Source organism: Salvelinus sp. IW2-2015, linkage group LG31 (assembly GCF_002910315.2).
Source record: "Salvelinus sp. IW2-2015 linkage group LG31, ASM291031v2, whole genome shotgun sequence".
Classification (NCBI taxonomy): Eukaryota; Metazoa; Chordata; class Actinopteri; order Salmoniformes; family Salmonidae; genus Salvelinus; species Salvelinus sp. IW2-2015.
In genome coordinates this window covers 11575817-11643853 of record NC_036870.1, presented here as the reverse complement: position 1 = coordinate 11643853, position 68037 = coordinate 11575817, and the positions used below count along the sequence as shown (strand labels likewise).

The 68037-nt window shown below is 42.0% G+C and overlaps 4 protein-coding genes and 1 long non-coding RNA gene across 6 annotated transcripts in view; 1 reads left to right on the top strand and 4 right to left on the bottom strand.

Moving 5' to 3' along the window:
- The window catches only part of LOC111956233 (pleckstrin homology domain-containing family O member 1-A-like), a 24063-nt gene extending 18388 nt beyond the window's left edge, over positions 1–5675 (bottom strand). Inside the window, exons 1-2 of the mRNA XM_023976690.2 lie at positions 5408–5675; positions 4641–4787 (exon numbers count right to left, since the gene is read on the bottom strand). Coding sequence (XP_023832458.1) covers positions 4641–4787; positions 5408–5434 — 174 coding nt within the window. The 5' untranslated portion in view covers positions 5435–5675. The remainder of the gene's footprint in view (positions 1–4640; positions 4788–5407) is intronic.
- A 1667-nt stretch (positions 5676–7342) lies between these two features.
- On the bottom strand, positions 7343–31636 carry LOC111955944 (vacuolar protein sorting-associated protein 45). The gene is made up of 15 exons (XM_023976331.2): positions 31387–31636; positions 29677–29811; positions 28945–29005; positions 27700–27779; positions 27384–27452; positions 27071–27208; positions 26884–26994; positions 24669–24803; positions 23974–24087; positions 23540–23707; positions 21031–21189; positions 20657–20764; positions 20419–20540; positions 20024–20155; positions 7343–8045 (listed from the first exon to the last, which is right to left on the bottom strand). Exons 1-15 carry the CDS (start codon positions 31477–31479, stop codon positions 7961–7963), a joined length of 1710 nt encoding a protein of 569 aa, XP_023832099.1. The 5' UTR covers positions 31480–31636; the 3' UTR covers positions 7343–7960.
- Positions 31637–32066: 430 nt separating this feature from the next.
- On the bottom strand, positions 32067–37893 carry LOC111955872 (retinol dehydrogenase 12-like). 2 transcript variants are annotated; one of them, XM_023976223.2, is made up of 7 exons: positions 37364–37893; positions 36255–36389; positions 35766–35957; positions 35426–35587; positions 35215–35334; positions 34331–34535; positions 32067–32481 (listed from the first exon to the last, which is right to left on the bottom strand). In XM_023976223.2, the coding sequence occupies exons 1-7, from the start codon at positions 37428–37430 to the stop codon at positions 32385–32387; spliced, it is 978 nt and encodes a 325-aa protein (XP_023831991.1). In that variant the 5' UTR covers positions 37431–37893; the 3' UTR covers positions 32067–32384. The 2 variants fall into 2 exon arrangements, with proteins under 2 accessions (XP_023831991.1, XP_023831992.1); XM_023976224.2 differs by having other exon boundaries at positions 35426–35518.
- A 19051-nt stretch (positions 37894–56944) lies between these two features.
- Positions 56945–61173, bottom strand: LOC111956024 (proteasome subunit beta type-4). The gene is made up of 7 exons (XM_023976440.2): positions 61013–61173; positions 60291–60497; positions 58460–58606; positions 58072–58153; positions 57580–57696; positions 57366–57454; positions 56945–57109 (listed from the first exon to the last, which is right to left on the bottom strand). The coding sequence occupies exons 1-7, from the start codon at positions 61126–61128 to the stop codon at positions 57097–57099; spliced, it is 771 nt and encodes a 256-aa protein (XP_023832208.1). The 5' UTR covers positions 61129–61173; the 3' UTR covers positions 56945–57096.
- Positions 61174–61731: 558 nt separating this feature from the next.
- Positions 61732–68037, top strand: part of LOC111956025 (uncharacterized) — a 9342-nt gene continuing 3036 nt past the window's right edge. Inside the window, exon 1 of the long non-coding RNA XR_002876185.3 lies at positions 61732–61799. This is a non-coding gene — a long non-coding RNA (uncharacterized lncRNA). The remainder of the gene's footprint in view (positions 61800–68037) is intronic.

Here is a 68037-nt window from a genome sequence, read left to right as displayed (position 1 = left end):
CGTATGCCTGCAGAATATCGTGCGTAAACATGCTGTAAGATTCTAAATAAATCACAGATAGTGTCACCAGCAAAGCACCCCCATACCATAACACCTCCTCCTCCAAGCTTTACGGTGGGAAATACACATGCGGAGATCATCCGTTCACCCACACCGCATCTCACAAAGACACGGCGGTTGGAACCAAAAATGTCCAATTTGGACTCCAGACCAAAGGACAAATTTCCACCGGTCTAATGTCCATTGCTCGTGTTTCTTGGCCCAAGCAAGTCTCTGCTTCTTATTGGTGTCCTTTAGTAGTGGTTTCTTTGCAGCAATTCGACCTTGAAGGCCTGATTCACAGTCTCCTCTGAACAGTTGATGTTGAGATGTGTCTGTTACTTCAACTCTGTGAAGCATTTATTTGGGCTAAAATTTCTGAGGCTGGTAACTCTAATGAACTTATCCTTTGCACAAGAGGTAACTCTAGGTCTTCCATTCCTGTGGCAGTCCTCATGAGAGCCAGTGTCATCATAACGCTTGATGGTTTTTGCGACTGCACTTGAAGAAACTTTCAAAGTTTTTTAAATGTTCCATATTGACTGACCCTCATGTCTTAAAGTAATGATGGACTGTCGTTTCTCTTTGGTTATTTGAGCTGTTCTTGCCATATGGACTTGGTCTTTCACCAAATAGGGCTATCTTCTGTATATCACTCCTACCTTGTCACAACACAACTGATTGGCTAAAATGCATTAAGAAGGAAAGAAATTCCACAAATTAACTTTTAAGAATGCACAAATTCATTCCAGGTGACTACCTCATGAAGCTGGTTGAGAGAATGCCAAGAGTGTGCAAAGCTGTCATCAATGCAACAGGTGGCTATTTGAAGAATCTTAAATATAAAATAAAAATTTTGATTTGTTTAACACTTTTTTGGTTACTACATGATTCCATATGNTTTGATGTCTTCATTATTATTCTACAATGTAAAAAATAGTAAAAAATAAAGAAAAACCCTTGAARGAGTAGGTGTTCTAAAACTTTTAACCGGTAGTGTATATTTGTGTTCTGTGCCGGGGTCGGTCTCGCGGTAGAGTTGCTGACCTCCAGACTATATGTCCTCCTGCGGCAGGAGTTCATCCCAGCTTACGCTTTAGTTCTCTCTGTGAACTTCCCTCTAAATACAGTATCACCCCCACAATCAAACATTGAAAAAATTGACAAGAGAACAGATAGATACATGTTTGTATTAGTGGTCAAATGATGAAGTAAGTTTGAATCTGGGGAAGTACAGAGTAATGTCACCAGCAGGTGACGTCTCAGACTCCCAGTTGCATGGCTGCAAATCCTCTTATGAGAATCTCTGACACATCGAACCGGTGCCCCGTGTGAAGATGCTTCGAGGTAATAGAACAGTATACCTGCTTACTCTGCTTCCCCGAGCTTATGTAGCTAATCTTATGAGGCAGCAGACAATTGGCCAGCTTGCACACACACTCATGCCACAATTCAATCAATTGCAGATAAAGTTCAACTACAATGCTGGTCACGTTTTAACGCAAGTGTTTTTAACACATTTAAGCAAATACAAGCAAGTTGTATATTTTGTGGACGCTTGATTATGTTGATTCAACACCAGACCTGCTTTGAAATACAGTATAACGTGTTGGAGTGAACTCACAGTATGAGTGTCCTTCATCTGTGATTAATAGAAATGATTGAGGCAATTAATTCAGTGATTGTGGTTCAAAAGTGTAATTTGTGCTGTAACTTCGCTAACAAAATGGTGGCACTCAAAGTCGATAAGCCATTAAATCAAACTCAAAGAGGGCACTCTATAGGAAAATGAAAAGATTATTCCGGGCCCAAAGAGGCCGTACAGCTGTAGTTACGCTGAGTGTCAGAGATACAAAAGCCTTAGTGTTCATCTTAGCCTTCTGGRCTACTTCATGAACAGCGTGCTTGTCTTTTCAAAGTTCACATTTGAATAATGCACCACCATTAATGGTGGTTAAGAAGTTGCAGCGGAGCACATGACACGCAGGTCAAACAGCACTGAGGGAGCAGTCACCTTCACCTGACAAATAGCTAGCATGCCACTTACCAATTACCCTAATATAAAAATATCTCCTTATCAAAAATAYAATTGTATTAAGTGTAAAAGGAGTCATCGATGCATTACATAACAGAGCTAAAACYTCCAAGAAATTAGAGAGCATGTGTGAGACACGATAAAGAGAATAAAAAAGAGAGAGAACGTTAACTACACTGAATTGATGCGTCCCGTACCACAGGTGAGGATGGTGATGGCATTACACAGCAACTGAACCTCAGCTTCAGCGTGTGTGTGTGTTTCTGTGTCTGTGTGTATAGGGTAGGGTTGAGGGGTGGGGGCATGGGGCGCTTGGGGATCCTCAGGCACAGCGAGAGGCACAGCGAGAGGCGCAGCTGCGGTCTTATGAGATTCTGACACGTGTTTGTTGCTCATCCAGCAGGCTGTAAGGGAGTAGGTTCACAGAAGAAYAAAAAAAACTTTTAAACCTTTGGTTCTAAAATGATCAGGGAAACTGGCATGGAGCCCTCAGTCCRGCTCTCTCCCTTCAAGGGAAGCCTGTGGGTACCCTGCTGGAGCCTTGTCCACGGTCTTATTCGGGGTTCTGGAATGGACAGCGGAGCACTCAGTCAGGCCTTTGGGGCTTGAAGATAAGAGAGGCATTGCATGTGACTGAATCGTCAAGWGAACCTGCAATGTTGTCATTGGCTTGTTTGTTTCATTAGCAAGCGTGACACCTACATCCACAACTGAACCAGATACACATTTTACGAACAAGGTTAGCCTTAACTGAACCTGAACTGAACTAAGTGCATGTCTAGGAGTTATTATCTTTAAATGTTTGTCTTTCATTAGACCAATAGAGAAATGCAGACCCTTATGTGGAACTTTAATTCGCTGTTCTGAGAATCCCATAGAGGAATAATTTAAAGGGCATTATTCCACTTTCAGAAAGACCTGTGCCCTCTCAGCTGTCAGTAGCGTTTACCTCCATGATTACTTGCTTGGGGGGGGGGGGGGGGGAGTATTGAAACAGTGATATCAAACAGAATCTGACCTCAAAAACAAAGAAGACAGAAAAGAATAGAGAATACAGAGATGGATGGCTGATTGTCCATGCCCTATTGTGTGGTCATTATCAACAACAAAAAGATACCAGCGCTACTCCCCAGAAATGATGGTTCAGTGCCTTTCCACAGAACGAAAGGGTGTGAATTCGCTACATCTCAAGGTTTAACACCGAGGCCATTTGATCTCGAAACTTGTACTGATAATGAGGCTGTTCACTGGAACCTTTCATGTGATTAAAGCACTTAGACATAAGCCATTACTTTCGGTCAAACAGAATAGTTATCTTTCTATGCCATGGCCAAAAACCTGTTGTATTGTAATGGGCAGTGTTCTAAATCTGCCCAACGATTATACTGAGTCACCATCTGCCACCAATGCCCATAGTAGTACACACTGGTTGAATCCACGTTGTTTCCATGTCATTTCAATGAAATTATGTTGAACCAACGTGGAATAGACGTTGAATTGACGCCTGTGCCRYGTGGGCATTTTGTTGACCTCAGAAGGTGGGAACGTTTGCGTCAGTGAAAGTAATCTGAATTCAGCACATCATTRTTTTGCGCTTGCATGGTGATTTGTGCTTAGATTTGACAATTGAGCATATTTATTTTCAACAGCCAAGGAAATTCAATCAGATTTTGTCCCATTTCCATGGCCTTGATTTCCAGACTTCTAACAACATCTGTCTATTCAAAACCAGGGGACTCTTGGTTAAATGTGTTGCTGGAAACAACAGACCAAGAGCTGAGAGCTCAGGTGTAGCTTACATTAAAGGCATTTCACATTTCACAAAACAAGTTCCTCAGAACTCTGAAACTTGAGAAACCCAAGATGTCCTTCCACACGCCAAAAYGTCAAATCCATGTTTGCTGTCAAAGCTGTCATCTAAAAGGTGCATCTTAAACAGGCTYTGTGGTATTTGTGGTTCATTGGTTTTCAACTGTGTGGTGCACAGACAGACACCTACACAGACACACACACAAAGCATCTCTACTGAGCAAGGGGAGCGAGCATGCAACAAAGGAAACCTGAAATGTCTACGGCAGTACAGGCCGCACACACACACACGCACACGCACGCACACACACAGGCAGCCAGGTTGTCCGTTTAACAATTTCAAGTACAGGTGCGCCCACTGTAGACACAATTATAGCCTTCACCAGTGGAGGCTGCTGAGGAGAGGATGAGTCATAATAATGGCTGGAATGGAGTCAATGGAGTGACATCAACCACATGGAAACCACATATGATGTGTTTGATGCCATTCCATCGTCTCTATTCCAGTCATTATTATGAGCCGTCCTCTCCTCAGCAGCCTCCACTGGCCTACACATAATATTGGAGCACGGGAGGTTGGTGGCACCTTAACTGGGAGGACGGGCTCATGGTAATGGCTGGAGCGGAATTAGTGGAATGGTATCAAATACATCAAACACATGGTTTGATGCCATTCCATTTGCTCCATTCCAGCCACTGTTATGAGCCGTCCTCCCCTCAGCAGCCTCCACTGTGGAGGTGAAAGAGAAGTGCATACCTCTTTCTCAGAGATGTACAGATGGTCTCCTCTCAGTATCACGAAACGGTTTTTCCATATTTCCCTGAAAATCCCTTTGCCACAGAACTTGCGGATCCAGCCTACTTTGTCTGGCTGCGATGACAGCTGGTTGACATCTTGAGGARCCTGCATGTTAAAAGTGGGATAAATCCGTTAAAACCTAGTTTAGCTTACGTAACAAGATGTTCGCGAGAGTACAGAGAAAATAAGAGCTCTTTCAAAGGCAAATGACTTTTCAATCTGAGCCTCAGTAAGTCCACTCTGGCAACTATCAGCCTCCTCGCGTCTTTTGCCCCAAAAATGATAACGGTGCGCTCTTCTGTGCGTAAAATTMAAGTGCATGTCTTATAACATCCAGGGTGTGGCAAATAAAATATTTGAAAGCTACCAACCGATACAGCGCAACGGACATCTGACAACACATTGTACTCTTCACTGGATGGTTGAAGCCGTATGTTGAGGAAATCCGTGTAATGGCACACAAGGAAATTGATAGGCTACACATTGAATGTGGAACGCATAAGGAGGTGCCAGACGACCATTATTTAGGAATTGTAGGCTATCAAATGTGTGATATAGACAATGTGTGTGATWTAGCGGCTAATGTGTGCTGTCGTGTCAAAGCGCGCATAATGCCCGATTATATGGGCATATTGCCAGTTATATCCTAGAAAATGTATAGCCTAATGCAAAGATGCATGGCCAAAAACTTTRACCCAATAATTGAAAAAAAAGCTATATCTCACCCGTTTGGCTAAATTGTTCTTCTTCATAATGACAGAATCACTTTTGTGGATGTGAGCCAGGGAGTTCCTACAGTTTTAAGTATTTTCCTTTCTTTCGGAGAAGATATTTTTTTAATTGCATAAAATGTCTTTCCCTTTATTTTCTCCCCAATCTGTTTCAATAACGGTTTATATTCTTAATTTCGATGACGCGGTCTGTTCGTGCACTGTCCGTTATTACGAGACGGTGGCATCMTCCCTCCACCTCSGTAGGTAGGCTACACTGATCTCAAACAAGCGGGCTGAAAGGGCATTCCCGTTATTAAAGCGCTCGACAGCTCCATCTATTGCGCTGTCGGCGTGATGTCACCAAGACCGAGGAAGTGAAAGCGCGCTTACAGTACGTTTGGGAAATAGAAGAGCAAGGGTCAGTTGAGAGTAATAAATCTCAAATCCATAACCTGCCCATATGGGAAAAATAAACTAAAATCCACAATTGATATCATTATGATAATGGCCATTGATTTTCAATAGAACCTGTATACATTCTTGCATTGGCCTACTAGATTTATCCATACAACATTTCAATTTAAATCATAMTACATAGGGGGAGGTGAGTATTTGGAGACCACCATAGAAATATAATTTATTCTTTCCGTTATATTTCTAGGAGACCACGACATTTTGTCTCGTGATGGAGACCTTTAAATGACGGTTGCATGCACCCTAGACAGTAGGCTCGTGGTTTTCTGTCATCTATTGTTTTAACTCTATTTTCAGCTGTGCCGATTCCCTCTCCTCTCCTRAAACAGGATCCACAAGTAAGAAGAGACAAATGCTGTACATATGACTGCACAGAGTTACCGTGGTCATTCGAAACAAACACAAATTGGGCAAATTCTCCTGTRCTAAGACTCATGTCTCTTGGGTTCAGATGGAGGTTGTTGGCAAATTAGAGACATCCTGGGGCAACTTTCCTAGTAGTCATATATTCCCATCTACTTATCCTCTAAATAAACTGAAACGACTGAACTACGCATTTCTGGATGTCCGATAATAAAAAGCAGTGTTGTGTAAGTATTCAGCTTTAAACTGCTCAGAGCACAAACTCTGAGCCTTTTCCTGATCTTTCAGAACACACAGCCACAATCTCCAGGGAATGCACTCTGACTGGAGTTGCTGCTGTGTTATGGTGAACAGCGTCTTGTTCCTAAGGCAGCAAACGGAAAAACATTTACTTAAACGGGGCGAGGCTGCAATAAGAAACGTTCATTTCCATTACCCATCGAAAACACTTTCTGTTGTATTCCTTAAGAACCCATGCAATGTTGTTGTTGTGGCGGAGGATTAGAGGATCTGATTTGGGGGTGGTGGTGGYGGGGTTTGGAGAGGTTTTATAGGGAGGCAGGCTGAATATCTGTGGCCCATGTGGCTGGTAGTGGGGGTAGGCACTTGGCAAAGAATCAATCAACTGCCAAACATGGGCTGCCAAACATGGGCTGCCAAACATTTGGGTTGTTTGTCGTGTGGGGGGGAAAACCCAAAGACTCCACCTTGGGTTTAGATAATCTGCATTCAATTTCTTACCCAAACATGACATCTCTGAGTGGAACCAGAGCCATCACACTAACCCACAAAAAAAGACCAAACAAACTGTACTTTCAAGTCATAGCAGAAACATGGTGCAGGAAATACTGTTCAAATTAAAGTACAACAGAGGGTCATTTCTCAAAGATATTCAAAGAGAGTGTGGCTTGGCATAATGGACTTGGACGGAGGAAGGTGATGATGTTATCATTATTGATCTAAGGTGGACATTTGTGCACAATAACAATACACATGAATGAAATCAAAACATTGAGGGCTAATTCCATTATCTGCGACAAGAAATGGGTTATGGGAAAGAATTACAACATAACAGGAAATGTGTACAAGATTAACAAGGAACACAACACATCACTCTTTACATTTATTGGTATTTTCCACAAAATATTCACAGTCATTTCAAAATCAGTAGGTTTGGACGACATGTATATAACATGGGGAAATGTACATAGGCAAGGAAGGAAAACATACACTGTACATCATGTTATCTTAGAGATAATTMTTTTAATATGCTGGGCCCAAATAGGAACTTTTAAGATAAACAAGACTCAAAAGTATTTGTGTCACTTCTGTTTTCAGAAATTAAATAAAGGTCTAATATAAGAGCAGACTGGAGTTTTCCACTTAACTCCAATTTAAAGGGAAATGTTACACTGCAATATGTTCAAATGTTGGACACTAACATTGAGAGTGTTGTGCTCTGTTCAGTCACAAGTCAGTTTGCTTTGGTACCCAGGGTTAGGTAACCTGGCTTTCTAATTGGGTCGCATGTTCATTTGGCTGGAGTTAATTGGCCTAGTTACAACAAGTTTTTAAGGGGTCGATAAAGAGTCCAGCTGTGTGGTGGTGAAAGCTGACAGCACTGGAATGTTTTTAGTGGGACACATCCATTAATTAAAGCATGGGCTAGTAATAACAATAAGGAACAGACACAATATATAGTGAGAGTGTGTGCGTGTCAACAAACATTCAGCGTCTGTTGGGATGACCACCCGCCCTCTGCACCCTCTCGGCCTGGCCCGCACCCGCCGTCAATGTCACTTCCTCCAGGAAGCTGTGAGAGGGCAGAAAAGGGACATTATGATATCATTCCTCACGAGGCTGAGAGAAGCATGAGCAGTACTGCCGGTACATCAGCATCATCTCTGTGACTCACAAAATACATTTTCATCTAAAAACAGAAGCCCATGTGACAGAGGTATACTTGCAGACACGATTACCTCAGTCCTAGCCCCTTGTTACACAGACACACAATTATTTTGTCAGTGTGTGTGTCATTAGGGTTCCGGTCTGTAAAGCAAGGATAGGGCTGAGACATGGCAAAAACAAAAATAAGAGACCCTCTAGAGAAATGTCAAAATACCTATTTCTGTTAGCTGATCAACCCAAAACATTTGAGATTTGAAACGAGAGACTTAGGCTTCCTGTCAACAAAAGGCAAGGTTCTAAAGAGCAGCCATCTTGTCTCTCTTACAGACCAAAAATGTTGACTTTTGATAGAGCAGTAATTACAGTGATATATCAGAGATAAGTGTGACATTTGCTGATGTTAATGCTAATCTGTTCGCGGTCCGTTTCCATTCATGCAGCCTCCTCTGGGTGACTAGCCTATATCAATGAGTGACTAAACACATGGTCTAGGACCTAGGTCAGATAGCCTACCATCCACCCAACTACGAAAAAAKCTGGATTTTTTTTATCCTGATGTTTAAGTTCAAAAGGCACAAGAAAGCAACATGYTATTGAACCTACAACCTTCAGGTCATAAATATGCTGTTTTTGGAACAATGCTGCCAAGATTGGGTCTCATTCAACCAGCCATATTAGAGTTCAATAACAGTCCTGGTTATCAAAAGGCAGATTCCGACCCCTGCGGTATGATTTTAGCGGTAGGCATATATTGTATGGGTGCCTTCAGAAAGTATTCACACCCCTCAACTTTTTACACATTTTGTTGTGTTACAGCCTGAATTTAAAATTGAAAGAATTTAGAGATTTTGTGTCACTGGCCTACACACAATACCCCATAATGTCAAAGTGGAATTTTACCAAATTAATAAAAAATGAAAAGCTCAGTAAGTTTTTGACCCCTTTGTTAAGGCAAGCCTAAATAAGTTCAGGAGTAAAACTTTGCTTAACAAGTCACATAAGTTGCATGGACTCATTCTGTGTGCAATAATAGTGTTTAACGTGATTTTTTAATTACTACCTCATCTCTGTACCCCAAATACAGATAATTGTAAGGTCCCTCCGCCAAGCAGTGAATTTCAAACACAGATTCAACCACAAAGACCAGGGAGGTATTCCTATGTCTCGCAAAGAAGGGCACCTATTGGTAGATGTGTAAAAATAAAAAAAAGCAGACAATGAATATCCCTTTGAACATGGTGAAGTTATTAACTACACTTTGGATGGTGTATCAATACACCCAGTCACTACAAAGATACAGGCGTTCTTCCTAACTCAGTTGCCGGAGAGGAAAGAAACCGCTCAGAGATTTCACCATGAGGCCAATGGTGACTTTAAAACCCCCTAAGGTCGATGTCCACACCCCAGCGGAAATCAAATTAGCATAATAAAAACATCCCCATCAAAATCTGTCCATTTAAGGTAGAGATACTGTATCTGTTTTTTTGCATTGGATACATCTCAATCCATCGCATACGCCTACGTAACAAAGGTGACAGAGCTAGAGCGGTGTTTGTCAGACCATGAGACAAAAATGAATGGAAGTACAGTATATATGGAGACTGTTTAGTGCCAAAAATACAGTGTTAAATGCAAAAAATCTGAACAAACTTACTTCAAAATATTTTGTGAGGCACTACTTGGTTTATTCTGTTGGGAATCTGTTTTATACTGCTTTATTAACCCATACAAACGCATTGTAAGGCCCCCCCCCCCCCAAAAAAAAAGGTATTTAAAAAAAAATATATATACCTCAAGGGGTCTTATAATTCTAAATCAAATAGCAAAATGATCATAGGTATGACCTTAAAACAATTCCATATAGCTTAGTAGTACCCTGGTTCGATCCCCGGCTGTATCACAACCGGACGTGATTGGGAGTCCCATAGGGCAGCGCACAATTGGCCCAGCGTCATCCGGGTTAGGGAAGGGTTTGGCCGGGGTAGGCCGTCATTGTAAAATAAGAATTTGTTCTTAACTGACTTGCCTAGTTAAAGGTTTTATATATATGTATATATATATATATATATATATATATATATATATATTGAAGTCGGAAGTTTACATACACCTTAGCCAAATTCATTTAAACTCAGTTTATCACAATTCCTGACATTTAATATTAGTAAAAATTACCTGTCTTCGGTCAGTTAGGATCACCACTTTATTTTAAGAATGTGAAATGTAAGAATAACAGTAGAGAGAATTATTTATTTCAGCTTTTATTTCTTTCATCACATTCCCAGTGGGTCAGAAGTTTACATACACTCAATTAGTATTTGGTAGCGTTGCCTTTAAATTGTTTAACTTGAGTCAAACGTTTTGGGTAMCCTTCCACAATCTTCCCACAATAAGTTGGGTGAATTTTGGCCCATTCCTCCTGACAGAGCTGGTGTAACTGAGTCAGGTTGCAGGCCTCCTTGCTCGCACACGCTTTTTCAGTTCTGCCCACAKATTTTCTATAGGATTCAAGTCAGGGCTTAGTGATGGCCACTCCAATACCTTGACTTTGTTGGTCTTAAGCCATTTTCCCACAACTTTGGAAGTATGCTTGGGGTCATTGTCCATTTGGAAGACCCATTTGCGACCAAGCTTTAACTTCCTGAAAGATGTCTTGACATGTTGCTRCAATATATCAACATAATTTTCCTGTCTCATGAGGCCATCTATTTTGTGAAGTGCACCAGTCCCTCCTGCAGCAAAGCACCCCCACAASATGATGCTGCCAACCCCGTGTTTCACTGTTTAGATGGTGTTCTTCGTCTTACAAGCCTCACCCTTTTTCCTCCAAACATAACGYTGGTCATTATGGCCAAACAGCTCTATTTTTGTTTCATCAAACCAGAGGACATTTCTCCAAAAAGTACAATCTTTGTCCCCATGTGCAGTTGCAAACCGTAGTCTGGCTTTTTTTATGGRGGTTTTGGAGCAGTGGCTTCTTCCTTGCTCAGCGGCCTTTCAGGTTATATCGATATAGGACTTGGTTTACTGTGGATATAGATACTTTTGTACCTGTTTCCTCCAGCATCTTCACAAGGTATTTTGCTGTAGTTCTGGGATTGATTTGCACTTTTCGCACCAAAGTACGTTCATCTCTAGGAGACAGAACTCGTCTACTTCCTGAGCGGTATATGATGGCTGCGTGGTCCCATGGTGTTTATACTTGCGTACTATTGTTTGTACAGATGAACGTGGTACCTTCAAGCCTTTGGAAATTGCTCCCAAGGATGAACCAGACTTGTGGAGGTCTACAATATTTTCTGAGGTCTTGGCTGATTTCTTTTGATTTTCCCATGATGTCAAAGCAAAAAGGCACTGAGTTTGATGGTATGCCTTGAAATACATCCACAGGTACACCTCCAATTGGCTCAAATGATGTCAATTAGCCTATCAGAAGCTTCTAAAGRCATGACATAATTTTCTAAGCTGTTTAAAGGCACAGTCAACTTAGTGTATGTAAACTTCTGACCTACTGGAATTGTGATACAGTGAATTATAAGTGAAATTATCTGTCTGTAAACAATTGTTGGAATAATTGCCCTGATAAGAGAAAACTGAGGATATATCAAGAACATTGTAGTTACTCCACAATACTAACTAACCTAAATGACAGAGTTTAAAGGAAGCCGGTATATTAAAAAAAATTCACCGCCAAAACCTAGAACCAATCTCGGTTTGTATAACACACTAAAGTAAAACTGCAAAAAATGTGGCAAAGAAATTAACTTTATGTCCTGAATACAAAGCATTATTATTGGGATAAATCCAACACATCACTGAGTACCACTCTTTAAACAACCATGCATGGTTGTGGCTGCATCATGTTAATCGGCAAGGAATTGCACGTTTTTTGGGGGGATAAAAAGAAACGCAACAGAGTTAAGCACAGGAAAAATTCTACAGGAAAACCAGGTTCAGTCTGCTTTCCAACAGACACTGGGAGACAAATTCACCTTTCAACAGGACAATAACCTAAAACATATACACTGGAGTTGCTTACCAAGAAGCCAGTGAATGTTCCTGAGTGGCAGAGTTACAGTTTTGACTTAAATCAGCTTGAAAATCTATGGCAAGACTTGAAAATGTCTGTCCAGCAATGATCAACAACCAACTTGACAGAGCCTGAAGAACWTTAAAAAGAATAATGTTCAAATATTGTAAATAAATTTGCTAAAAATTATAAAAACATGTTTTCACTTTGCCATTATGAAGTATAGTGTGTAGATGGGTGAGATTAAAAAAAWWATATTTAATAAATGTTGAATTGCACTGTAACACAACAAAATGTGGAATAAGTCATGGGGTATGAATACTTTCTGAAGGCACTGTATTTCCAGCTTTTGGCCCACTGAGGCGGTACACAGCAGTAGAGGGTGGCCTAGAACCAATCTCCCAAAGGGGTTTACTGTGTCTTTGTGTGGCTGGTTGCAGGGAACATTATCATGAAACAACTTGTGAGTGAGTACCAAATGGGRAGCGAGCAACTCATGCAGTACAAAAGGGGGGAAAGACACAGAGGAGAAGCTTAAAGATGCATTCAAGAGCCCCATTCCTATTGGCTTACAGTGCCTCTGGGTGAGGYGGTAGAACATGGTTCAAATGCCCACACGCTGCGCTATGAGCTAAAAAACAAAGCATGGGACGTGCCGTCACAGCRAACATTAAAAGGATAAATAATGGGCAAGTAGATGTTTCGAAGAGTACTTCAATGTGCATTAACATTTTCAGATCATAGAATTTCGTTTTAAAAAAAGAAGCTTTTAACCCAATCTTCCAAGCAACACACACCAATGCCCAGAGGAGTTGGAAGCTAGGATCAACCAGTCAGGAGGGCAACACCTTGCCCTGCCACCCTYTGCAACCTATGGGTTAAGTGCCTTACTCAATGTCACAACGACAGGAGACTGCGTCTGTCTAGGGTCACTAGAATCTGCCCTAAGAGCTCAAATATAAACTGGCAGAATTTTGAATCTTGGAAAACATAACAATTAAAATACAGCTAGCACCAGATAATTGAAATATGATCATGTGACAGTATGTCAAGGTCAGCTTATATAAACAAGCCTGCCTGTGACAGACAAAACAGAGACAACATCAAGACACTAAAATGTAAACAACCCATATATAGCGAGTATCAGCATTTCCCTAYCATGGGACGGCAACAGCACGCTAAAAATAAACTTCACAACACACACAGGTGCACCTATCATCTTCGGCAGCACAAAAGTGAGTGCTGCAGTACAACACGAAACGCCTCAGGATCAGAGAAAGAAAGTTGCAAGTTCAATTCCCAGAGGTGGACATTGTTAGATGGTGTTGCATAACCGAGAGCGAGAGACACTTCACCTGAGTTGCATCAGCAAGCGCTATAAATGTCAAAGGCGCATCATCATTCAGCACATAGGTGCTGCTTAGCAACCCAGGCAACGTAATCGCACTAGTCTCTCTTGCCTAAATCCCTTGTCGTGTAAGACCTGGTCAATCTTGTGCCTGCTCAGGTTGGAATCTCATAAAAGGCTGATGAGGAGCACTAAGTTGTCATATAACCGGGAGAGAAGTGCATGGTTTGACGTCAGGGTTTGACGTCTGTGTGTGGGTGTGTTTGTGTGTGTCCAGACCCAGTGATGAAAGAGAACAGGGGTGATCCCACACAGGAGTGTCAGAACAGAAGGGGCACTGCAAAAAGAGCGCTGACGCATCTCCTGAGCACCCCTGTGTCACGTGATCACACAAAGTTCTATTCAGCTCAGCCTGAGAGAGAGAAATATGCATAGATAGATAAACAATTATTTATTCAGCCAACACAGTCAGTCAGACAGACAGATAGATGGAGGGAGAGGGAAAGAAAGGCTATGAGTAGACAAAATCTTCATTCAGCAAACAGTCAGAGAGAAAGGGAGAGAGAACGAGAGAGAGAGTAGCGATTCGGTAAATACCTGGTCAACCAAAAACGGCTTTTCCAAAGAAGGGCCTCACAAAGCAACACAAATAACTATTAAGGTTCAAAAGAGGAAGGTATGCAAGCTGAATTACTTTAGGTGACTCCATTCAAGCTAGGGATAACATGGTAAACCATACCTATCACAACTAATATCCGTAGTCGTCATCTGAACAGTGAACCACCATGAGCAGAAAAGTTAGATATTAAAGGGACATTTGAACAAAAAAAMTATAATGTAACGAGTGAAATGTTTATCAAGTAAAATTCCCTTTTAAAATTGTTGAAGTTATCTCAGTAAATTGTATAAAAATTGAAATGCCCCTTTAACATTAGTGAAGTCATTTCAGTAAATTGAATATAAACTTAGTGTTCTGCACGTAAAGTGTAGGCTGACTCCGAGTCGATATTCACGTCATAAGAAGGAATCCCCCTCGACCATTACAACAAATTGGGGAAAACAAAACCATTCTTTCCCAACTTCGTTGTCGATTTTTTGTTATACATAAATTACAAAACATTTCAGAAAGCTACTGTGTTGTTCAATGTACCTGTAACCAGGTCAGAAATCCCAACCTACAGTTTGCAATGCTCCCACGCAGGGAAATAGAGCCTGCGAGAAGAGTCCTATGGCTTCAGGCTATTCGGCATGGGAGAGTTGGAAGTGTCCAAGTAGGCTACACTTAGCTTTACGTGTGGAAAACATATATTCACAGGTAATACATTTAACTTGTTTAATATAGGCCATTTGTAATTCCAGGAGTACTATTTGTAGCTGTATAGTCCGTTTGTGTTGCTGGTCTTGGCTAGCTTAATGTTCCCATCGGTAGCTACAGTGCCTTCAGAAAGTATTCATACCCCTTGACTTATTCCACATTTTGTTGTGTTACAGCCTGAATTCAAAATGGATTCAATTTAAAAAAAATTACGCACCAATCTAAACACACTACCCCATAATGACAACATGAAAACATGTTTTTGACATTTTTGCCAATTTAATCTAAATTAAATATAGAAATATCTAATTTACATAAGTATTCACACCCGAGTCAATACTTTGCAGAAGCCCCTTTGGCAGCGATTACAGCTGTGAGTCTTTCTGGTTTAGTCTCCAAGAGCATTCCACACCTGGATAAATTATTATTTTCAAAATTKTTCAAGCTCTCAAGTTGGTTCTTGATCATTGCAAGACAACCATTTTCAGGTCTTTCCATAGATTTTCATGCCGATTTAAGTCAAAACTATAATTCGGCCACTCAGGAACATTCAATGTCGTCTAAGCAACTAGTGTAGATTTGGCTTTTGTTTTCGGTTATTGTCTTGCTGAAAGGTGAATTCATCTCCGAATGTTTGATGGAAAGCAGACTGAACAAGGTTTTCCTCTATGATTTGGCCTATGCTTAGCTCCATTCCGTTAATTTTTTTATCCTTGATGATTACAAGCATACCCATAACATGATGCAGCCACCACCATGCTTGAAAATACTGAGAGCGGTACTAAATAATGTGTTGTATTGAATTTGCCCCAAACATAACACTTTATATTCAGGACAAAACATTAATTGCTTTGCCAAACTTTTAGCAGTATTACTTTAGTGCCTTGTTGCAAACAGGACACGTTTTGGAATATATTTATTCTGTACAGGCTTCCTTTTTTCCACTCTGTCATTTAGGTTAGTWTTGTGGAGTAATTACAATGTTGTTGATCCATTCTCAATCACAGCCATTAAACTCTAACTGTTTTAAAGTCACCATTGGCTTCATGGTAAAATCCCTGAGCGGTTGTCTTCCTCTCRGGCAACTGAGTTAGGAAGGACGCCTGTATCTTTTGTAGTGAGTGGGATTCTTGATACATCATCCAAAGTGTAATTCACCATGTTCAAAGGGATATTCAGTGTCTTCTTTTTTTTTTACCCATCTACCAATAGGTGCCRTTCTTTGTATTCCATTGAAAAACATCCCTGGTCTTTGTGGTTGAATGTGTTTGAAATTCACTGCTTGACTGAGGGATCTTAGAGATAATTGTATGCGTGAGGTACAGAGATGGGGTAGTCATCATTTTTTTTTAGGAAACACTATTATTGCACACAGAGTGAGTCCATGCAAATTATTATGTGACTTGTAAAACACATTTTTACTCCTGAACTTATTTAGGCTTGCCATAACAAAGGGGTTGAATACTTATTGACTCAACACATTTCAGTTTTTCATTTTTAATTWAAAAAACMTTTTAATCTAAAAACATAATTKCACTTAGACATTATGGGGTATTGTGTGTTGGCCAGTGACACAAAATCTAAATTGAATCCCATTTTGAATTCAGGCTGTAACACAACAAAATGTGGAAAAAATCAAGGGGTGTGAATCCTTTCTGAAGYTACTGTAGCTAGGATTCACTCACGTGGCTGCTAGCACCATCATGAAAAGGGCCATGAGGGAAGCCCTACAATATGACTTTATAACATTAAGTATTGAGAACGCTCGGGAGCAGYTAATGTTGAGTCATCTTTAGACATGTTGTACTTATCTTAAAATGCAGTTTTGTAATTGACTAAAACAAGAGACAAGAAGAAAATTGCATTTGAAAAAGGTTAAGTGTTTGCAGTGAGCCAATAGGGTACCCACAGGTTGTTTTCCCCACAGGCATGCGGGTCCATGACATTCCATCTAATACTGACTGGMACCATAGCCGTGGGAAGTAYGGGTGCTGCAACATTRCCCCCCCCCCAACATTATAATACTCCTGTCTGACCAGACATAGATAATAGTATTCAAAATACTACACCAGAAAGCATAATTTTGATAGTGGATTAATAGCTTCTAAAAAAATATCTGTGGATTAAGTTTAATCACAAGCATTTACAGTCGAGAAAGCCGCAGTTAGGGCAGAAAGCGCTCCAAATATAGAACAGCTCGTTGCGTTGTGGCCATAGATATAATCCATAGAAGGATTTTYGAACCTCTAACCCTGGCACTTTTTATTTTTATTTAACCTTTATTTAACTAGACAAGTCAGTTAACAACAAATTCTTATTTACAATGACGGCCTAGGAACAGTGGGTTAACTGCCTTGTTCAGGGGCAGAACGACAGATTTTTACCTTGTCAGCTCAGGGATAAGATCTAGCAACCTTTCGGTTACTGGCCCAACGCTCTAACCACGAGGCTACCTGCCGCCCCTACTTTTACTGTTAAACTCATGGGTACACTAGCATCGGCAGACAGTCCTGACTTGAATGGGAACTGCCATCTATGGATTATATTTCTATGGTTGGTTGCGGCTGTCAGTTTGCCTTTCCCAAATTTCTAAATACAATCGRGAGAAACATTTAGGCCTACCGTTTGAAAAGCAAATGCCTGCTGCTGAAAAAGAGAAGAGTAATCTGTCTGAAGAAGCTAAAAAGATTATTCTGAACAACTTTTGAGTGGACAGCACTGTTTTTCAAAGTAGCTTATCTTGACATATTGGCACAAACCCATCGCCCATCACCGGTGAGTAGCCTATGCTTCATCTTCATCATTGGGTGAGTCAGTGTCACTGGAAGCTTAATTTTCTAGCCTACTTTAGCCTATATTATATACAGTGCCTTCGGAAAGTATTCAGACCCCTTGACTTTTTCCAAATTTTGCTATGTTACAGCCTTATAAAAATCCTCAGAAATCTACACACAATACCCCATAATAACAAATCGAATGTATTAAAAAACATTTACATACAGTACGAGTCAAAAGCTTGGACACACCTACTCATTCAAGGGTTTTTCTTTATTTTTACTATTTTCTACWTTGTAGAATAATAGTGAAGACATCAAAACTATGAAATAACACATATGGAATCATGTAGTAACCAAAAAAGTGTTAAACAAAACTAAATATAATTTTATATTTGAGATTCTTCAAAGTAGCCACCCGTTGCCTTGATGACAATTTTGCACACTCTTGGCATTCTCTCAACCAGCTTTACCTGGAATGCTTTTCCAACAGTCTTGAAGGAGTTCCCACATATGCTGAGCACTTGTTGGCTGKTTTTCCTTCACTCTGAGGTCCAACTCATCCTAAACCATCTCAATTGGGTACTTTTTACTGGTACTGTATGTATTCAGACCCTTCGCTATGAGAATTGAAATTGAGCTCAGGTGCATCCTGATTCCATTGATCTTCCTTGAGATGTTTCTACAACTTGATTGGAGTCWAACTTTGGTAAATTCAATTGATTGGACATGATTTGGAAAGGCACACAACTGTTTATATAAGGTCCCACAGCCATGAGGTTGAAGGAATTGTCTGTAGAGCTCCGAGACAGGCTTGTGTTGAGGCACAGATCTGGGGAAGGGTACCAAAAAATGTCTGCAGCATTGTGGCCTCCYTCAGTCTTAAATGGAAGAAGTTTGGAACCACCAAGACTCTTCTTAGAGCTGGCCGCCTGGCCAAACGGAGCAATCGGGGGAGAAGGGCCTTAGTCAGGGAGGTGACCAAGAACCCGATGGTCACTCTGACAGAGCTCCAGAGTTCCTCTGTGGAGATGGGAGAACCTTCCGCAAGGACAACCATCTCTGCAGAACACAGCCAATTAGACCTTTATGGTAGAGTGGCCAGACGGAAGCCACTCTTCAGTAAAAGGCACATGACAGCCCGCTTAGGTGCACATTTTCTATACATTTGCCAAAATTTCTAAAAACCTGTTTTTGCTTCGTCACTATYGGGTAGGTATTGTGTGTAGATTGCTGAGGATTCTATTTTATTTAATCAATTTTAGAATAAGGCTGAAAGATAACAAGATGTGGAAAATGTCAAGGGGTCTGAATACTTTCTGAAGGCACCGTATATAATATAGGCTACAGTAGGCTAGAAAATAAAACTTACAGTGACACTGACTCACCCAATGATGAGGTGATGATTCAGAGGGTGAATGGGCAAGACAAAAGATTTATGTGCCTTTGAACAGTGTATGGCAGTAGGTGCCAGGCACACCGGTTTGAGTGTTTTCAAGAACTGCAACGCTGCTGGGTTTTTCACGCTCCTGTGAAAAAATGTTTCCTGTGTGTATCAAGAATTGTCCACCACCCAAAGGACAACAAGCCAACTTGACACAACTGTGGGAATCACTGGAGTCAACATCCCTGTGGAACGCTTGACACCTTGTAGAGTCCATGCCCGACAAATTGAGGCTGTTCTGAGGGCAAAAGGGGTTGCAATTCAATATTAGAAAGGTGTTCCTAATGTTTTATATACTCCCGTGTATACTTCCATTCATTTTTTAAAACTGGTTCCGGGCTACCTTCAGACAGGTCAAGTGAGGCATGTGGACGCCCTACAGCACTGACATGTATGCATTTGTGAGAGTCTCACCTTTTCATAGATGGGTCATATCAGTGTGCAGCCTAAACTGTTCAAATGCTATAGACAGAAGTTGACATATCGGTGGTGCCGACTTCAGACGAGTCCTGTGACYCTTGAGGGGGTTGTAGAGCAAGACGGAGTACACCATCGTGTTCGGGAGAGTCTCATCATTCCATTGGAGTTATCCCCAGTTATCCRGAACCGTTCGGACGCTACAGACATATTCGTGAGAAGACCGATTTTAGGGAAGACTCATGATCTGACAAACACCGCCGTAGCTCAGCCACCTCCCCCCGCCGATGCGGAAGGCCGCCACTGTCGTATGTAGTGGATTGGAGACGCAGCCCATGCAAAAACAGATATCTCTAGATTAAACAGATTTTTTAAATGGGGATTTTTMTATTATGCTAATTAGATTTCCACGTGGCCGTCGACTCTAGGGGGTTKAGCCATTTTGATCATATGTGTTGACCTGGTAACAGACAATGGATGTCTGGTGGCTATGTCTGGATGGAATTTGACTGAGGCGACTACAGTAGGTCACCAGGAGCGGTTGATGATACTGACCTCTTGGTGTTGTGGATGGTGGTGCCGCCCAGTACGATCCGAACACCTGGCATGGTGCGGTTCAGGTTGTAGACTGCTAGCGCCTCCTCATAGGTGGCCCCTCCGATGACGAACACTATGATATCCTGTGGCCTGAAGAGGAAATACATGGTAATCACTAATAGGCTAGCATCCAGTTGGGCTCATCCAATAACAGTGATGAACTGTGGGCTTATGTGCTTATACACACAGAATATGTTTTTTTTATTTTTTTATTTTTTTAATTTTTTTTATTACATATCATTGATAGTGTGTAGAAGTGTGTGTGTTTGGCTATTCAGGTGTAGGGTCTGAGGTTGTGTCTTTAACTGTGTGTGTGTGTGTGTGTGTATATATATATATATATATCACCCTACCTGTCTCGAAGGGAGCTGGGTCCTAGGTAGGGGAACTGACTGTCCTTCAGCCGCCCCTTGATCAGCTGGTCCAATGTCTCCTGCAGTAACGGTGCATGCTGCGTGTACACATTCTCAACTCCCTGGAGACATGCACGCACACAAAACAAAGGTGTTTTATTAGAATCTAGTTGAGAATGGCTAGTTGGACACAAAACTACAGCTAGTATCTGTCTAAATTGTGAGGCGAATGGTGTACCTTCAGCCCCTTGAAGAACTGTTTGGTGATGGCGACTGCGTCTTGGGGGTTGATGAGGTCACTTCCTCTCACCCTCTTCCCTCCATACTCCACCATGGACYTTACCATCTGAGGTAAAAGATGCCGGTTAAACAAGATAAAAGGCATCCTTTGCTTCTTCTAACCCCGTCTAGATTGATAAAACAGACGCATCAAACATACKAACATACCGTATGTACATTGTTGAGTTGTATATTTATTTATACTCACAGGGGCATCGAAAAATCCCAAAATAATAACATCTTCTACATAATATAAGTTGAGTACAACAACAGTATACAGTCCTCATATTTCCCCAAGGGCCAAGTAGTGGTACAGTATAGAATGTTTCCTACCCTGCGATGCCTCTCTGACACGCCCTTCCTGTTGAGCTCCTCCATGAGGCCCGGCAGGATGCTGCTGCTGTGTCTCTCGTAGCGCAGTGCGTACAGCATCACCAGGCGCACCGCGTCCAGCTCGCTCACCCGTGGGTTCTGCAGCAGCCGACGCACATTCTGTGGAAAAACAGGGAGTACATTTTATATAGCCTTTAATACAGACTTGAATTCTTTATGTTTTAATGCTACTTCACTATGGTTTCTATGTGCAGTGTTTTATTGTACTCTGAAAGTCACTATTATTATAAGTGGCCAAGTCGATACACGATACAGCAGTGGGTTGTATTCTTCTTCAGCCAACACAATATTCATATTCATAATATTGTGTCTTTCTGAATGCTTTCATGTGAACTATTGGTGTCATTGTATAACAGAACATTGAGCTGTAGGCCCCTCCCCCATGTCACATTTCCATTGGTGTCAGTGATTGGACCCCTACATTTACATATTGGGCAGTTCTGTCTGGTGTCTTCTCTTTGTCTACCTGTCTACCACATGTTATGTCTATTTCAGTACTGTGTCTGGTCAGTGTCTTCTCTCTGTCTGGTTCATAGTTGACTTGTGTTTCCATCTATCTAGTGCCTTCGGAGAGTATTCAGACCCCTTGACTTTTTCCACATTTTGATAAGTTACGGCCTTATTCTAAAATTGATTAAATATATATTTTCTCAGCAATCTACACACAATAACCCATAATGACAAAGCAAAAACAGGTTTTTATACATTTTTGCTAATAAAAAAAACAAAAAAAACAAAAAAAATGAAATATCTTATTTACATAAGTATTCAGACCCTTTGCTATGAGACACGAAATTGAGCTCAGGTGCATCCTGTTTCCATTGATCATCCTTGAGATGTTTCTACAACCTGATTGGAGTCCACCTGTGGTAAATTCAATTGATTGGACATGATTTGGAAAGGTACACACCTGTCTATATAAAAAGGTCCCACAGTTGAGAGTGCATGTCAGAGAAAATACCAAGCCATGAGGTTGAAAGAATTGTCCTTAGAGCTCCTAGACAGGATTGTTTTGAGGCACAGATCAATTGAAGGGTACCAAAAAATGTCTGCAGCATTGAAGGTCCCCAAGAACACAGTGGCCTCCATCATTCTTAAATGGAAGAAGTTTGGAACCACCAAGACTCTTCCCAGAGCTGGCCGCCCGGCCAAACTGAGCAATTGGGGGAGAAGGGCCTTGGTCAGGGAGGTGACCAAGAACCTGATGGTCACTCTGACAGAGCTCTAGAGTTCCTCTGTGGAGATGGGAGAACCTTCCACAAGGACAACCATCTCTGCAAAACTACACCAATCAGGCCTTTATAGTAGAGTGGCCAGACGGAAGCCACTCTTCTGTAAAAGGCATATGACAGCCCGCGTGGATTTTGCCAAAAGGCACCTAAAGACTCTCAGACCATGAGAAACCAGATTCTCTGGTCTGATGAAACCAAGATTGAATGCTTTGGCCTGAATGCCAAGCGTCACGTCTGGCGGAAACCTGGCTCCATCCCTACGGTGAAGCATGGTGGTGGCAGCATCATGCTGTGGGGATTTTTTTCAGCGGCATGGACTGGGAGACTTTTCAGGATCAAGGCAAATATGAACGGAGCAATGTACAGAGAGATCCTTGATGAAAACCTGCACCAGAGCGCTCATGACCTCAGACTGGGGCAAAGGTTTATCTTCCAACAGGACAAAGACCCTAAGCATACAGCCAAGACAACGCAGGAGTAGCTTCAGGACAAGTCTCTGAAAATCCTTGAGTGGCCCAGCCAGAGACTGGACTTGAACCCGATCGAACATCTCTGGAGACCCGAAATTAGRTGTGCAGCAACGCTCCCCATCCAACCTGACAGAGCTTGAGAGGAATGGGGAGAAACTCCCCAAATACAGGTGTGCCAAGCATGTAGCATCATACCCAAGAAGACTCAATGCTGTAATCTCTGCCAAAGGTGCTTCAACAAAGTACTGAGTAAAGGGTCTGAATACTTATGTAAGTGTGATATTTCAAAAAAAAAGTACAAAGTACACAAAGTTTTTGCTCATTATGGGGTAGTGTGTAGAGATTGATGAGGAAAAAGAACAATTTAACCATTTCAGAATAAGGCTGTAACGTAACAATGTGGAAAATGTCAAGGGGTCTGAATACTTTCCGAATGCACTGTATCTAGTAGTGTGTTTCTAGTCAGTCTCTGGCATCAAGTCAGTGCAGAGCAGGATTCAGGATTGGAGTGTTGATTAATTTCAGACAGAAATTCAATTGGTAATAATAGAAATGTGTTTTCTACCGGTAAAMTTAAAAAATAACGCTAYTTAGCATTGGTTTGCAGACCTAATTCTAACTTCCTACATACTGGACATCGAGACATAAAAACGGTATCCACTAGTTCATCTGACTCTGGGGAAGTAGATAAAGGACCTTGTTGCCAAAATCCCGAAGTATCCCTTCAACCCCAGAGCAGAGTCTTACCTGTGACGCGCTTGAGTGGTCATTCTGGCAGGCAAGCTCCTGCTCCACCTCTGACACCTCCATCAGGTGCCTCTCGCTCACCAGGCGAGACAGCTCGCCCACCACAGTCACGTGCTTCGACACTGTGCCAGACATCTTTTTGAACTGGGGGTAGTTGTCCACAAACGCCTGCAGAGAAAAACAGAGGGAATTATTTAAAAAAGAAAACAGAAAGAGATTTCTTAAACTTGCAGCAATTATTTATAGCTTGTATCATTATTGTAATTAAGAGATAATTCATCTAGTTGTGAGTGGTTATTAACTAATGAGGCTGAGATGTGTTAGTGGTCCTAAATGAGCAACTGCAACAGGACATGCTGGGAAATTGAGTTCCTGTACTGGGAAATTGAGTTCCTGTACTGGGAAATTGAGTTCCTACAGTGCCCAGCTCTCACCTTCATATCAGAGATGGACTCCAGCTTCTGTTGCTCCTTGGGCTTCTTCTTCTGAAAGTCCTCCATCAGGTTCTTGATGTTTGTGCCGATCTCTCCAAAGTTCAGGTACAGATTCTGAATAAGAGAATGTGAAAGTGAATTGGAAGTTGTCAGCTAACGACTGGCCGTCGGAATTCTTTAACCTTCCCTCACTGACCGACTGCTACACATTCTGCCTGACTTTTTTCCTTCAGAGTCTTGTTACAGAGGGTTGCTGGACGCCTTCCTAACCTCTAGGCCAGGGATCATCATCTAGATTCAGCCGCGGGCCGATTTTMTTTTTCTTGAGCGGATGGTCAGGGGGCCGGAACATAATTACAAATAATTTGTAGACTGCAAATTTACCACAAGAAGACCAAATAGATATAACATTTGATTATAACATTAATCCTTTCAAATCTTGCTTGCATTTGTATACAATCACATATCTCTCTATTATGTGTGGGAATACTTTGGAACAGATTTCCAAAAGTAAAATCACTTGGTGCTGAAATGCTGTCTTTTTTACAGTCTTATGTCCAGCAATAAGAAAACAAATTCGGCCAGTGGGAGAACCCTGCACTGCGCTACCTGCCAGCCTGCTCAAATGAGACTGTCTCAATGCCGAAGGGAACATTTGTGTAGAATTGGAACCAGGCCTAGAGARTGGGACTCACGTTGGCATAGAACTCATCGTTCTCTGCAGACAGCACCACCTCCTTCAGCTCCTTGCTGATCCCTGGGACTCGGGACAGGTCAATACGGTTGTTGTTGAGGCCAAGCAGCTCGTGCACCATGGCCTGGTACGTCCACTAGAGGGAGCAGGGCAACAAACAATGAACCCAAAACAATGAAACCCACAATTCAAATAAAGTACATTTAATCTCTACTAATTCCATTCAGCGATGAGGGGTGTATGAGGTTTTCACCAATTGATTAGCTTTTCTAATGTGCGCTAAAGATTGGTGCATTACATGTGACACAAAGGGCCTTGAGTACATGACCTAGTTTAGTGTGCAGGTTGCAGGCCTGGAAAATGTATGTATAAGACGCTGCTGCCCCCAAGTGACCAGAGGCTGCAGTACACATCAGAATGATGTGAATATTCTACAGGTATGTCGTTTGACTAGATGACCTGGTTATTGCCTACCTTTCTTAAACTTCTTATGGCTGAGATCCCGCTAACGGGATCGATATGACAACAGCCAGTGAAAGTGCAGGGCGCCAAATTCAAACAACAGAAATCTCATAATTAAAATTCCTCAAACATACAAGTATCTTATACCCTTTTAAAGCTAATCTTGTTGTTAATCCCACCACAGTGTCCGATTTCAAAAAGGCTTTACAGCGAAAGCACCACAAACGATTATGTTAGGTCACCGCCAAGTCACAGAAAAACACAGCCATTTTRCCAGCCAAAGACAGGAGATACAAAAAGCAGAAATAGAGATAAAATTAAATCACTAACCTTTGATGATCTTCATCAGATGACGCTCATAGGACTTCATGTTACACAATACATGTATGTTTTGTTCGGTAAAGTTCATATTTATATCAACAAATCTCATTATCCATTGGCGCGTTATGTTCAGTAGTTCCAAAAACATCCGGTGATTTTGCAGAGAGCCACAATCAATTTCCAGAAATACTCATAATAAACGTTGATCAAAGATACAAGTGTTACACATGGAATATTAGATCCACTTCTCCTTAATGCAACCGCTGTGTCAGATTTCAAAAAAGCTTTAGGAAAAAGCAAACCATGCAATAATCTGGTACGGCGCTCAGAGCCCAAACCAGCCAAAAAGATATCCGCCATATTGTGCAGTCAACAGAAGTCAGAAATAACATGATAAATATTCACTTACCTTTGATGTTTTCATCAGAATACACTCACAGGAATCCGAGTTCTACAATAAATGTTTGTTTTGTTCGATAATGTCCATCATTTATTGCCAAATAGCTACTTTTGTTAGCGCGTTTTGTAAACAAATCCAAAGTCACGAAGCGCGTTCACTAGGAGCAGACGAAATGTCAAAAAGTTCCGTTAGTCCGTAGAAACATGTCAAACAATGTATAGAATCAATCTTTAGGATGTTTTTAACATAAATCTTCAATAATGTTCCAACCGGAGAATTCCTTTGTCTGTAGAAAAGCAATGGAATGCGAGCTACCTCTCACGTGAACAAGCGTCACGAGCCTGTGGCACTCTGCCAGACCACTGACTCAAAGAGCCCTTATGAGCCCCTCCTTTACAGTAGAAGCCTCAAACAAGTTTCTAAAGACTGTTGACAATCTTAGATGGAATCCTTAAAAAAGTGAGTTTGGATTTTTTCTCAGGTTTTTGCCTGCCATATGAGTTCTGTTATACTCACAGAAATCATTCAAACAGTTTTAGAAACTTCAGAGTGTTTTCTATCCAAATATACTAATAATATGCATATATTAGCAACTGGGACTGAGTAGCAGGCCGTTTACTCTGGGCACCTTATTCACCAAGCTACTCAATACTGCCCCAGCCATAAGAAGTAAAGAAGGACAGTTTTTTTGCTTCTTTAATCAGAACAAGAGTTTTCAGCTGTGCTAACATAATTGCAAAAGGGTTTTCTAATGATCAATAAGACTTCAATATACATTGGATTAGCTAACACAATGTGCCATTGGAACACAGGAGTGATGGTTGCTGATAATGGACCTCTGTACGCCTATGTAGATATTCATTAAAATATCTGCCATTTCCAGCTACAATAGTCATTTACAACATTAACAATGTCTACACTGTATTCCTGATCAATTTTATGTTATTTTAATGGACAAAAAATTMGCTTTTCTTTCAAAAACACTGACATTTCTAAGTGACCCCAAACTTTTGAACGGTAGTGTAGTTCTGACCTGGTTGAGTAGTGGGGTGATGGCGTCATCGCTGCGGTCCATGATGAGCAGGAGAGGAGGCACCTCTGTCTTCCTGAAGTCAAACAGCTCATACTCCTTGGTGATGATTTGCTGGAGGAGGAGAGGGGTAGTGAGATTGCGTGCGTGCGTATGCGCGTGTGATACTTGTTCATGTGATATTAGTCACCTTCACGCTTTCTCCCAGTCTCTTGGCCATGTCTGAGGACAGCTGGTAGCGGATCATGGGACATTTCTTGAGGGCCAACAGCACCGAGGTCAGACCCTGGGTGGTACGTGGTAGGAGCGTGGGCTCCCAGCTACGACCCTGCAACACACACGAGATGGGAATGCACTCTGTAAACAGATCCAAAATACAGCGGAAATATGTCATGTGTAGAGACAAACAAAAAACGWTAAACTAAAATCAATGCAGATGAATAATAAACCCCTTTATAGATTGTCACATATCCAAAGCGTCATGGCATATTTGCATGTCCTACCCTTGCCACACCACTGAGGTTGAGGGAGAAAAGGTGTGGGTTCACAGCAATGAAGTCTCCATAGAACTCCTGCAGTCATATATGAGAGAAATTTGAATGATTAGTTTCCAGTTTAAACGTCAAAGGATAACCTGGTTATTACAAGTCTACGTGTACTGTAAAGTGGTTATAACTAGAAATAGAAATTATGAAAAATGTGGATTCAGGATTAGTAAGAAAAACCTTCCACCCCCCKAAAAAATGTATACAAATACTAATAGTTGTGTACCTCACTGATGGATACTGTCCTACAGTACTGCCCTTAGAGTTAACTTACCTGCACTTCTGCAACCACCTCCTGTTCATCCGCCTCGGCCAGGGCTTTTATCTCACTCTTACTGATGACGTTGCTGAAGTCTAGAAAGGATTTGAGGAGGATGTCACCCATACAGGAAAAATTATATACTGGAATATATTTAAATATATTGGGAAAATGTATTTACCAAATATATWAAATAAATACACGCTCACGTCTCACAACCTTCTCTACCCCAATGACAACGTTGAGTTTCTATTGACCTCTGGTACCTTAGCATTAAGTTCCCAAAGAGTTATTTTGCATGCAAAAGTTGGATCATTGAGTTGTAATTGAAAATTAATTCTGCAGCTATTGAGGTATGCTACCTGCCACTTATGAAACATATTTTAAAAAAAATTTAAAAAAAGAGGTTTATTTCGAAAAGACACTTGAACGTAGACCATATCTGTAAATATATTTTTTAATAGATTCAAATATATTTTCATTTATGGACAGTGATATTTAAACCGTGTCTCAGATTTTTTTMAGCAGATTTAAGTCAGGACTGAGACTAGACCAGTCAGGAACACTCAACAACTCTTGGAAAGCCATTCTGGTGTGTCTTTGGTATTAAATTGTCTCGCTGAAAAAWATATWTTTTTAAAGTAGCTCTAATGCTAGAAAAGGTTGGAGTACCCTGTCCTAGACACTGTAACGAGTGAAAAGCCTAGGAGGCCGGCCGTTTCTTAGATCGAGAAACCGGCYCACTTAGCACCGATGATCATACCACAGTCAAAAGGTCAATAGTTTTGCCRATTCTATTGTTCAATCGAACRGTAACAGAATGCCTCAKTGCCTGCTTTATATAGCAAGCCACAGCCACATGACTCACTGTCCGTAGGAGAAAACCATTTTTGTGAACGGGGTGGTGCATCTAACGAACGGACCACTGAGTGTATTTGAAAACGGACAATTTTGGAATATGTCCATATATTTTTGTATATATATATTTAAATATTTAGATATCTGTAATTTACAAACATGTTGTTGAAATATATGTCAATATATAACTTTTCCGTATGGGCAATAGCCGCCACCGTGAAATGTTGATGTGTGGTCAATCGCAATGTCAATCAATTTTGAGTCTTTTAGGTCTAAACCATATAAACGACCCAGGGACATAACATCTTAATCCACGTTATCTGTATTTGATCTGTCTAAAAAACTGCACAAGAATCAGAACAGAGAACCATACGATTTAAACAACAGCGCAGAACTCCTTACAGATGAAGTAGACACTGTACTTTGGTCGCCGGAGCTCCTGTATCAGATTTTCCACATTCTCCTGTAAAGAGGACAGAGAGAAAGTCGGGGTGTCATACAAATCCAAAACTGAGCATGACTAAASTACCTTGCCTCCAAATAGCGCATAGTGTATGGATGCAATGCAATATTCAGTATAGGTACAATGTAGTTGACATATMCATTCATACGGTTGTGGATGGACACAATCCAGTAGATACAATGTGTGTAAATGGTAAGTAACAAAGTCTTAAAGGCCCAGTGCAGTCAAAAAGATGATTTGCCTGTGTTTTATTTATATTTCCAKACTATGAGGTTGGAATAATACTGTGAAAATTATGATAATCGTTTTTAGTGTAACAGCTGTTTGTAAATTTCAGTCTGTTTTGGTGGAATGGAGTTTCGGCCTTCCATGTTGACATCGCCATGCAGATAATTTAAGTTAATATACCAATAACAAAGAGTTCCAAATCCCTCTGCCAATAACAGCACATTTTCAGTTGTTTTATCCTCTCTACTCAGACCACTCCAAGACAGTACTAGCAACATTCATGTCCTAGCAACATTCTTTTTGACCATTTTAATTGAAAACAATCACAGTAAGGTACTCAGTTGTTACCCAGAAATGATTTGATATAGAAATACAAATGGTTGCATTGGACCTTTAATGCAGAGCAAAGYKTGGCTGCAATGTCTATACAGTGACTGGGGCACCTTGGTTGGCCTGAGGAAGCAGATGGCTTTGAGGTGCTTCATGTTGTCTCGATTCTGTGAGTCGATTCTTTCAAACAAGTAGACCTCCTTCTGTAGGATCTCGGATTGAGTGTAGACCACACTGACGATGCTGGTCTGATGAGACAAGCACAAACAAATAGGCATGATGACAAAACGCAACTGTAATGCAGTAAATTTGTTTCTACATGAGCCAAAGATTTGTAATCTTCCAATGGGAGGAGCTGCTGACAGTATGACATTATCAAAAGCTTGGTTCTCGTATCTATATTATAAAAGGAGAAGTTTCCTTTTTTATAACCTAATCTCTACATTTGATATGAATGGCATTTTAGAGACGGGTCCAGAGACTTTTTTGTGATTTCACATGTTTTTTTTAAATAAAAATAAATAAATCGGGAATTGTTGAATAAATTAAGGTTCTGTTCCTTCAATGTGTCCGTCTCAGATAGACAACACATACACTACATGGCCAAAAGTATGTGGACATCCCTTCAAATAAGTGGCTAATTTATATAAATATTCGGCCACACCCGTTGCTGACAGGTGTATAAATCTCAATAGACAAACATTGGCAGTAGAATGGCCCGTACTGAAGAGCACAGTGACTTTCAACGTGGCACCGTCATAGGARGCCACCTTCCCAACAAGTCGGTTCATTCAATTTCTGCTCTGATAGAGCTGCCCCAGTCAATTGTAAGTGCTGTTATTGTGAAGTGGAAATGTCTAGGAGCGACAATGGCTCAGCAGCGAAGTGGTAGGCCACACAAGCTCACAGAARGGGACCGSCAAGTGCTGTTGCGTGTAAAAAGCATCTGTCCTCGATTACAACATACCGAGTTCCAAACTGCCTCTGGAAGCAARAACAGCACATGAACTGTTCGTCGGGAGCTTCATGAAATAGGTTTCCATTGCCGAGCAGCACACAASCCTAAGATCACCATGTGCAGTGCCAATCGTCGGCTGGAGTGGTGTAAAGCTGACCGCTATTGGACTCTGGAGCAGTGGAAACGCTTTCTCTGGAGTAATGAATCACGCTTCACCATCTGGCATTCCAACGGACAAATCTGGCTTTGGCGGATGCCATGAGAATGCTACCTACCCGAATTAATAGTGCCAACTGTAAAGTTTGGTGGAGGAGGAATAATTGGGCTGTTTTTCATGGTTCAGGCCAGGCCCCTTAGTTCCAGTGAAGGGAAATCTTAACGCTACAGCATACAATAACATTCTAGACGATTCTGTGCTTCCAACTTTGTGGCAACAGTTTGGCCCTTTCCTGTTTCAACATGACAATGCCCCCGTGCACAAAGCGAGGTCCATACAAAAATGTTGAGATCAGTGTGGAAGAATTTGACTAGCCTGCAGAGCCATGACCTCAAACCCATCGAACATGTTTGGGATGAATTAGAACGCTGACTGCGAGCCAGGCCTAATCGACCAACATCAGTGCCCGACCTCACTAATGTTCATGTGGCTAAACGGAAACAAGTCCCTGCACCATGGAGGCTGTTATAGCAGCAAAGGGTGACCAACTCCATATTAATGCCCATGATTTTGGAATGAGATGTCTGACGAGTAGGTGTCCACATACTTTTGGGCATGTAGTGTAACAACAAAAGTAACCTGATACATTGTAACCACTGTCCATCGTTTGAACCACTACATTGTAACCATTCTATCTACATTACTTACCGTCTCTTTATCCATGAGCAGAACCTTCATTCCTGGCCCGCTGTTTTCTATCATTTTGGAGATATACTGCTTGACAGCAAGTGTCACATTCATTTTGACAACGTTCTGAAATTCTAGCAATGATAGCTTGAAAAATACCCAAAGGCCGAATTCTATGAACTAAAGATCTCTTGCACCAGGCAACGCTTCAATTCGTTTTATGTTAAATTAGTCTATTGTTGACAAATATTCAGCTCAGCTTCGAAATGAACCCGAGTTACATTTCCGGGTGAAGAATTGGTCAACTGAAGAGTGTAACGACTGATCTACGACCAGTTTGTAGAGCAAAGCACATGCAAAAGCATAAACTGAGCATGCATTTCACTGATCCAAAGTCAGCATGTGTTTGTTATATCCCACAATGCTCCGCTAATGGTTGCACGACGAGGACGCCATTTTGGTAAGGGCAGACCATTCAAATGAAACAGATATATTTTGTTATTTTGAGAAATATGTCATGCATGCAAGCAACTTCTGAAAACATTGCTAAATATTGAGATGTACAAATAGCATATCATTTATTAAGTCTTTAAAATAAGTAACACTTTTTAAAGGTAGTTTAGCTAAACTGATAAAATAACTGGGGTGTAAAATTACAATTAATAAAACTACACTATTACTCACACAAAGACTTCTGAAGCAAAATACAATTTTTTTAATTAAAACATGAAAAATACAGAATTTCAGCATGAAGACCATTGTAACGAGAATAAGCTTCAATACAATAAAATACAGAAAAAAACGTTTGATCAAAACATACTGTATTATAATACAACATCAAAAAATATAGAATATAGAAAATGTGTAGAATACAGGATATATATAGAATACAGGATATCTTCTGATATGAAAGTTAAGACCCAACGTTTAAAAAAAAATTCTGTATCCGGGGTGTTCTGGCAGGTGGGGTTGGGAGTGGCACCGTGTTGCAAGTTGTTCAGGCGAGTTGTTCAGTTGTTCTAATTGAGTCCCACAAGCCCGGCGCTAACGRCCCATAGTCTCAGTGCTGCAAGATCATCTCTCCCCTCAYGAGCTGGCTCCTTTACCTGACAGTCACTGAGAAACAAACACATCCTAACTTAAAGCTCACCTAAACACATAGTTATTTACACTGAACAAAAATATAAAGGKAACATGCAACAATTTCAAAGATTTTACTGCTTTACAGTTCATATAAAGTAATCAGTCAATTGAAATAAATGTATTAGCCCATAATCTATGGATTTCAACTGACTGGGAATACAGATTTGCATCTGTTGGTCACAGAAACCTTWAAAAAATGTTAGGGGCGTGGATCAGAAAACCAGTCAGTATCTGGTGTGACCACCATTTGCTTCATGCAGCGCGATACATCTCCTTCGTATAGAGTTGATCAGGCTGCTGACTGTGGCCTGTGGAATGTTGTCCCACTCCTCTTCAATGGCAAATCTTTACACTGCTGCTACTCTCTGTTTATTATCTATGCATAGTCACTTTAACTCTACCTACATGTACATATTACCTCAATTACCTCGACTAACCGGTACCCCCGCACATTGACTCTGTACTGGTACACCCTGTATATAGCCTCACTATTGTTATTTTACTGCTGCTCTCTAATTATTTGTTAGTTTTATTTCAATTTTTTTTTACTTATCTATTTTTTACTTAACAGTTATTTTTCTTAAAACTGCGTTATTGGTTAAAGGTTTGTAAGTAAGCATTTCACTATTGTATTCGGCGCATGTAACAAATAAAATTTGATTTGATGGCGGCGGATGAATGGCATGACAATGGGCCTCAGGATCTAGTTGCGGTTTCTCTGTGCATTAAAATTGCCATCGATAAAATGCAATTGTGTTCATTGTCCYTAGCTTATGGCAGCCCATACCATAACCCCACCGCCACCATGAGACACTCTGTTCACAACGTTGACATCAGCAAACCGCTCACCCACACAATGCCCGATACTGTTGAAACCGGGATTCATCCGTGAAGAGCACACTTCTCCAGCATGACAGTGGCCATCGAAGGTGAGCATTTTCCCACTGAAGTCGYTTATGAAGTGGAACTGCAGTCAGGTCCAGACCCTGATGAGGACGTGCAGATGAGCTTCCCTGAGACAGTTTCTGACAGTTTGAGGAGAAATGCTGCAGTTGTGCAAACCCACAGTTTCATCAGCTCTCCTGGTGGCTGGTCTCAGACAATACCGCAGGTGAAGAAGGCGGATGTGGAGGTCCTGGGCTGCCGTGGTTAAACGTGGTCTGCGGTTGTGAGGTCGGTTGGACGTACTGCCATATTCTTTTAAACAACATTGGCTTATGGTAGAGAAATTAACATTAAATTATCTGGCAACAGCTCTGGTGGACATTCCTGCAGTCAGCATGCCAATTGCACACTCCCTCAAAACTTGAGAAATCTGTGGCATTGTGTTGTTTGACAAAACAACCCATTTTAGAGTGGCCTTTTATTGTCCACAGCACAAGGTGAACCTGTGTAATGATCATGCTGTTTAATCAGCTTCTTGATATACCACACTTAACAGGTGGATGGATTATCTTGGCAAAGGAGYAATGCTCACTAAAAAGGATGTAAACACATTTTTGCACRGAATTTGACAGAAACAAGCTATTTGTGCGTATCGAACATTTCTGGGATCTTTTATTTCAGCTCATGATATGGGACCAACACTTTAAATGTTGTGTTTATATTTTTGTTCAGTGTATATTGTCTACACTCAGAATATATACCGCATTGTACACACATACTTTTGATGGGATGCTTAACTATCACATACACATACACACACACAAGATACACTCCCACTGTAAATGAAAATCATCCCCCTCCAATTAACACACAAACACACACACAAAGAGAGAGATTGATTTAGGCTAATTCACTCTACACACTGGGATGCTACTACCTGAAGTAGTAGCCGCTCTTCTCCTCCAGCCCCTCAMTGACGGCGCAGTAGATGGTGGTCTGGGCACCCTCCCTGGGGGTCTTCATCAGGAGCCAGGCAGGSGCTGACAGCATGGAACTCAGCGTSGGGTACTTTGACTGKGAGTGGCGCCACAGCTCTGTCCGGATAACCCCGGGGTGCAGGGAATACGACGTCACTCCAGTACCTGATGGGGTGAGTGTAGGGATAGGGCCACTAACCTTKAAATGTMGACATTCAGAGACATCATGTGGCAGAGAGCAATGCACTGTACACGAGTTATGACCTGATTTTGAAGCAACATGATTTGTTTGTATGTTTGTTGTGCATACTAAGACTGCTACTGTGAATGGGGGAAAACAGCATTAATAGGTAAAGAATCGTTAAATACAGTAATTGCATAGGTCCGATTATTTTTKCGGTTAACTCCAAGATACTTGATGAATACTCTGCAACAACGGCCTCAAATCACTCCGCACCCCAAAGCACATTACAAAAACAAAAGATTAGCCTTGACACCACCCCTCTCAGCCAACTGGTACGGGCTTGAATCCACTAATAAACATTAGTTCCCTTATCTTTAGCCATGCATTGCTAAACCACCATAAAGTACAGTAAAATCCATCCATAACTACGGTAAAATCCACATTGATTGTTAACTAATAAATGTAAACTAACAGTGTATGTGTTGAAGCATTTATTATGGTGTTTTCTGAACCCGCACAAYGTTATGGCCCATTGGTATTGTATTTCCATGTATTGGTTAACTGGGGTCCATTACCATTACAGTACATTTAGCCATTGAACAGGATATGTAGTGGAAATGGAAAAATACGTAATAGAGGTGTAATAAGGCAACCCCTCACCTTTGGTCCTTCGTGCCAGCTCCCTAGAGAAGAGGAGGTTGGCCAGTTTGCTCTGCTTGTAGGCAATTACTGAGTTGTACCCCTTCTTATCAAAGTTAAGGTCATCATAGTGGATTTTCCCTGAAAGAGAATGAGGTAGAGCCAGATAAAGCTATAACTCAATTGATGATATTTGTTTTATTACAAAAATACCTGGTCAGAATGGGCTTACCGCCTTGATGAGCGATGCTAGACACAATGACGACGCGGCTGGGGGTAGAGGCTTTCAGCATGTCCAGGAGCAGATTGGTCAATAGGAAGTGACCTAGGTGATTGACAGCAAATTGACTCTCAAACCCGTCCACTGTGAAACTTTTGGGACATAGCATTATACCTGTGAGGAGTAGAGGGTTGAGTATTTAACTGAAAAAATAAAAAAAATCAAGCCCACAACTTTGACAACAAAAAACATGCTATAGTTCAAAACATACCCAGAGTAAGGAGGATCTTCGATGACAACACCAACACAATTCAGGCTCTCAAAGCATGTTGGGTAAATGCATCAGTTTCACCTGCGTTGTTGATAAGTATGTCCAGACGGGTCTCCGTGGCAATGAATTCCCTGGCAAACTGTCGTACTGACCCGAGGGAGGCCAGGTTTAGTTGTTGCACCACCACGTTAGTATTTCCAGTAGAACTGCGGATCTCTGTTGCAGCGGCCTCTCCCCTGGTAAGGTCTCGGCAAGCCATGATCACCCGGGCTCCTGAGAACACGCAGTACTGTCTGTCTGAGAACACGCTCATCACATTCCCTTCCAATAGAATATATAGGATCAGCCCTATRATCAGCTGAACAACATCCACAAATTTACCACACCCCATCACTAAACCCCCTATACTCATGCCTTCCCATTGAATAGCCTCCACAATTGCCCTTAAACCCCAATTTTCCTCAGATTGCATTGTAACTCGTTTGTGTTCAAAAGCGACATCCCATGAAAGGTAATGCAAATCACAACACAGTTACAGTCCAATAAAGAAGTGGTATATGCCTACTGTACCTCTCATGGCCATATCCCAGGCCGTCTCCTTGCCGATACCAGTGTTGGCACCAGTGATCACCACAGTCCTTCCATGCAGCTTGGCACGGCTGCGGCATATCCCACCGGCGATCCACTTTCTCAGTAAAACATAGCCTGATTTGGAGACAAACGGCACGGAGACAAAATATCACTCTTACTTCTTCTTATGTTGACCTATGAACCTTGCACTAGAGGCACCATGACTATTGATTGTGTAAGAACAGACAGGTCAGCTGCCTAACTCATGGGAATAGAAAGCATGGTCATTGGTCACATTGGCRCACAATGCTTTTGCTACTTGTCGCTTTTACTCATGGGACTATATATGGAATATGTGGAAGAGAAAACATCCTCATTTTGGCGCACCAATGTGATCAATCCATGGACAGGGAAAGATCGAGCAACTGAGGGCACAACCTTTGTTACGGGACAYTGTCTAAATAGGTGCTGTTGAGATAACAGTTCAAAAGACAGTGACTCTGGTTCCACACAGGAGGAATTTKACAAACCCTAATCTATCACGATTAAAATCTCTCTACCAAACGAGATTTAATCCAGGTTTAACATTTTTCAAACATTTTAGACCCTTTGTTGTGGGAGTAGGAATTGTTAACATACTTAATGGACAAGGTAGAATATACTGTATGTGCAATTGTAAAGTATTTACACACATAATAGTATATATCAGGATCTTGGAGCTACAGGGAATAAACACGTTTAAAATCACAACCCTTAAATAGACACTACAATACAAATGAACCACATACCACGGTCAGTCATCCTTCAGTGATTCTGTTGATTTCCATGTAAATCAAGATAAATGTATAATACAATCTGAAGAATTGTACATCCCGTATGTCACAACATATGTCATGCGGTCAGTTTTGATATACAACACTCTTGTGGGTAGTTTATTAGTGTTAACCTGGTTTTGTTGAAATTAGGCTACAATTTACCGAGACTATATGTCCATGTAGAAATGTTAGAAACTATTTTACCATTACAGAAAACTGTAAAAGTAATTGAAATGAGGTCTGAAACCTACAARACATCAAGATAACTTGCAAAGCAGTAGAGCTGTGACTTACTGATGGTTGTCACTGTGGTCACAGCGCCGTACTTGACTAGCTGGTTTTTCTTCAATTCTTTCCACATCTTATCAGCTGTTGTTGCCAAAATWATTTGACCACCCCAGACAAGACAATTACATTTTAGCCTGGTAAATCATGAGCTTATCGAGTCTGGCTCGTCTTCTTGAACTGGGTTGCTTTAAATGTTGTTTTAGCACAAGCAGTGATACAGATCGAGTKGCTATTAATAGGTCTAAGTATCTTTCATACGAGGTTTAAAGTCTTATAGTCCGATTAAACCAGGACTACTCCCTTGACCAGTCAGTGACCACGTTTACATGCACACCAATATCCCGTTATTATTCGGGATACTTAAGTATTCTGTTTTTGAGTTGATGCATATAAACATCATATCCKGTTTACAATAACCCGAAAAAGCTTGTATCCCGGTTATGTGAAACCAGGACAAGATGCCTGGGATATGTTGATTCTAGATGGGATACTGTGGCATGTAAACATCTTATCCCGTTTGATGTTGTTTTTCGCTGTCTGCGCAGGCTCAGTCGCGCATATTATGGGTGTTGTGCAGRCTATGGTGTTGTGTGATGACTTCAAAAAGTAGGCTAACTGCGCAGTTCGATCTACCATAATCTTTTGTTTTGCTGATACTCCAGACTGGACCGTATAGCATTCTGACTACTTTCAAGTTTCTGCTTATAATTTCCGACATTTGGTAGGCCATTTGTTTGTCAACTATACTTTTACTGAACAGAAATATAAACGCAACATGAAACAATATCAACGAGTTACAGTATGTATAAAGAAATCAGTCAATTTAAATAAATTCATTAGACCCTAAGCAATGGATTTCACATGACTGGGCATGGGCGCAGCCATGGGTGGGCCTGGGAGGGCATATGCCCACCCACTTGGGAGCCAGGCCAAGCCAATCAGAATGAGTTTTTCTCCAAAAAAAGGGCTTTATTAAAGACAGAAATACTCCTCAAACATGTACTGCCATATTCTTTAAAACAACATTGGAGTTGTTGCTTATGGTAGAGAAATGAATATTAAATTATCTGGCAACAGCTCTGGTGGACATTCCTACAGTCAGCATGCCAACTGCACGCTCGCTCAACAATTGAGYCATCTGTGGCATTGTGTTGTGACAAAACTGCACATTTTAGAGTGGCCTTTTATTGGCCCCAGCACAAGGTGCACCTGTGTAATGAKCATGCCATTTAATCAGCTTCTTGATAGGCCACACCTGTCAGGTGGATGGATTATCTTGGCAAAGGAGAAAWGCTCACAAACAGAGATGTAAACAAATTTGTGCAGAACATTTGAGGGAATTGAGCTTTTTGTGCGTATGGAAASTTTCTGGGATCTTTTATTTCAGCTCATGAAACATGGGACCAACACTTTACATGTTGTGTTTATATTTTTGTTCAGTATAGGTACATGAAGCTTCTCTTCAGTCATTACTTGTTGCCCTAGAAGTAGTGCTCACCAGAATAATGTCTTACATTGATAGAATGAATGGAACAATCGAGTTAACACCGGTAAAGTTGTCTGTTTCCTTTAAGGACCGGGAGAAAACGCAATAACTCCAAAACAGTGGAAAGATCATGTGCAAAATTCCCAATGTAATGAGTTTGACCGGTTTTAAGGAAATGAAAAGCTGAGAAAACAATGAAACACGTTTCTGATTAGACTTCAGTTCGTCTTGGGCACTATTGTCACGTTCTGACCTTAGTTCCTTTTTATGTCTTTATTTTAGTTTGGTCAGGGCGTGAGTTGCGGTGGGCATCCTATGTTGTTTTTCTATGTTTTGTTCTAGTCGTTATATTTCTATGTGTTTGGCCTAGTATGGTTCTCAATCAGAGGCAGGTGTCGATCGTTGTCTCTGATTGAGAATCATACTTAGGTAGCCTGTTTTCCCACTGTGGGTTGTGGGTAGTTATTTTCTGTTTAGTGTTTTTGTTTGCACCTTACAGAACTGTTCGTTTGTCGGTTTGTTGTTTTTGTTCAGTATTCATTCTTTATTAAATTATTATGAATACMTACCACGCTGCACTTTGGTCCTCTTCTCCTTCCACCAACGACAACCGTTACAACTATTATTTTATTTGGTTGAAATACTGTCTGCTTGTATAACAGAGTCAAAAACACACATTACACGACCTTAGCATTTTCTCAAGAGATAATATTTCTTCTCTGCTGTTACTGAGACAAAATGTATATTTGTTGTATCATTTAACTGCAAAGAATGCATAAATCTGCAGGAGTTCTTATATTACACTACATGTGAGAGGTTATAAACTCAGTAAATAAGAAACATCCTCTCACTGTCAACTGTGTTTATTTTCAGCAAACTTAACATGTGTATATATTTGTATGAACATAACAAGATTCAACAACTGAGACATAAACTGAACAAGTTCCCCAGACATGTGATTGGAATAATGTGTCCCTGAACAAAGGGGGGGTAAAAATCAAAAGTAACAGTCAGTATCTGGTGTGGCCACCAGCTGCATTAAGTACTGCGGTGCATCTCCTCCTCATGGACTGCCCCAGATTTGCCTGTTCTTGCTGTGAGATGTTACCCCACTCTTCCACCAAGGCACCTGCAAGTTCCTGGACATTTCTGGGAGGAATGGCCCTAGCCCTCACCCTCCGATCCAACAGGTCCCAGACGCGCTGTCTTAGGCGTCTCACAGTATGGACAATGCAATTTATTGCCCTGGCCACATCTGCAGTCCTCATGCCTCCTTGCAGCATGCCTAAGGCACATTCACGCAGAATGGGCATCTTTCTTTTGGTGTTTTTCAGAGTCAGTAGAAAGGCCTCTTTAGTGTCCTACGTTTTCATAACTGTGACCTTAATTGCCTACCGTCTGTAAGCTGTAAGTGTCTTAACGACTGTTCCACAAGCATGGGAAACAGTGTTTAAACCCTTTACAATGACAATCTGTGAAGTTATTTGGATTTTTACGAATTATCTTTGACAGGGTCCTGAAAAAGGGACGTTTCTTTTTTTGCAGAGTTTAGGTCTACAGTCAGTTTCCATATTTCKATTACTATTCCATTTAACCATGGTCCAGRTGCTCCCCCTCAATMTCGACATTGGTAGCAGTAGTGGCATAGTCCCTGTGTTTGAGTGTACTACTACTAAATCCACTTTTGCTATGACACATGGTAGGACCCACTGAGGTATGGGTAGGACCTAGTGTGCCACCTACTGGCCTATTGTAGGGCTACCATTTTAAAAGAGCGATAGTCAAGGCAAATAGACAAAAAGCTATAGCTAGATTTTGCATTGGCTAATTATTCATAATTCATCTAAGTTATTTTATTATAAGTAAACATCTGGTAATCATACTATTGACGTTTGATTGGCAAGCTACACTGATATCGAGTTAGTAGTGCATTTGGAAATAATCTAATCAAATGCAACATTGAGGAAATATGCGTAAACATTGTTTGATTGAATTACTGGGGTTGATGGTTGGTCGCGTGAATTTTGTAATTTAGTTTATATAGCTAGGTAGCTGAGCTAAACCCATCATCTACCAGAGGGTGGCGCTCCTGTACGTATACCGGCGCCACCGCGTAAAATTACGCTTACCGGTACCTAGCTACTAGCTAGCTTTCGCTTTGCCTAGCCATGTAAAGCTATATTTGTTTTAGGCGGTTGCCCATATCGCTAGCTATGGTTCYTGTTCACATACAGAACAATATTAGATAGATAGCTCAGCTAGRTAACTTGAGTTATACCGTCGTTATCCAGCCAGTTCGATGCGTGAATTATTAGCTAGCTATGATGTTAGCTAGCTAGCAGTTTGCTAACCAACTTTGTCGGTTTGTTAGTTAACTAGCTTCGTTAGTCAGCCACTGCTAATACCTCCAGTTGTCACTCGACCCTGGTTTTATATCGGGCAGCTGGACTGGTGTTCAGGGCTACATACAGATTGTTAGCTAGCTAAATTAGTTAGCTAGCCAACACCTACGTCGTCGTCTATTTCAATGAACCCACACACAAGCACGAGCTAGCTACGTTTTGTCTGAATATTTCCACCAAGTCTCTGGTTTGGCCTAGCTCAAATCAAATGTTATTTTYAAACATATTTTGCAGATGTTATCCCAGGTGCAGTGAAATGCTTATATTTATTTCTGCAACGGTGCAGTAATACCTAACAATACACACAAATCCCCCAACATTTTAGGAAAGACATTCAGAAGTATAAACMAGCTAAACGTTATCGCGGGTTGGCGTTTGAGAGCAGTGCTGGTTAAGATGGTTGTGCAAGTAACTTCATCATTTGCAGATCATTCTTCAAAACATGTTGAAATGGAAGATTTACTAAATTAACGTTAGTTAGAAGGTAGATTAGCATACTACTATTGATTCTGGTAATCGCAGTTTCTACGACTTTGAAAGCGAAAGTGGTGAGACTTTTACATTGGCTGCAACATTGTAACAAACAATCTGACAACTTGTACTAAGAAACGCATCGAATTTGAATATGCATAATGTGGAAATAGTCATACAATTTACACCAATCTATCAAAATATATCTGCGGGTGTATTAGGAGTTGCAAATTTGATTTTTGGAAGACGTCAACAAAGTTATAATCGTTTGCTTTTCAGGATGGAGATGGGCACCCCGCCCCTGTTTTTAAGATTGTAGCGAATCAGAGCGTCTACATCAAAAACTGGAAGTGACGTAGGCATTTGCTTGCTCGGTCCTAAGCGAGCCGAAAAGGGAAAAACGGTAGCAGCCACCATTCTTCTACAGATCTGTTTTTCACTTCATGGTGAGGTACGTAACGTATATCCACGTTCTATTGTACTTCATCCAATTTATTTAACTTTGGCAAAAGAGTGAACAAGGTCAGAGTCATGGCATGCTTCGTGGATAGATTTAGATGTTGCTAGTTGTTGAACTCAGTTAGCTTGCTTGCTAACTAGTTAGCTAGCAGTGGTGTTAGCTCAAGCTCACGTCTTGCTATTTGCATGGAGCCATGTTGCTGAGTGTTCTGCAGGATTCAATGCACACGCGCACTGCACATATCCGAACGTCACTAGCTACTGATCCAGGACAAGTTATTTTGTASTACTTGTTGTAAGGAAGGTGAAGATTAGAAGACAGTAAGCTGATCTTGGACCAGCGTGCATGAGCATCATTTTCTCCTCGCACCTCGAGTTACTGGTAGCTAGCTTAACGTTGCTAACTAGCTATGTTTTATTTCCAACTAATGTAGCCGGCTAGTAGCTAATAACTGAAACTTGATCGTTGCTTATGAATAATTCAAGCTGGAGTATCAAAACTTTGCTGTTTGCCCTCTACAGAAAACATGGTGGCYTCATGCTAATGAGATGACGTTTTGATCATGTTAAATGATGCATTATACAAAGAATATACTGTACATTTTGTTTAACATTATTCTCTTAGGCCGTGCATTATTTAATTGGAATGTTTAATATATAGATATATATTCACTGGAATGCCTCAATATTTGTTATTAGTGTATTTGTAACTTTAATATATTTTAATTCTTATATTAATGGAATTTATACACACAGTTTATGCATACAATTTGGTTAAGACAATAAAAATTACGCCCCCCCCCCCCCTAACTACAAACACAATGGCTGTCCATTTAAAACTGGACAACACATACACAGTGAATAACATACACAAGGAGCAAGAGTTGATCCTCCACTTTCTGACTTTGCATGATTGCCGCACCATCTTGTCCACATCATGTGCCAATATCCTAAAACTTGATCATAGATTATCATCATAACGTCCTTATTATATCAARTWATCTACAGTTATGAGCATGGCGGACTCAGACGTCAACATGACAGACTCTGATGTCAATMTGACTGACTCAGAGCTCCACATGGAGTGTGTGGAGGAGGATCTGGCGCCGTGGCAACAGCAACCAGAAGAGGAAATGGAAGAAACAAGCAAGGGCCCAGGTAAAGGTGAGTGTGCGGTTTGAAGACTCATTGTAACCTGCTTCCCTGGGTCATGTCATTTTGTATGTTTTGAGACTCAATTCTCACATGCAACAGTTTCACAATAGACAACTGTAAATGGTGAGTCTGTATTGTCATATTCTATCATCAGTTCATGGTTGTTTAAATCGCCTTTCCAGTACCAGCACCTCCCGATGACACTTCAGTGATACCCCTCAGCGATGGCAGTAGCATCACAACCAAACCTATGTCTGCCCTTGGTGAGTGCTCTGGAATGGTACACTATATATACAAAAGTATGTGGACACCCCTTCAAATTAGTGGATTTGGCTATTTCAGKCAAAGCCYCTGCTGACAGGTGTATAAAATCGACCACACCGCCAAGGAATCTCCATAGACAAACATTGGCAGTAGAATGGCCTTACTAAAGAGCTTAGTGACTTTCAACGTGGCACCGTCATAGGATGCCACCTTTCCAACAAGTCAGTCTGTCAAATTTATGCCCTGCTAGAGCTGCCCTGGTCAACTGTAAGTGCTCGTATTGTGAAGCAGAAACGTCTAGGAGCAACAACGGCTGAGCCGCGAAGTGGTAGGCCACACAAGCTCACAGAACGGGACCTCCGAGTGCTGAAGTGCGTAGCAATCGTCTGTCCTTGGTTGCAACATTCACTACTGAGTTCCAAACTGCTTCTCAAAGCAACTCTAGCTTCATGAAATGGGTTTCCATGGCCGAGCAGCCACACACAAGCCTAAGATCACCATGCACAATGCCAAGCGTCGGCTACAGTGGTGTAAAGCTTGCCGTCAATGGAATTCTGGAGCAGTCGAAACCAGTTCTCTGGAGTGATGAATCACGCTTCACCATCTGGCAGTCCGACGGACGAATCTGGGTTTGGTGGATGCCAGGAGAACGCTACCTGCCCCAATGCATAGTGCCAACTGTAAAGTTTGGTTGAGGAGGAATAATGGTCTGGGCTGTTTTTCATGGTTCGGGCTAGGCCCCTTAGTTCCAGTGAAAGGAAATCTTGAAGCTACAGCATACAATGACATTCTAGACGATTCTGTGCTTCCAACTTTGTGMCAACATTTTGGGGAAGGCCRTTTCCTGTTTCAGCATTTTTTTATTTAACTAGGCAAGTCAGTTAATAACAAATTATTGTTTACAATGACGGCTAAACCCTAACCTGGATGARGCTGGGCCAATTGTGCGTCGCCCTATGGGACTCCCAATCACGGCCAGTTGTGATACAGCCTGGAATCGAACCAGGGTCTGTAGTGACGCCTCTAGCACTGAGATGCAGTGTCTTAGACCGCTGCGCCACTCAGGAGCAGGACAATTCATCGCCGGTGCACAAAGCGAGGTCCATACAGAAATGGTTTGTTGAGATCAGTGTGGAAGAACTTGACTAGCCTGTACAGAGCCCTGACCTAAACCCCATCAAATGCCTTTGGGATGAATTGGAATGCCGACTGCGAGCCATGCCTAATCGCCCAACATCAGTGCCCGACCTTACTAATGCTCATGTGTTTGAATGGAAGCAAGTCCCCGCAGCAATGTTCCAACATCAAGTGGAAAGCCTTCCTAGGAGAGTGGTGGCTGTTAAAGCAGCGAAGGGGGGACCAACTCCATATATATGCCCATCATTTTGAAATMAGATYTTCAATGAGCAGGTGTCCACATACTTTTGGTCATGTAGTGTATTTAAAAATATAGGAATATGAGGTAACTGCCAAAATAAGTSACTTAATAGGGRGTTGGGCCATCACAAGCCAGAACCGCTTCAATGCACCTTAGCATTGATTCTACAAGTAACTCTGTAACTCTATTGGAGGGATGTGACACCATTCTTCCAAAATAAAATGTCTCAGGCGCCYCTCCAGAATCTCCCATAAGTGTTAAATTAGGTTTAGATCTGGTGACTGAGACGGCCGTGGCATATGGTTTACATAATTTTCATGCTCAGGCCTTCTGGATGGGTCCATTTTCAGGCTGGGTCCATTTTCATCCTATGGGGGCATAGCCATGGTAGCCAAAATAATGGACTTCCCAGCATTTTTATACATGACCGTTAGCATGATGCAATGTTAATTGCTTAATTAACCCAGGAACCACACCTGTGTGGAAGCGCCTGCTTTCAATATACTTTGTATCCCTCATTTACTCAAATGTTTCCATTATTTCACTAATTTCTTTACTTACTGACGTGTAGTCACAGTAGAATAAAACACGGTTCAATGGACACATGTAACCAATCGGTGTAAGCCTCATAGGGAGTATATTGACGTTTGCCCATCTRTGCAGCACCATTACTACCCAAACCAATGGTCTTGACGCAGGCTATGACTCAAGTGCTGCAGCCTTTTCAGACCTCCATGCCTCAGGTGCTGCATATGCCGACCACTATGTTGCCTAGCACAGGCAGCAACGCTGGGCAGAACATCATATTCACCACACAGGTGAGAGACGTGTTGGTTCTTCATTCTATATTTCTATCTGAACCCTGCCTTGATTGTTCTCATTAGATTGCTGCTGAGTAGCGAACATTTAGGTTGACAATAGTGGACCGGGCAGCGCTTCYTGGACTTGTGTTTTGCTACAGGAATAATGAGCCTCGAGTCATTGCTGTGATTGTTCTCTTTTTGTGGTGCAGAACATTCAAGGGGGGGGACAGACCATAAGTGCCAAACCAGTAGGATATATCCTGAATGGCCAGCCCATTACCGTGCTGCCTGGTGGTAAGTAGCTAACATTAGACCACAGGAGTTTGGTGGCACGTTTAATTGGGGAGGACGGGCTTGTGGTAATGGCTGGCTCGTAATAGGRGGAATGGTATCAAATAGATCAAACACATGGTTTCCCATGTGTTTGATGCCAGTCCATTCGCGCCATTCCAGCCATTGTAGATGGCCGTCRTCCCCTCAGCAGCCTCCACTMCATTAGACATGTCTATTCTTGTTATCTTATCAGTGTCCTGATGGCTAACTAAGTATTTCACAGCCCARCTGAAACCTAGAAGTAACCACCTTTAGTGGGATCCAGAGAAATGTGTTTYTTCTATTATTGTGTCATAAAAGAACGGAAATGTATATTTTATCCGTGGGTAGTGTTTTGTAAAATGCAAATAGACAATAGCTACTGTATGATTTCATTATTATTCCAGTGAATTTTGTTGTTGACATTTAGAATTTATGCATAGAAAATATGCTTACACTTGCCTGCTATGGTGTGTTTCCAATGAACTGTCTTGTGTCAATAAAAACAGTTGGACCTCGCAAAAACCTAGTGTTGAATAAAAATGGAGTTCCTTGCACACTAATAAATTGGAAACAGCCTGTATGCCATCCCACTTAACTGTTTCATGTCTCCAGTAGCCTGGAAAAGCCACCGTTGATAGAATGCTAGAATGGACTAATATTTGCCATATTCTAATCATTCTCATGTGCCAACATATCGCCACGGTCCGTGCCATGGTGGAACTTGCYCTCCTGTAAAGCTGAAATAATTGGATGGTGAAACTTGCATCCAGCCAACCCAGAAAAGCAAGGCGTAGCAATTTTAGGCATTCTTAAAAGTCAGGACAATCCTTTTCCTGCAAAGAAAAGCATAATTGTTATAATAGAAAAAATAGYTTTAGCAAGCAGTCGGCTTTGGCATTTAGAATTAAATGTGTAGTGGAGCTTTATAGATACAGTTGAAGTCAGAAGTTTACATACACCTTAGCCAAATGCATTTAAACTCAGTTTTTCACAGTTCCTGACATTTTAATCCTAGTAAAAATTCCCTGTCTTAGGTCAGTTAGGATCACCACTTTATTTTAAGAATGTGAAATGTCAGAATAATAGTAGAGAGAATTATTTATTTCAGCTTTCATTTCTTTCATCACATTCCCAGTGGGTCAGAAGTTTACATACACTCAATTAGTATTTGGTAGCATTGCCTTTAAATTGTTTAACTTGGGTCAAACGTTTCGGGTAGCCTTCCACAAGCTTCCCACAATAAGTTGGGTGAATTTTGGCCCATTCCTCCTGACAGAGCTGGTGTAACTGAGTCAGGTTTGTAGGCCTCCTTACTCGCACACGCTTTTTCAGTTCTGCCCACACATTTTCTATGGGATTGAGGTCAGGGCTTTGTGATGGCCACTCCAATACCTTGACTTTGTTGTCCTTAAGCCATTTTGCCACAACTTTGGAAGTATGCTTGGGGTCATTTTCGATTTGGAAGACCCATTTGCGACCAAGGTTTAACTTCCTGACTGATGTCTTGAGACGTTGCTTCATTATATCCACATAATTTTCCTCCCTCATGATGCCATCTATTTTGTGAAGTGCACCAGTCCCTCCTGCAACAAAGCACCCCCACAACATGATGCTGCCACCCCCGTGCTTCACGGTTGGGATGGTGTTCTTCTGCTTGCAAGCCTCCCCCTTTTTCCTCCAAACATAACGATGGTCATTATGGCCAAACAATTCTATTTCTGTTTCATCAGACCAGAGGACATTTCTCCAAAAAGTACGATCTTTGTCCCCATGTGCAGTTGCAAACCGTAATCTGGCTTTTTTATGGCGGTTTTGGAGCAGAGGCTTCTTCCTTGCTGAGCGGCCTTTCAATGTTATGTCGATATAGGACTCGTTTTACTGTGGCTATAGATACTTTTGTACCTGTTTCCTCCAGCATCTTCACAAGTTCCTTTTCTCTTGTTCTGGGATTGATTTGCACTTTTCGCACCAAAGTACGTTCATCTCTAGGAGACAGAACGCGTCTCCTTCCTGAGCGGTATGATGGCTGCGTGGTCCCATGGTGTTTATACTTGCGTACTATTGTTTGTACAGATGAACGTGGTACCTTCAGGCGTTTGGAAATTGCTCTCAAGGATGAACCAAACTTGTGGAGGTCTGCAATTTTTTTTTCTGAGGTCTTTCTTTTGATTTTCCCATGATGTCAAGCAAAGAGGCACTGCGTTTGAAGGTAGGCCTTGAAATACATCCACAGGTACACCTCCAGTTGACTCAAATAATGTCAATTAGCCTATCAGAAGCTTCTAAAGCCATGACATTTTCCAAGCTATTTAAAGGCACAGTCAACATAGTGCATGTAAACTTCTGACCCACTGGAATTGTGATACAGTGAGTTATAAGTGAAATAATCTGTCTGTAAACAATTGTAGGAAAAATTACTTGTCATGCACAAAGTAGATGTCCTAACCGACTTGCCAAAACTATAGTTTGTTAACAAGAAATTTGCGGAGTGGTTGAAAAACGAGTTTTAATGACTCCAACCTAAGTGTATGTAAACTTCCGACTTCAACTGTAGGTCTTAGTGATGACATCACGTACCCCACATACCATCAAAATTATTCGGCAATACAAATGAATTCGYGGAAAACGGTTTCCGTCATGAGTTGTAGAAATAGAGACAGTTTAATAAAATAAAAATCCACCCYTCAAACATATACAAATGTTGTTAATCATTAGAACATTTATCCTATAGCTGCCGTTTCCATTACCTGTCGCATTGTTGTTTTTTTTGCGGCATTGCTGTTGRCTAATAAACCTGTTAATGAAAACCRGTCTATTGTGAGCGGCTCTTAACTACTGTCTCCTCCAGTTCAGGGAACCCAGCTGCAGCTACCGCCCCAGCAGGTATTGTCTCAGCCCAGGGGCAGGCCGGGCACCAGCGGCTTCACCACAGTGCGGATCCCTGTCACCCTCACCATCCGCACCACCAACGGAGTCCAGACCATCAGCACTGTGGCCTCCGGCGGGGTCACCCTCTCATCCTCCCCTGCGGCTGTCACAGGTGAGGAAGGCTCTAGTCCTTGTGGGCCATCAGTCTCTCCKGAGTGAACACAGGGATTATAAATTAAATTGCCYTCTCAGCTAATTATTGTCAGTATGAATTTAAGTGTAGTCTCCGAGGGTAAAGGCTATCTTTATTTTGTTTTTTTAAACCCACCTTCTGATTTGTGTAATCTGTAGTGAATCATTGCTTTGTCTTGGGACACTAATCCRGCTTTCTTGTGTGTGTAGGGATTGTGTCAGCCAGTTCTTCAGGTGCAMCAGGAAGCCATGTTGTGAGGACTGCACCCCTCACAGTCACCCCCAAAATACAGCGGTATCCGACCCTGCAACCAGCCCCCAGCTCTACCAGTTCCCCTGCTACCAGTGGTCCGAGCACGGCGCCCTCTCCTCGTGCACCCCTCAGAGGTTAGTAGTCTCCAGGAACACACCGCTTTCCTGTAACAGCTAATAGAAATAGGTTGGTACTGCATTCATCTTTCAGATATTACTACTGTGTAGCCTATCGTTTTTTTCACCACTCCAAACAAGAAAGGATCCATACTAATAGAACATCCTATTGAAGTCAAAGGTAATTTACTACTGTTGTGTTCTGTGATTTGGCACATTAAATAGTTTTTCTTCTTATCCAGAGTTCTGTTGTGTTCCCTTTGCAGTGATTGCACCAGCCACCGCCAAGCCAAAGACGTGCAAGCGCTGTGGATCCGAGTACAAATTGGTCAACGCCCTCCGGGGCTTCATGTGTGTAAGTMTGCCTTAGATGTACTTTACACTCTCCTTTTGGGGAACGTATAGAACTTATTTAGTGGATTTTTGGGTGACGTATTAATGTTATTAGCCCTGACCGTGAAGGACTGTTGTTAAAAGCTTCTCTTGATATGGCAAAATCCTCTGATATAATGACATCWAGCCTAAAACCTTCCTGTGAAGTATTACACTCTTATAATGGTAATAGAGATGACTGAATATTGATATTTACCCCACTGGTCCCTCTTACCTTCTAGCTCTGCAGCAAGCAGATCGCCCTGAGCCTGGATGCCATCAATGCCGCGGCCAAGCTCTCCTCCAAACCCTCCAGATCTTCCAGGTCCAAGTCATCCAAAGCTACCTCCTCTTCATCCTTCTCCAAGACCTCCAAGGAGCCACCCACCACGCCGGTGCGACCGGTGTACCCGGAGGAGGAAGGCAGCCCCATRCTGGAGGCCGACCAGCAGGGCAAGCTCATCATGCTGGTGGAGGACTTCTACTACGGCGTGGACAAGGGCCGCAGCCTGAGTGGCGCACCAGTGGAGAAGCCGCCGGGCATCTTCAAGTGCATCCACTGCGAAAAGACCCTGAAGACTAACATCAAGTGAGTGGTGGAGTGTGGGGGAACGGGAATTCAGGTTACGTTRTTAAACAATTCTGCTTTGTTGAATTGACTGAAATCGTACGCTTTCTTTGTCCTCCATTTTCCACCTCTCCTCTCTTTCAGGCTGATGAACCACATGCGCCACCACGTGGAGATGACGGCGCAGCAGAACGGCGAGGTGGACACGCACACCGCCTGCCAGCACTGCTTCCGCAACTTGGCCACGCCCTTCCGCCTGCAGTGCCARGTGGAAAGCGTCCACAGCCAGTTGGAGTCTACCGGTGAGAACTAGCTRGCTCCCCACTCACCCACCAACCACTGTCCTACCACATACAGTCGCTAAAACAAAGTGAATCTATCGGCACTTGCCATCCCACCAACATTCTCCCACACGCACCCACAGTGAAATCACATTGAATCAGCACTGGGTGCTGAAATATCACTTTGTTGGTATTGGGTGAATTACCTTGTTGGGAATTGGGTGAATTTTAAGACATTTCGTTGCTACTCTAGTAAACAGTCACTCTTACCCAGCGTGATGTTCAGTAAGTGCATACAGCAAGAGGACTGAGAACTTTGAATGCTTATGTGACACGCCGGCCTTTTTTCTGTGTTCGTCACAGCTAAGTGTAAGATCTGTGAGTGGGCATACGAGAGCGAGCCTGTCTTCCTGCAGCACATGAAGAGTACCCACAAACCAGGAGAGATGCCCTACATTTGCCAGGTAAACGTTGCCCACTTGGTCATTATTTGTACCGTTTCTTCCACTCGCCCTCCTTTCACACACTGAATCTCTCTGCACTCTTTTCTCTTTTACTTTCACTCACCGTTAATCACTTGAGAGGGCTGTTTTATTACACAACTTGAGTGAACARTTAAGGGCTAAGCCTAAATGTCCAAACCAAGTCTAAATATTTAGATGCAATGTCCTGTCCTGGGGGAAAGCTCACTATATCAACATGTAGTGTCCCCTAATGCAATTCACCCTTAAAATAGTCTCATGGTTTCATGTGAAGGTGTGCGACTACCGCTCGTCCCTGTATGTGGACGTTTTCGCCCACTTCCGTGAGGTCCACAACGGCACGGCCAATCTGCTGTGCCCCTACTGCCTCAAGTTGTTCCGCTCCAGCAGCAACTACCAGAACCACTACAGCCGCCACCAGGTAAACCCAATGAGGTGACATGCTACATCTATGGCCGTTGGCAGCCAGTCTATTCACTCCATTTTCTTTCTGAAACCCTCCTTGTGTTTTTGTGCAGAAAAAAAACGTGTTTCAATGCGACCGGTGCCGGCTGCAGTTCCTCTTTGCCAAGGACCGGGCAGAGCACAAGGTGCAGTACCACAAGACCCACCTCAAGCCACGGCAGCTGGAGGGCCTGAAGCCTGGGACCAAGGTGAGGAGTGTGTGTTTGTCTATGTATGTGCACACGTGTGAGTGATTGCTAGAGTGGGATATTTAAGCAATTTGGCCCGAGGGGGTGTGGTATATGGCCAATATACCACGACTAAGGGCTGTTATTAGGATGGATTCAGCCCTTTGTCATGGTATATTGGCCATATACCAAATATCCCAGAGGTGCCTTATTGCTATTATAAACTGGTTACCAACGTAATTAGAGCAGTAAAAATGTTTTGTCATACCCGTGGTATATTGACAGATATACCATGGCAGTCAGCCAATCAGCATTCAAGGGCTCGACCCACCAGTTTATAATCGTCATTTTTGTCTGTACTTTCTCTGTGATGGGAAAGTCTATTGCTGTGATGTATGCATTTTCCCTGTGCATAATGGGAATATTAGTTATGTATATTAGTAGAGTGGTCTAAGAATATTTCTCTGTTCCAGGTGACCATCAGGGCCTACGCGCTGCAGGGTAAGCAGTACTTCCATCAGGAGTCTTCTGGCCGAGGAGACCTCCGGCCCTCCAAAGTGATTGACGTTCCGTCTGCTCCCCAAAAACCCGAGCCCAAGAAGAAGCCTGTCGAGAGCCTGATGGAGCTGCTCACTAAGTTCCAGATGAGGTAGAAGAGGGTTGATGTTTTTCCCCCATCATTTGATTGACTTGAAATGGAATTGACTCCAAGCTTTATTCAGACTCCATTGTGTTTAAATAAATACTGTAAACAGTGTTTAGCTTTGTCGTATAGTAAAACTGTTGACAGTTTATAATTTGGAGCAGTGTTCTGGGATGCTGCAGATAGAAATTGAATGTGTAAAATGGATAAGCTTGGACATTCCATCGCTGTGCACTATGGGTAACCTGCCTCTGCCTTCATTTCACCTCCTTRCCCACAGTGCATCGCTGGCCCAACAGAACTGCATGGAGTGCGCCTTTAAGATTCCTGACTTTGCCAACCACTTCCCCACCTACGTCCACTGCTCCTTGTGTCGTTATTGCACATGCTGCTCCCGCGCCTACGCAAACCACATGATCAAGTGAGTGATGTCGCTCAACACCTCAAGATTTTGTCAACTCAAGATTTCCCAAATGATTTCTTCCATCATAGAGGGTCATTGAAAATATGTGGGTTTGGAAAAAGGTGTATGACACAGGTTCTGTCTCTTTTCACTTGCAGTAACCACGTGACTCGTAAGAGCACCACCCAATACCTGGCCATGTACGAGTCATACCCAAGGTAACAATCATTTAGTCTGAATTTGTTGAACAGTATTTAACTGAATGTAGTGTTTTTATTTAATACTGACTGCTCTAAACCCTCTGTTGGTCAGACTGGATGAGATGAGGTGCACGTCATGTAACTACAAGACCAAGGTTGGAGATATGATGGCCAACCACCTGGTGGATCACCAAGACCATGATGCTGCAAGCTTCAGCAAGCCGGAGGTAGAAGGTAATTACATTACATTTTAGTCATATAGCAGACGCTCTTATCCAGAGAATCAAATCCACAAACCTAGCGCCATGCTCTACCAACTGAGCCACACAAGACCAGAAATTGTTTTGAGTTCCACCTTCTGATATTTAAGTATCTTTGTATAAGGTCAAACTTTTCTATGACAACTTTTTATGTTTATTTTTTCCATCCAGAAGTTCCCGAGGAGGCTTCTCAAAGGTATTTAATATCCTCTTACATATTGAGTGAAATTACTTAATGCTGGACAGACCTGGAGTTMTCTCTCAAGTCTATTTACACTTTGGTTGCACTTCGACACTCCATTGCTYCATTATCAAATGTGTGTGTCATTGACTGAGCTTCCTGAAAAATGTAATAATGAACATGTTTTCATTCCTCCTGTAGCTTTGTAATTACGGAAATCAGCCCGGGTCAAGGAGGGTCCTTTGTGCCTATCCATCTGCTACCAGCTGGCAATAGTTCCACCCAGCTCTCTATCAAACCGCTCCTATCCTCCAAGTCCAGCATGACTATCACGGTCCTTGGTCCTAATAAAACCATGCCCTCCACTGCTGCATCCAATGGTGTCTGGACAACCCCCAAGGTCGGAGGATTGGGCCATGTGATGGAACCCCAGGCAGTGGAGTCCCATGGGTCCAACGGAGAGCTGTTCCATGGAGGAGAGGCCAGAATGGGCAAATCCAGGAAAGAAGGGGCAACCAAATTGACGCTGCGCCAGCTGAAGGTGTTGCTCTATGCCCTATGCAGCGGCTTCCCCCAGGCGTCCCTGCGCTTTGGCACCCAGCCAGAGCTCATCCAGGACTGGATGCTGCAGCTGGAGAACCAGCGCCTCCAGAAGGACTGGATCTGGAGCACGGACCGCATCGCAGAGTGGGTGATGTGCCAGCGGGAGCAGCAGATGCCAGTCACAGAGGAAAACCTGCTCCAGACAGCCACGCAGGCCTTGGAGGAGTCGCACGAGATCGGTGAGTTCTACGAGTGGGCTGTGGAGTTCATGCTCCGCCACAACCTCAGCCTGCAGGCCACCTGCTCGGCCAAGCGCCCGCTGCCGCGCAACGTCTACGAGAGCGTCCGCATCTTCACTCGCTTTGTCTGCAAGCAGGTCAAAGATGTCGGTTTCCGGCCACCCTCCATGGGATGCGTCGACGAGCTCTCTGTATTCCTGGACCTGGATAAGCTCAAGACGAGCCCTGAGGCGTTCCAGTTGATCGGCACCGGGGAGCCCCTGATAGAGGTGGTCCTAGCAGGGCTGGCCGATGGCACCATGCTGCCCACCATGGTGTTCCTCAAAGGCAACCCTCCACACCTCCACAAGGCCATCCCGAACTCTGTCTTCCTGGAGGCGCGCCCAGAGGGCTTTACGGACAACGAGCGGCTCCAGCTGTGGCTCTCTAAGGTGTGGCAGAAGCACGTTAACCCCCAGGCGGGGGGAAAAGGTCTGTTGATCATGGACACCCACCACGGCCACCTGGCCAATGACTTCCTGGCCGCTCTCAACAGCAGCAACACCCTGCCAGCGGTGATCCCCATCGGCTGCTCCTGTCGCCTGCAGCCCCTGGAGCTGTGCGTAGTGCCTGTTATGAAGGAGTTCCTGCAGGCCCGCTGGTGCGAGATGCACACCCAGAATGAAGGAGCTGTGGCTCTGGGGCCGGGCGACCTGGCTCTACTTCTGGTGGAATGTCTGGGTGACGTGGTCTCGTGCTTGGCCACGCAACCCAAGATCCTCCAGCAGTCCTTCATGATGGTCAGCACACCGCCACAGGAGGAAGGAGAGGAAGGTCCAGCTGAACTGGCGCAGAGCCTGACCGAGGCTCTAGTCGAGCTTTCTCAAGCAAAGTCGGCAAAGAGGAGCTCTGAAGTGCTAATGAAAGTGGAGCCAGAGGACAAAGGGGTGGTTTCGGACACTACGTCCGAGTACACCTTGCCCTCGCCGACACCCAACCCTCAAGCTCTTAAACAGGTGTTTGAGAAGGACAGCGATCTGGAATCTTTCCATGGCTTTGAGGAAACTGAGATTGATCATTTGCGGACTCGCAACTCACAGTAGAGACTACTGACATGGATCATTCAACACTGTTTCAAACCAAGGGAATCATGACATTTGAAGCAGAGATGGTATAGCTCTGGAGACTTTACCTAACCCCTGTTAACTGTGTGCACACATTCATTCCTTTCTCTTGGGAAGGTGAGGTAACTTTTGCTATTTTGTGGGTGGAACATTCACATAATGAAAGTGTTTTTGTACATTTTCTATCACAAGCTGCTGTGGTACACGTTGTCTTACGTGTAACCCTAACGTTAAATCATATTAAATATGACTAACCTGTTTTATGCAATTAATCAGTCTCTTTCCATCAACACTGTAGACTTTGTAAATAACTTGTACTCAAACTTCTTAGAATTGATTGAAACTGTCATTCATAGGCTGGCTTAGAGATCAAAATGTTGCGGTCTAAGGCACTGTGCCGTGACCGGGAGACCCATGATGCGGCGCACAATTMGTCCAGCGTCGTCCGGCTGGGATTTCCTTGTCCCATCGRGCTTTAAATCAAATTTTATTGGTCACATACACATTTAGCAGATGTTATTACGGGTGTAGCGACATGTGTGAGCAACTCCTTGTGGCGGGCCGGGAGCGCCTGCAAGCTGACTCAGTTGCTAGCTGGACAGTGTTTCCTCCGACACATTGGTGCGGCTGGCTTCAAGGGTTAAGCAAGCAGTGTTGCTTGGCAGGGTCGTTTCGGAGGACGCATGGCTCTCGACCTTCGCCTCTCCCGAGTCCATAGGGGAGTTGCAGCGATGGGACTAGACTACCAAATTGGGGAGAAAGTTTTTTTTTTAAGAGATCAGAATGTCTCTTCTAGTAGGGATTGTTTGATATATTTAACTTCACTCACTTGAATGTATGATTCTGTATAGCTCAGTTGGTAGAGCATGGCGCCTGCAACACCAGGGTTGTGGGTTTAATTCCCACGGGGGAACCAGTATGAAAATGTATGCACTCACTACTGTAAGTTGCTCTGCTTCACCTAACACCCGTGCCAATATATCCTCCAAATACCGGCTTCTCTGTTTTTAATCACGTAAGTGGACAGACATAGGCCATTGCTTCATTTGATCTACTTTTTGTTTATGTACTGAAAGCAATCTAGCCTTTAAAGAAGTCCTGTCCACAGCGATAAATTACCTCAAGAAAACCAACCATGCGTTCCAAGGAAATCTCAGATGTCGATGCCTTACTGACTGCTTTCTCTTGGATTACATCCTACCCCTGGGCTCATTTACATATTTTTGTATTTTTTATTTTCCTTATCACCAGAATGATTCTCCATTTTTTTTAAAGAAATAAAGTGTCAAGCCTGCTTTAATGGTGGGTTTTCCTTTTGAGGTAATAACAGCATAGTTAGGTGCAGTTCTGTATGGTTGATACAAAAACAAGTTTAGGTATCTCCCCCCCCAAGAACCTTTACCCTTAGCTCTGCTTGTGTGTGGACCTTTCCAATTACAGTATATAAATCTAATTTCTCAGAACTTCACCAGATTTATTTTAAGCCTGATTGTCATTCAAGTTTAAATAACTCACCCATTCAGAAATGTACATTTATTTTTCATATTACAAAAGGGGGGAAAACTAAATTGGTTACATAGCAGTCTTATTAAAGCGCTAACATTTTAGAATGTCATGGAACAGACTGATAGTGTGGCTTAACGTACAGTCCTGAATCGCCAACATCGTCCTTATTCAAACCCACTGCAAAAGAAAAGAAAATTACATTTTCATATCATGTAAGATACAGGCATATGCTGTGTGAACTAATCCACAAGATCTACAATGTATCTTTTCAGTTAAATGCTATGATCAATTTAGGACAAATGACAGCAGCTTTAAAAACAATTTCCTATCAAGTAATGTACTACACACAAGTACACTAAACATGCCAACTTCATGGARCTTGTTGGACACTTCTGACTGGACAGTCACGATGAGTTATGTGGCTATAACCTACCTGACCATGTGGGCAATTTCCCAGTTGGTCTCACAGGACATGGGGCCAACAATCTCCACACCTTCTTCTGTCACAATGGCAATCTCATGCTAAAACAGCCAAACATCAGTCATGTCACAAATAGCTATGAGACTGGTAGCTACAAACAGAAAAATTCAKTATATGCTGTTGAAAATAACTCAAATTCAGGAGTGTTATGAGACTAACGACTCACCCTGTTGTAGGAGCGAGCATCGCGATAGTACAGCACTTTAAGGCAGCGCTCAATCAGCGCCCGCGCCTCATCCTTAGTGATCTCCACCTTGTTCTCCACCACCTCCCTCATCAGGGGCTGCATGGACACAGAATAACCTTAAACAAACCCATACGTACTGCAAGGGTCCGTGTTGAACTCCAACTGTGGAACATTCATTTTTACATACAGTATTACCATGAAGTAGCAGACGCATCATGCAGTACAGATTACTTCCAATTATACTTATTCCTTTTCTTATCCCCGAAGGGGTTGCCACTATTTCTATATGAAGGTGTAGCTCGACAACTTTAAAAATAAATGACTACTTCAGCCAATCGTGGGAATAGAAACTATGGCATCTTATCTTTCCGATTTACAAAGATACATTCTAAACTATGAAATGTATAGAAGTTATTACTGCCTCTCAGTAGTAGTCCCCTCATGTGTGTTCATTAGCTTATTTGTCCTCACCTGGGCCAGGTAAGCACCAAACCCTGTCGCCACTGTAGGTGCCTCATAGGCCACACCCAGCTTGTCCACGTAGCCCAGGAAGCTAGAGAAATACAAGATGACAAGTTATGCATTTATTTTGATGTAGCTAGTTACAATATTTATAGCTGCAGGTCTCAAGTCAGTTTGATGTTAASATCAAGACCATGGTATGAGGTTTGTTAAAAGGCAAAAACTAACCAGGGTCATGGTTTAAAACACGGTCATGGTTAAACTATTCGATCTAACATGACAGCATTGTCAACGGGCACTCCTAAATTGCTAAGCAATTTCAAGAGTTCCACYTCTTGGCATAACTTCTGATAAGGACAAAAAATGACTAGTTAAAGATGCTGAAAAATCATCCCACCTCTCGCCATTGTAGAATCCACCAACGACCACAGTGTTCCACAGTGGGTTCATCTTGCTGCGGCGGTTGTACATTACCCGTGTCAACCAGGAGTGAATGGCTTTGGGGCTGTAGCTGTGACCGTCCCCCAGGAGCTCCTCGTCGATCCTGGGATGCAAACACACAGACCTGATAAGTGGTGGTCCTCAGGGAGATAACCAAGCAAAGGTTTCAGCACCCCAAGTGAGGGAAATGACTCCTTATTGCCAGAAACCATTCAAACAAAGAGATCCTGCCCCAATCTCCTTAAAACCCATTATTATACTTTGTATCAATGATCCAGACCCTATACTCCAGTCTATCTGCAAACGTCTGCTTCTGTTAGTTTTCCATCTCCAGAAGTGCACACCAAGGATGTCCTCTTCATTGTTAATTGCCTTCTCTCAAACCCGTAGTCCGTCTGCTATGATCCTATTACAATCTATTGCACCAAATATCACGTCTCTATACTGATGACATATWATTCTTCCAGATTGTTTCTCACTCTTTTCCCCACCTTTTAGATATKTTTAATGCTTTTAGCAAAATTGCAGGATACAAGATCAATTGGGGGAAGTCTGCATTACTACCACTGATCAATAGACGAGAGTAATCTATTCCGTTACATATCCCAGTGGTCCAGCATTTTAGATATCTGGGTGTACAAAAGTACCCCTCCTTGCAAAATATTGTACTGAATAATTTTCAATTCTTTAAAGATGTAAAAAAAAACAGAAGTACATAAATGAATGTATTAATTCATTTCAATTGCGTTTTTCAGTGGTTAAATGAACACCCTTCCACAAAAGATATTCAGTTCAATGCTCCCTGTAGCACCACCTGGGCATCTCAGTGCAAGAGGCATCACTACAGTCCCTAGTTCGATTCCAAGCTGTATCACATCCAGCGTGATTGGGAGTCCCATAGGGTGGTGCACAATTGGCCCAGCGTCGTCCGGGTTTGGCCGTCATTGTAAATAAGAATTGGTTCTTAACTGACTTGCCTAGTTAAATTAAGGTTACATTTTTAACAAAAATTGTTAAAAAATAAATAAAAAATAAAATGATTTGTCTATTGGGAAAAAATGTACTCCTTAATCTCAATGTATCTGGAGGGGAAAAAACCAAAACAAGAATAAAACACGCTCAGAAATTTCGGGGGATGGCGGTCTCTTTGGGGAAGGCGCATTCCAAGACTTCCAACAAAAGCACAACCTGCCTAGCATTTCGTTCTTTTTCTACTTACAATTACGTTCGGCTAGGACCGGTTATGTGGTATCTTGGGAAACTAAGCTTAATCCTCATCCCTTTCACAAGGTACTGCTTGGAAAAAGAGGTCTCGCATCTGAAATGTATTCCCTTCTAATAAAGACCTCATCCAAGCAGGGAAAAAAGTTGGGAGTTTAACGCAACCTCATTCCTTAATTATTTCCTCTCACGTTGTGCATATTCATATACTTCTGTCAATGGATAATATCTGTATATAAAAAATGTTGACACTAGCATATGCTAACACACTGATGTCATTGACAGAGATACAGTCAGATCTGCTTCTGTGTGCCAATGTCAGTGAGTTAAGCATACAAAGCTGAGGGCATCTCTTGCCGTTTCTCCTTTCTAAAACCACACTATTATTATGAATGCTACTATATTATGAACTACTCCATTTTCTGTGTATGTGCCCTTTAACAAGAGTCTACAATAAATACATTAAAATATCAACAAAACATTTTATTTTTTTAAACAATGTAAACTATAACCATAAAGAACCAAGACAGCATAACAGATTTTTCTGAAAGAAACCTCAAACTTACACCATCTGTTCGATTATCTGCTTCATGTACTGGTAGTCTGCGTAGTCGCCGGAAGCGCCCAGGATGGTGGTGTCATTCACCTTCATCAGACGAGAGATGTTACGGAACCGTGCCAGGGAGCCATAGGAGCCCAGCATGTCAGCTGCGATGATGACTCCACCTGTAAACTTCACTCCCAGCACTGATGTTCCCGTCACCATGGGGTTTCTAAAGTTTAGGGAGGGAAAAATMTAGATAGTTTGTCATGGGAAAGTTTTATTAACTAACGTTACACTAAAAATGCAATACAGAGGGATGCATGCTGAACGTCCATTTAGGCTCATGCACGCGCATATGTAACATATGGCGGGAGTAGGACTAGCTACAAAATATGCTTTTATAGCATCCTTTATGATGMTGAGTTTGTTAGCTAGATAGCTACCTCACTGCCATGTCATACTAGCATTAGCTACCATAAGCGCAATATGATTAGGTAGATAACTGGCGAGGCATAGATGGGCAACTTATCACGTCAGTCAATTTGTGCGAAATAGAATAAGATAGCGCGTGAACATATTCAGTTTAGCTAACTAGTAGCCCAACTAAATAATAGTGTAGTAGTCAGTGAGCTAACGTTAACTGCATCGGCTAGCTCCACCATGATGATACAGCACTGCAGCGTACCGAGGAAATCGAAAGTGGGATGACATTATTAGGGTCTCCACTCAAAAGTATTTACTTACAGAGTGTGTTTGATAGGTCCGCATCCTGGGGCTAAACTGCTGCCAGGAAATGAATAAAATTGTCCCGGTTTTGGTCCATTCTCCCAGAAATTTAGCTTCAAACCGCTTGGATCCATGTTACAAATTTGCGGATGTGACGACACAGCTGCTCGTGTTGTGTTCTGATGCAAAGAATATGGAATTATGGGATACAGGAAGCAGACAATTCTAACAAAAGACAAATATTATGTATCTTATTTATAACCACATGTAAACCTTAACCCGAAGTATAATAAATAAAACAAGAAACTCATCAATAACTYTTAGTTTATTATAAATCTTCGATGATTTAGTCAGAAGGAAAGGAGTAAAATCAGAGGGGAGTTAAATTGCACTAGATGCTGATCCAAGGTCAGGTTTACGTTTCCTGTGTTTAGAAGGCGACGTTAGGATAGAGGAGTAGTAAACTGATTCTAGATCTGTGCATAGGGTAAGTCAGCACAAAAGGAAATAAAATATTCATATATGGGTAAACCAATCAAGTTTCTGTCACTAGGCAGAATTTTCTTAGACGATCCATCAGCTCAGTTACTGGGCAGACCAACCATAACGCCTCCTATCAGAATAATATTTAGCAAGAAAATAAAGCAATTGAACCAATAGAATTTAAGTTACACTTGGTATCCGAGTAGAATTAGAACAATCCACCAATTGGAATTTACGTTTGCTTTGTAGTCAGGCAGACATGACATATTTGTCCAATCACAAAAAAATCTGAAAGGGGATTTTTGCTGTATCTTTGGCTCAGGTACTTTCTTTTTCTTTTATAAAATAAATAGTCAAATAGGTTTTTATTATATATATCACCGAATAATATGTGCAATTTAAACATTACTTTGATATATTGTTGAAAAAGTTTGAATTCTGTTACAATTCATGTTTCAAAAGGTGTTTCATTGCTTGCTAATGCTAGCCCAGCTAGCTAGCTATCAAGTTTAGCTAACGGTAGTCACTTGCTAAGATTAAATAATAGTATTCAGTGAATCTACATGTTTTAAATGCCTATCAAACTAGCGTATTTGTTCTTCGTTTGTTATATGTGCTTTCTATTCCCAAAAAACTGACCACCAGTGTGTGCCTAGCCAGATGGCTAGCTAGCAAGCTAGCTACAGTGAATTGAAACATGTTGTCGATAAAGCGGGAAGTATGCAAATTGCAAGCGCATGACCATAGAATAGCATACGCTTTGACATGAAAAAGCCATTGTTAACCATCTCAAATAATGGAAGTCGCTAGCTGAGAGGGAAGCGAGTAGTTTGCAACGCTAGTGAGAAAAAGACCCATGTCATGGCAGGTATTGGTACGCCAAAACCATGCCTCATAGTATTTCGGCACCGTGCTAATGACAGCCGGGTGAGCCAGCTTGGCAGCGGCTGCACTCTGTCATTGCGCCATTGTATTATGCCAATCAAGCTTTATAATTAGGAACACTTCTGTTTTAATTATCCTACATAATCGCCCGTTTYTCATGTTTTGGAAATGCAGACAGCATCGTGCATGTTTTACTCCCAAGTATTATTATTTTTCCAGACACTGATAGTGCGTTGGGTGCCGTAGTGGGAGTGTCCCTGGCTGTTCAACTGATTGACTTATTTTCTATTTTGGGGACAGGCTTGTAGCTGCAATAGTGTGCAACTGCAGCCCGCAATTCGGGGTGTTCCTGCATGTTCCTTGTTCCAGGCCACCCCTTGAGCATCCCATTGGTTCCTTCATGAACCCCTCCCCCCATGAGCATCCCATTGGTTCCTGGATGAATGCCCCCTCCTCGATGTCTTCATGCATATGACACTTTTGGGCACGGTGTCGCCCCCACCTCCCACCTGTTGTGGAAGTCGTGTCCTTCACCCCTGCCTGTCGGGCACAGCTTTCTGCTGTGGGCCGACAGGCGGTGGTGAAATACACTTTCTACCGGTCGCCCCCGCCTCCCGCTAGCACAGCAGGCGGGAGGCTGGGGCGACACCGTGTGTTAGCTAGCTTGATAGTTAGGGTCACCGTGTGCTAGTTAGGGTCACCGTGTGCTAGCTAGCACACTGTCCTTCGCTCCCACCTGCCCTCACCGTAGTTAACAGAACTGCAGGATAACAGTGCATGACAGGTGGGGACGAAGGACACTGTCTACCGGTGTACGGCTAGCTAACTACCGTTGTCGCCCCCGCCCCTTCTTCTGTGGGGTGTATTGGCGGCTGGCATCCAACATTATTGTGCATTAATAACACCTACTGTACTGGAGCGCTCCCACCTGTGTCCTAGCTTAAGAATTTAGCAATAGAAAGAGGGTAATGCAGATGCAGGAATGTCCCGAATTGCACCCTTCTGTGTAGCTGTAGCACGCATCACTGTACTTGATTTTGGCTATACAGTACACACCAAACTCAGATTTTTCTCATATTGATACGACATTYAATATATTGACACACGATTGAAATGAAAAAAACGACTGTTTCACTTTTGCAGTACTATTCTTCWTTAATAATCCTGACCTGAAACAATAATGACGAGTGAGAAAGTTAGAGGATCAAAGATCATACCCCCAAGACACGCTAACCTCTCACCAATAACAGGGGAGGTTAACATGTCTTGGGGTTATGATCTTTGACCCTCTGTAACTTCCTTTCTCACTCATCATTATTAACTATTCATTTCAGGACTATCCGTAATCATGGAATCATCCATATTAGGATAATGTAGAAGTGTTTAGAAACATATTCTGTTCTCATTTACAATAAAAGTTACTCCAAAATGACACAATACATTTACCTGGATATCATAAGGTGAATGCACCAATTTGTAAGTCGCTCTGGATAAGAGCGTCTGCTAAATGACGTAAATGTAAATGTAATTTACCATTCATTTATAATTGGGCACAAAATAAACTAAATGCAAATGCATCCAAGAAGTTTGTAGAGTCACAACCTTGATGTAGTCATTGCGTGCTAGGAATATGGGACCAAATACTAAACTTTTGACTACTTTATTTATAAGAATCTTTAGGGGTGTTAATCATTTTGACCCCTACCTTTTTGRGAGAAAAAACTATTACTTGTTTCAACAAAATATCTTTCTCTGAGCAATTGTATTAGTATAAAATAATATACAMTGCCTTCAGAAAGTATTCATACCCCATGACTTATTCCACATTTTGTTACAGCCTATTTTCAAGATGGATAAAATATATATTTTTCTCAACCATCTACAAAATACCCAATAATGACAGTGAAAATGACTGTTATTAAAAATGTTGGCAAATTTATTGGAAAAAAAACTTCAAATTTGTGGATTAGGCTATTTCAACCACACCCGTTGCTGACTGGTGTTCAAAATCGAGCACACAGCCATGCATTCTGCATAGACAAACATTGTCAGTAGAATGGACCGTACTGAAGAGCTCAGTGCCTTTCAATGTGGCACTGTCATAGGATGCCACCTTTCCAACAAGTAAGTTGGTCAAATTTCTGCCCTGCTAGAGCTGCCCCGGGTCAACTGTAAGTGCTGTTACTGTGAAGTGTAAACATCTAGGCGCAACAACGGTTCAGCCGCGAAGTGGTAGGCCACACACGCTCACAGAATGGGACCGACGAGTGCTGAAGCTTGTAGCAATCGTCTGTCCTTGGTTGCAACATTCACTACCGAGTTCCAAACTGCTTCTCGGAGCAACGTCAGTTTCATGGAATGAGTTTCCATGMCCGAGCAGCCACACACAAGCCTAAGATCACCATGCGCAATGCCAAGCGTCGGCTATAGTGGTGTAAAGCTCTCCGCGATTGGATTCTGGAGCAGTGGAAAGGTGTTCTCTGGAGTGATGAATCACGCTTCACCATCTGGCAGTCCGACTGAAGAATCTGGGTTTGGTGGATGCCAGAAGAACGCTACCTGCCCGAATGCATAGTGCCAACTGTAAAGTTTGGTGGAGGAGGAATAATGGTCTGGGGCTGTTTTTCATGGTTTGGGCTATGCCCCTTAGTTCCAGTGATGGAAATCTTAACGCTACAGCATACAATGACATTCTAGACGATTCTGTGCTTCCAACTTTGTGGTAACAGTTTGGGGAAGGCCCTTTCCTGTTTCAGCATGATAATGCACCCGTGCACAAAGCGAGGTCCATACAGAAATGGTTTGTCGAGATAGTTGTGGAAGAACTTGTTACACCCCTGAGTCAAAAATGTGTAGAAGCACCTTTGGCAGCGATTACAGTTGTCTTTATGGGTAAGTCTCTAAGAGCTTTCCAGACCTGGATTGCGCAACATTTGCCAATTATTACTATTTTCAAAATTCTTCAAGCTCTGTCAAATTGGTTGTTGAACATGGCTAGACAACCATTTTCAGGTCTTGCAATAGATTTTCATGAAGATTTAAGTCAAAATTGTAATTTGGCTACTCAGGAACATTACCTGTCTTCTTCGTAAGCAACTTCAGTATAGATTTGGCCTTGTGTTTTAGGTTATTGCCCTGCTGAAAGGTGAATTCATCTCCAAGTGTCTGGTGGAAAGCAGATTGAACCAGGTTTTCCTTAGCTCTATTCCATTTATTTTTTATCCTGAAAAATGCTTCAGTCCTTAACGATTACAAGCATACCCATAACATGATGCAGCCACCACTACGCTTGAAAATATGGAGAGTGGTATTCAGTAATGTGTTGTATTGGATTTGCCCCAARCATAACACTTTGTATTCAGGACAAAAAGTGAATTGCTTTGCCACATTTTTTTTCATTATTACTTTAGTGCCTTGTTAAAAACAGGCAGTGGTGTTTAGTGAGTCCGCCAGATCAGAGGCAGTAGGGATGAGCAGGGATATTGTCTTGATAGGCGTGTGAATTAGACCCTTTTCCTGTCCTGCTAAGCATTCAAAATGGAGCGAGTACTTTTGGGTGTCCGGGAAAATGTATGGAGTAAAAACTAAATTATTTTCTTTAGGAATGTAGTGAAGTAAAAGTAAAAGTAATCAAAAATATAAAGTAAAATACAGATACCCCAAAAAACTACTTAAGTAGTACTTTAAAGCATTTTTACTTAAGTACTTTACACCACTGCAAACAGGATGCATGTTTTGGAATATTTTTTATTATGTACATGCTTCCTTCTTTTCACTCTGTCAATTAGGTTAGTATTGTGGAGTTACTATAATGTTGTTGATCTATCCTCAGTTTTCTCCTATCATAGCCATAACATTCTGTAACTGTTTTAAAGTCACCGTGACCATTGACTTCATGGTGAAATCCCTGAGTGGTTTCCTCTACGAAACTGAGTTAGGAAGGACCCCTGTATCTATGTAGTGTTTGGGTGAATTGATATACCATCCAAAGTGTAATTAATAACTTTACCATTCTTAAAGGGATATTCAATGTCTGCCTTTTTACAATTTGACCCATCTACCAATAGGTGCCCTTCTTTGTGAGGCATTGGAAAACATCCCTGGTCTTTGTGGTTGAATCTGTGCTTGAAATTCACTGCTCGACTGAGGGACCTTACTCATAATTGTATGTGTAGGGTACAGAGATGAGGTAGTCATTCAAAAATCATGCTAAACACTATTATTGCACAGAGTCCATGCAACTTATTAAGTGACTTGTTAAGAATTTTTTTTGTTCAGTCTGCAACACAACAAAATGTGGAGAAAGTCAAGGGGTGTGAATACTTTCTAAAGGCACTGTAATTTCCCAATTATTATTTTTGAATACAATATAGCTCAGTATTTGAATTATTTATTTTATACAGTCATTATTGCTAATTTTTTATCAAGGGTGTCAATAATTTGGGACCACACTGTATATATCTCTATTATGCGTTGGAATATATCATATTCTATATTATAATACTTTGGAACAGATTTCCAAAATTAAAATCACTTACATGCTGACAACACCGGCTGCATTGCGTGCCCAAGCGTTTCAAAATATATGTACCCATGCATGTTATTCAATAATTTCATCCAAACTGCTCGTGCGCATCAACAAGTGTCTGCGCAGCCAGGCGCTAAAATAGAACTTGGTTCTATTTTAGAAGAAGAAGATGACTGAACTAGGAGAGATTACTAGAAACTAACTAGGTTTCCTCTTTTATCTTTGGATTAGAACTTGGTTCTATTTTAGACGCTTGATGCGCTGCAAGTCCCGCCTCTCCCATCTACTCGTTGGTTTTTAGGAGCATATACCCACGTGGGTGATTGAAAGATGAACGAGGTCCACACTCCAGTCCAGTTGGTTGCAGTAAGGCACCTTAAAGTTGGTTGCCAACTGCCATATAAAATCCSCAGAAGAAGAAGATGACTGAACTAGGAGAGATTACTAGAAACTAACTAGGTTTCCTCTTTTATCTTTGGATTAATTGTCGGAGTAGAGAACGCATGATTTCGTGTGACTCAAAATAGGTAGATATTTTACAAAGATCCATCAAAAAAGGACCCTGTACATGTAATACCCAGTACTGTTCCAAATATCCCAGGACAAATTATCTAGCAACAGCAAACTAGCTAGCTAAATATCCATACATTTTTCATAAGTTTCGACCTGTCCCCAAATGAATATAGTTCAGATTTCATTTTGATATTTCTACCTCTGTGTCCTGATCACGTCTGGTGGGGATAGACAAACTCAACATGCAAACGCACGCACCTAGCCAGTTTGGACATCACGTTAGAGCTGCTTTTCTGGTATCTTTACAGTTTTTTTTTTTTTAAGAAAACTTGGGGGGCCAAATAAAATCAGCRAGTTGGGGAACCCTGATTTAGGATGTCCAGCCACTGCCCAGAGTGGGTAAAAATGCGCTTTGGTGATGAAATTGAACTCAAATACATTTTACCAAGATAAATATGATTATTCATGTTCTGAATCGTTCAGTGGGGTATTTCTCTAACATATKATTAACATTGTATCCAAAAAGTTGGATTTCGTAACCTAATACGTACAATAATAACCACAGAGCTCTGTTGACGTAGCGGTGCACGTTTCCCCTTTTGAGGATTTTACATTTTGTGGTCGTCATATTCAA

Coding starts and splice junctions, on each gene's coding strand:
- LOC111956024 (XM_023976440.2), bottom strand. CDS start 61,128: ATGGATCCAAGCGGTTTGAAGCTAAATTTCTGGGAGAATGGACCAAAA. Junction 60,498..61,012: donor GGACCTATCAAACACACTCT/GTAAGTAAATAC, acceptor CCTAAACTTTAG/AAACCCCATGGTGACGGGAA. Junction 57,455..57,579: donor ATGCTCGCTCCTACAACAGG/GTGAGTCGTTAG, acceptor TGGCTGTTTTAG/CATGAGATTGCCATTGTGAC.